Source organism: Trifolium pratense, linkage group LG7 (genome assembly GCF_020283565.1).
Source record: "Trifolium pratense cultivar HEN17-A07 linkage group LG7, ARS_RC_1.1, whole genome shotgun sequence".
Lineage (NCBI taxonomy): Eukaryota > Viridiplantae > Streptophyta > Magnoliopsida > Fabales > Fabaceae > Trifolium > Trifolium pratense.
The window spans coordinates 36,701,411-36,754,591 of NC_060065.1; the positions used below are offsets into that span (position 1 = coordinate 36,701,411).

At 32.0% G+C, this 53,181-nt stretch overlaps 5 protein-coding genes and 1 long non-coding RNA gene across 14 annotated transcripts; 3 read left to right on the top strand and 3 right to left on the bottom strand.

Annotated features, from left to right (window-relative positions):
- The first annotated feature begins 11,384 nt into the window (after positions 1-11,384).
- Positions 11,385-14,602, top strand: LOC123898136 (CBL-interacting serine/threonine-protein kinase 12). Its single transcript, XM_045949025.1, has one exon. It carries the CDS (start codon positions 12,777-12,779, stop codon positions 14,304-14,306), a length of 1,530 nt encoding a protein of 509 aa, XP_045804981.1. The 5' UTR covers positions 11,385-12,776; the 3' UTR covers positions 14,307-14,602.
- A 7,420-nt stretch (positions 14,603-22,022) lies between these two features.
- Positions 22,023-23,387, bottom strand: LOC123898456 (CBL-interacting protein kinase 5-like). 5 transcript variants are annotated; one of them, XM_045949418.1, is made up of 2 exons: positions 22,537-23,387; positions 22,023-22,467 (listed from the first exon to the last, which is right to left on the bottom strand). In XM_045949418.1, the coding sequence occupies exons 1-2, from the start codon at positions 23,385-23,387 to the stop codon at positions 22,035-22,037; spliced, it is 1,284 nt and encodes a 427-aa protein (XP_045805374.1). In that variant the 3' UTR covers positions 22,023-22,034. The 5 variants fall into 5 exon arrangements, with proteins under 5 accessions (XP_045805374.1, XP_045805376.1, XP_045805375.1 ...); XM_045949420.1 differs by having other exon boundaries at positions 22,023-22,450; positions 22,532-23,387; XM_045949419.1 differs by having other exon boundaries at positions 22,023-22,417; positions 22,487-23,387.
- A 3,241-nt stretch (positions 23,388-26,628) lies between these two features.
- Positions 26,629-27,604, top strand: LOC123899011 (protein DOG1-like 4). Its single transcript, XM_045950066.1, has one exon. It carries the CDS (start codon positions 26,820-26,822, stop codon positions 27,507-27,509), a length of 690 nt encoding a protein of 229 aa, XP_045806022.1. The 5' UTR covers positions 26,629-26,819; the 3' UTR covers positions 27,510-27,604.
- Positions 27,605-29,310: 1,706 nt separating this feature from the next.
- Positions 29,311-35,024, bottom strand: LOC123898143 (protein MALE DISCOVERER 2-like). 3 transcript variants are annotated; one of them, XM_045949032.1, is made up of 13 exons: positions 34,554-35,024; positions 34,098-34,463; positions 33,844-33,976; positions 33,369-33,440; positions 32,595-32,738; positions 32,372-32,512; positions 31,869-31,912; positions 31,307-31,765; positions 30,829-31,019; positions 30,607-30,739; positions 30,275-30,432; positions 30,015-30,197; positions 29,311-29,893 (listed from the first exon to the last, which is right to left on the bottom strand). In XM_045949032.1, the coding sequence occupies exons 2-13, from the start codon at positions 34,195-34,197 to the stop codon at positions 29,633-29,635; spliced, it is 2,019 nt and encodes a 672-aa protein (XP_045804988.1). In that variant the 5' UTR covers positions 34,198-34,463; positions 34,554-35,024; the 3' UTR covers positions 29,311-29,632. The 3 variants fall into 3 exon arrangements, with proteins under 3 accessions (XP_045804988.1, XP_045804989.1, XP_045804990.1); XM_045949033.1 differs by having other exon boundaries at positions 29,438-29,893; positions 34,098-34,434; XM_045949034.1 differs by lacking the exons at positions 34,098-34,463; positions 34,554-35,024 and having other exon boundaries at positions 29,438-29,893; positions 33,831-33,970.
- A 2,150-nt stretch (positions 35,025-37,174) lies between these two features.
- On the bottom strand, positions 37,175-39,857 carry LOC123898659. Of its 2 annotated transcripts, none has more exons than XR_006805399.1 (2): positions 39,532-39,857; positions 37,175-37,799 (listed from the first exon to the last, which is right to left on the bottom strand). It is a non-coding gene; the product is annotated as an uncharacterized LOC123898659 (long non-coding RNA). The 2 variants fall into 2 exon arrangements; XR_006805398.1 differs by lacking the exon at positions 39,532-39,857 and adding an exon at positions 38,545-38,976.
- A 6,780-nt stretch (positions 39,858-46,637) lies between these two features.
- Positions 46,638-50,204, top strand: LOC123899713 (plant cysteine oxidase 4-like). 2 transcript variants are annotated; one of them, XM_045950923.1, is made up of 6 exons: positions 46,638-46,908; positions 47,232-47,520; positions 47,753-47,949; positions 48,071-48,218; positions 49,452-49,670; positions 49,786-50,204. In XM_045950923.1, exons 2-6 carry the CDS (start codon positions 47,421-47,423, stop codon positions 49,902-49,904), a joined length of 783 nt encoding a protein of 260 aa, XP_045806879.1. In that variant the 5' UTR covers positions 46,638-46,908; positions 47,232-47,420; the 3' UTR covers positions 49,905-50,204. The 2 variants fall into 2 exon arrangements, with proteins under 2 accessions (XP_045806879.1, XP_045806881.1); XM_045950925.1 differs by having other exon boundaries at positions 46,663-46,776.
- The last annotated feature ends 2,977 nt before the right edge of the window (positions 50,205-53,181 follow it).

Below are 53,181 nucleotides of genomic sequence, written 5' to 3' on the forward strand. Positions count from 1 at the left end.
TACTTGACAAATAAGGTATGCTCATATGGACACTTTTCAAACTTCTCTGTGCTGAAATAGGACTCAATTTTGTTGTACCAAGCCCTTGGAGCTTGCTTTAATCCATACAATGCCTTCTTCAATCTATACACCATGGACTTGTCTTTGCTGATATATCCTAATGGCTGACTTACATAAATGTTTTCTGACAATTCACCATGTAAGAAAGCAGATTTAACATCTAGCTGATAGATTTTCCATCCATTATTGGCTGCAAAAGCTAGAATGGATCTGATGGTGTCCCATCTAGCAACTGGTGCAAAGACCTCATGATAGTCAATGCCATGCTTCTGTGTGTATCCTTTAGCCACTAGTCTTGCTTTGTGCTTATCAATCTCTCCCTTTTCATTATACTTTGTCTTGTAAATCCACTTCACACCAATGGAGTTGCAACCAGCTGGTAGAGTAGTGAGCTCCCAGGTATCATTATTCTTGATTGACTCCATCTCAGTATCCATTGCATTTCTCCAAACCTCATGTTTAACTGCTTCATTGTAAGAAACTGGATCATTGTTGGTGTTAATCATTGCAAGATTGTGCAGCTCCAACTCATCTTCATCTACTTCTGCAGCCTGACCAGTTACATAGTCATTCAATCTTACTGAGGGCTTTCTTATCCTTGGACCAAGTGGTGAGCTTCTCTCAGCTTCACTATCACTAGATGTTTCATTGACCATATTTTCATTGTTGGTAGCTGGAAATTGATCATCAGCATCAACTGGCTTCTCATCATTACTACCATCTGCTGATTCAATTTCCTCCCAATCATCATCAGTTCTAGCTGGCTTCTTTGACTTGTTCCAATTCCAGCTCTTAGATTCTTCAAATATCACATCTCTACTGATTATGATCTTATTCTCAACAGGGTCATAAAGCTTGTATGCTTTAGACTCTTCACTAACACCAAGCAAAACACACTTTTTGCTCTTGTCATCTAACTTCTTTCTTTGACTGTCATGAATGTGCACATGAGCCACACATCCAAAAACTTTAAAATGATGCACAGATGGCTTCTTCCCACTCCATGCTTCTTCTGGTGTTATATCTTTTACACTATGTGTAGGACTTCTATTCATCACATAGGTTGCCCATTTGACTGCTTCAGGCCAGAATTTCTTTGGAACATTTCTTGCATGAATCATACTTCTAACAATGTTCAGTAATGTTCTATTTTTCCTCTCAGATACTCCATTCTGCTGTGGAGTATAGGCTGCAGTTAGCTGTCTTTTAATCCCTTCCTTACTGCAGAAATCACTAAAGGCATTAGAGGTATACTCACCACCTCTATCTGTCCTAAGACACTGTATAGCACATTTAGCTTCTTTCTCAACAAGGGCCTTAAAAGACTTGAAACACTCAAGAGCAAGGGACTTTTCTTTTAACACATACAACCAAGTTTTTCTGCTAAAATCATCAGTGAAGGTTATGAAGTACCTGCTTCCTCCATTTGACTGAGGAGTGATAGGGCCACAGATATCTGAATGAACTAATTCAAGTTTTGCAGATGCTCTCCAATTTGCTTGTTTTGGGATAGAGTCTCTGGATTGCTTACCAGCCAAGCAATCAACACAATTATCTTCTATTTCTTCCAGCTCTGGTAATCCCTTAACCATTTGCTTCTTGGAAAGGGTGTTCAATCCCTTGAAATGCAAGTGACCATATCTTCCATGCCACAACACAGTTGACTCTTGTTTTGCAGACATCAAACATCTAGGGTTGATAACAGTTGCAGAAATCATATACATTCTATTACTAGACATAGCAGTGGTGAACAACAAACCCTTTTCTTCATGATAGATCTTGCAAACATCATCTTTGAAGATAACTGTGACTCTTTTCTGCTGTAATTGGCCTATACTGATGAGGTTGGTTTTTAATCCAGGCACAAAGTGCACATTGGTAATCACATGAACCAAATCATTAATCTTTAACCTCACATTGCCTTTTCCCATCACAGCCATTCTTGAATCATCACAAAGTTTGACTGAATCTCTATAACTATCATCAAAATCAATAAACCAATCTTGATGACCTATCATGTGATTACTACATCCAGAGTCAAGATACCATGGTTCAATTGCATTGACTTTTGATTCTTGATTGGTTCTTGACATGAGTAGCATTTCTTCTACACTATTGTACTCAGCATAATGAACATTACCTTCATACTCAGGACACTCACTCTGATAATGTCCAAGCTTGTGGCACTTGAAACACTCAACAAACTCTTTGTTTTGCCTTCCCCTGCCACGACCTCCACCACCATTGTTTCTTCCTCTCCCTCTACCAGCTCCTTTCTCAGGATTAGAGATTTTCAAAGCCTGTTCATCTGTTACTTCAATCTGTCTCTTCATTCTCTGCTCTTGCACAATCAAACTACTCTGCAGCCTATCAATGGACATAGTTGTAACATCATTTGATTCCTCTATAAAGCAAACCACATAATTGAACTTTGAAGACAAAGATCGCAAGATCTTTTCAACAACTTCAACTTCTTGCAGTGTTTGACCTTGAGCACTCATGCGATTTGCAATTGCAAGAGTTCTTGAGAAGTATTGTTCAACTGTTTCATTATCTTTCATTTCAAGAACTTCAAATTCTCGTTTCAATGCTTGCAGATGAGCACGTTTCACCTTTGTGGATCCTTGATACTTGCGTTTCATAGCATCCCAAATATCTTTTGATGTGTTGCGAACAAGAATCGTTTCCATAATGGAACGCTCAATAGATTGAAAGAGATAGTTCTTTACCTTTAAGTCTTTCAATTTGAGCGCTTCAATTGCTTGTAATTGCTCAGCTGTAGCATCAGGTGGCGCCACCGTGATGCCTGGTTCAATTAAGCTCCATAGCTCCTTCGATCGAATGAGATTCTCCATTAGCATTGCCCAATGCTCGTAATAGCCATCAAATTTAGGAACTTTTGTGTGATTATACTTCGTTTCTTCCGCCATTGATGAAGAAAGAAAGCTTCAGATGAGAAAGAACGAAGAAGAATCTAACTGAAAACGGTTGCTAAAACGGTTGAAACGGATTTTGGTTAGAAATTGCAATTTCTCTCTCCTCAGGTCCCTAGAATAGGAGAACCTGATACCAATTGTTGTTGTTAGGGAGTAATCAGCTAGTTTATTCATTCACAATGAGGCCTTTTATAGGCAAGGTACAATAGATTGCAATCCAAGCCAACCAGTTGGCTAGCAAGCCTGCAGGCAAGGCAAAGCAGGCCAGGCCAAGGCACGCGCGCGCACATCTGCAGGCCAGCAGGCTTGGCTTGGCTTAGGCTGCAACTAGTTACTTAACATACAAGCTAACCAATTCTAACACAAACGAGCCCTAAATGTTTGCAGGATATAAGGATACAGTACATACAAAATCACAATTAAGTCAATAACCCTTATCTCTTTCTAGTTTCTACACAGAAAATTGGATCAAATAATAAACTAAGGTGAAATAGTTTTTTTTTTTTTAAATTTGAAAAAAACTATATACTAGTAGAATTTTAGTTTTAAAACTCTTGTATTATAGTAGTATTTAATTTGTACTAGTATTTGCGTGTGACTTCATTATAACCGACCACATATATTAATTAAGTTGACTTTTTAATTTGTGTTGAATTATTTTTTCTCTCTTGGACCTTATAAACAACACTACCGACTTTTTATTGTAATGAGATGAGATTAAATTGTCTTAACCTTCACTATAACTTCCAAAAGTACTAACGAAATTTGAACTCAAAATCCCTCAAATTTAAAATCTATTTTTTTTACCACTAGACTAAATATTTATAAGGTCTTGCTAAACAGTGCCTCCAGGACACTCTTTAAGCATTCTATTTAAAGAAATAATTTACTCAAAAAGTGGAACATTTCAATTTTCGAGGCGTTGACTTCACACATTTCCATAAAATTTTAACAAAAACTTACTATTTAAGATGCTTAAAGAGTGCCCCGAGGCCACTGTTTAGCATTTTCTATATTTATATACTTTGAGTTCAGAAAAAACATATATATGTACTTAAAAGTACACGTGCACATGAATATCTTACAAATATATTTTTATTCTTAGAAGAAGATAATATATTTTCCATTGTGAGTGATGACATATCATTTTTTTTTCTAGTTCGTTACCTATATTTGTCGTTTGATCATACACCTAACATCACCACCCACCTATATTAAGTCTAGGTGTCTTTGCTAACTTGTGAACATAACTTATATCTTACAAAAAATGAGGTATACCAAATCTGATTTACCCCCTATATGAAACCATTAGCGTGCATTCACGTTGCACTTAATTTCATATTGTTAATTGGGTAATTAAAGAACATATATTTGGTTTTGGCAAATTAGTCATTTCCAAAAAAAATAAAAAATTATACTACCATATATTAAAAATGAGATCCAATTATACATTTGACTTGAATAGTTTACAAAATTTATTTTTTGTTGGATTATTTAAATTTCAACTAATAAACAGATAAGATCATCCATGTATCAAAATTCAAAAGTGAGAGTCACATTCTACATTTTAAGACTAAGGAGACCCCAAAAAGTAGGGGGTTGGTTGCATTTGAAAATTTCAAACCGACTTTAATTGCTTACTTGTAGATGCAGATGCAATACGCTACTACATGTTGGCACCAACAGATATAAACGTGTTGAGGCCATGTTATCTCTGTGTTTTCCAAATTAAGAGGGAAAGTAGCCATTAGTTTGGAGATCTCAAACACGTGCTGCATTATAAGAAAAAAAGTAATTTAAATGAAGGAATGTAATTCATAAATAGAATATCCCAATCATAATAGATGATAGTACGTAGTATAAAAATATAAAATAGGGACATCAAAAAATTTAAAAAAATAATTAAGACATTAAAGTTAAGTTACTAATAAAAATTATTTGGAAAATGCTAAGCACCGGTTAAGAATATAAATAAAAAATTATATCATGGAACTTGTGCATTTAATATATTGAAATTGTAAAAACTTATCTTATCAATATTAATTTTTTCTTTTGTTTCTATTTTTCATATGCTTAACAAGGGCACTGTTTAGCGTGACCAAATAAAATTTTACTAAGATAAATTATAAATTATTTATGAAAAGTGGAGTTTTTTTTTTTTTTGATATAATGAAAACCGGAGTTTAAGACAATTTAAACTTACTTACTTTAGACTCTGTTTGGATTGATGGAATGTGCTGGAATGGAATGAAATGAAGTATAATAATGTTCTATTGTTTGAATTTGTAAAATAATAATCGAATGGAATGGATTTCATCCAATACCACCACTTTTTTTTTTTTTTTTTTTTATCCAATACCACCACTTACCTTCAATTTTGTTCATTTCATTTTTAAAATATTCAAACAATGGAACGGAAGATTTATTTCATTCCGCTACATCTCATTCCACCCTACTCTATTCCGCTCAGCTTCATTTCATTATATTCCACTAATTCAAACAGAACCTTAGTGTTCACCAACATGTGGTTTATCTTTACGGTTATAACTTTTGTATAGGAGAAAGTTTAGTTAGAAAGGCTAAATTTTGAAGAAAAAAAAATGTTGATTTTTTTTTTTAATGTGCCGAACATATTTCTAGCTAAGATTTTTTTTTTAACAAGTGGACGGTGGGATTAGTCGGTCCTATGACCGGATACCAGGTTTAAAAAAACATATTTAATAGTTTTTCATAATGTTTTTCAAAATAGGTTGTTTGTTTTCGAAGATGTAATTATGTGGTCATTGAGATTGTTGTTCATCTATATCTTCTTGTTGTTGATTGTTGAATGACGACGTTACAATTAGGATAGCCACATGTAGATAACTTGTTGTTGGAGTGATGTGATGAGAACAGTTTTTGTTTTGCACTCATCATCACATTGCGAGTTCTATGCATATGGCTATACTAATTGTGACGCCGTCATTCAACTATTTTTGACTAGGTATCGTGAAAGACGGTAAAAAAAAAGAAGCAAAAATTGTTGAAACCCTAAAACTATAATGTGAGTCTATTATTAGGTGGGGGTATATATATATATTTTTTTTTAACAAGTAGGTGGAGGTATATATTTATTTGGAGGATACTCCAATTTCTCTTTCTCGTCCTCTTTTTAATTCATCGTTAGTTCTCTAAGTATAGAAATAAATTGTACTACAAAACATATTTCTAAACTATATATTTAAATAATAATAATTTTCTTTCAAAGATAAATCTAAAATCTATTTAAATCTAAAATATTCAAAAATTATTTAATCATATGCATCCAATATAGAATTGAGGTAGAAACTAATTACATCGTCATGGAAGATTAACCTATGTTCTACGACAATTGCTTTTACCCAATAATTTTTTAAAAAAAAACCACACTCTCATCATATTTTTTTCCTCGCATCCTAATGGATAAATTCGAACAAAATGGTGTTTCTTTTTATCCAAATTGTGAAGAAGATTTCATTCTTGAACTTGGCCGAGTTTTGATGATAACAAACTCATATCACAAAAGAAGAAAGCTTATGAGGCTCAAGATGAAGATCAAGAATTAGACTTAGTATTTAAATTATTTGTAAATATGATCCTTATCTTTGATTTATCACTTTCAATAAATATATAACTTAGAATGCTCATAAATTATTTTAAAAATTATTACAAATAAGTTTTTAAGTTAAATATAAAAGTCAATATGAAGCAAGTTTTTTTTTTGAACCAAACAAACTTAATTCATATCATTAACTAATAAATGTTCAATACATAAAGGAATAATCTCAAATCTATGGAAACTAGCCCAAACATTAGCCGTCCTAGCAAGAGTATGAGCAACCAAAATCGCTTGTCTCCTAACAAACTTAACCTCAAAGTTTACATAAGAAGATGACATGAGAAGGATAATGTCGTTAACAATTAAACTAAATTCCGAATTGCCCCGTCTTCTCGAATGGATAGCGTCAACCAACAACTTTGAGTCACTTTCAAATTGAACTCGCTCAAATCCACGATGGATAGCATGTAAGAGTGCCAATGCTTCGCCTTCCACTATGGAATAAAAAGGCTGCTGTCATTGAGTCAAGCCAGCCACAAAATGCCCATTGGTATCACGAAAGCAAAGACTCATATAAGTAACACCGGACCCAGCTACAAACGCAGCATCAACATTACATTTTATCCATCCCACTCCTGGTTTCTCCCACCTAACCGGCCTAGGATCCTCAACAGGAACAACGTTATGACGCTGCAGTTGGTGGACAGTAAACCACTCATTCCAGACGACGAACGCCATGCTTCCAACTTGGCTCGGGGACTGAATATTGTCATTCCAAATCTTGTCGTTTCGATTATGCCAAATGCACCAAAATAACAATGCAACCCATCCTATCATTGCACTGTCCTCGTTTCTGCACATTCAAAATACCATGTCTGCGACAGTCCCATGCTGGTAAGCTGCATTATGCAGCAACTGTGACAGGCCTGCGACCGACCAACATTCGCGAGTTGCTACGCATCCAAAAAACACAGGAATATCATCTTCGACCTCAACATTGCACATAGGACAACTTAGTTCACATTCTACATAACGTTGTCTCAAGCGAACTCGCGTCGGCAGACACCCCCTACACAACCTCCATAGTAAGTGACACATTTTGTGAGGAGATTGAGCTTTCCAAATATCATTCCAATTGCCCTATACATGGTGCCTATCGCTTCGAATAATACATCTCATGGCTAGATTGTAACCAGATTTAACTGAATAGCACCCATTCCTTTCCTCCTCCCAAACCACGTTATCCTCTTTAACCGAACTAATAAGAGGGGTTGCAATAATCTCGTCCACTACCCGACCTGTAAACAAGCTACGAATCTTAGCTATATCTCACGCTTTATAATTCTCAAGTAACAAGTCTTTAACAACTAAATGATACACATCTTCCACTTGAGGTAAGGACACCCAGCGATCACCCTTTCCACGCAGCCATGAATCATACATAACACGGATTCTGTCGCCACTACCAATCCGCCACCTACACCCACGTAAAAGAATTTGTCTAGCCTTCCAAATACTACGCCACACAAAGCTAAGATTATAACCCAAAGATGCTTCGAGTAACGATGAGCGTGGGAAATACCTTGCTTTAACTAGTTTAGCCGCCAACGAGTTCGGATTTTGAATGATGTTCCATGCTTGTTTAGCCACCATAGCCATATTGAACGCTTCAAAATTACGAAAGCCTAAACCACCCTTCGCCTTAGGGCATGCAAGTCTGTCTCAAGCTAACCAGTGAATCTCTTTATTGTTGTTACCTCCGCCTCCCCACCAAAAGGCATTCAACATTTTCTCGATATCGTCAATGAGTGAGGAAAGAAGGATAAACATAATCATAACATATGATGGGATGGCTTGAAGCACAGCTTTTAAAAATCATAAAAATTTGGTTTTTCAAACAGAACCTTTTAAATCGACTGTACGTAACAACCGATTTAATATGTCCTGGACATAATGCATATTATATGAACCATTGTGTTTTTTAAACATAACTTTTTATTATAAGTTTTTTTTAAGAGTTGCCTTGTTTCATGGACATTTTCTAAGGCATAAATATATTTGTGGTTAAAGATAGTGGAGTGCTATATTGTGTATGTTAGAAAAATTGTTATGGGGTCTTGATGTAAGATTGCTTGTAACAAAGATTTTAACATAGTGAATTCCTTCATAGGGTGTGAATGGAGTGTGATAGAATTGAATTATAGCAACTGAAATAAAAAAGATGTACCAATATGGGAACCACTATAAATTTTTGTGTCCTTCTTCTCTTTCATTCTTTCTTTTATTTTTCTTATCTTCATCATGAAGAAAAATAAAAGGAATCCAAAACATCTCTAAAATAACAAAAAAAAAATCTTAAAAAAGTCTTACACAAATTTATCCAAAATTATGAGAGTGTGCAGGGAAATTAAGCTTCCATATTCCATTATAGTGATTACATTGCAAAATCCTCCAATTTTTAAAGCTTAATTTTGATATGAATTAAGTAACATAAATTTATTAACGGGGTTGAATCTAACAAAACAAATTAGTCTCTCGTTGTGTTGCTGTTGAAACTTTTACACAAGTCTTTCAATCAAAATTCGAATTTCAACTAAGAGAAGTGGTTACATTTAGTACCGATCATGCCATCAAAAGAGTGAAGTCTTATGAAGAACCCTATTAAAACTTTTTTAAAACAACTCATGAGTCATTGGCAATTTTAGATGTCTCTCTCAAATTCAAACTAATTTTGTAGAAAATCAATTTATTGCTTGTAAAATTACAATGATATATCCATACAATTTACGAGACCTAAACCCTAAGCTCTAAACTAAGTTTGACTTTTTTTACGGTGCAAGAGTGGTTAGAGCTGTCAAAGAGGCCGGCTCGGTCCGGCCTGGAGGGGCCCGGTCAAATAAAGGGGCCGGCCTAGCCCGAATCGTTAACTTCATGGTCCGGCCCGCTTAGCCCGACCCGATAAGCAAAAGTCTACATGGCCTGATGGGCCGGCCACTAATTTTCATATTATTTTTTTTTGAAAAAAAAAATATTCTACTAAAAAAATATTCTACTAAGTTTTTTGTCATATTATTATTATTACTACAAAAAAAAATCCAAGTTTTATATCTTTCATTCATCCATTTTAATTTAAGTAAAAAAACAAAAATATAGAAAGAATATAAAATAAATACAATGAAAAGATGATAGGCTTAAAATAATCATATTGCAAGTTTTATATCATTCGTTGTAATTGCACAAAAAAAATTAAAAAATATATAAAAAGATGATATGCTTAAAAATATGAATAAAACATATTATAGATAGGAACAAAACACAAATAATAACAATAAAACAACAAAAATAATAAAAAAAAATTATATATGAATTTATGCATAAAAATAAGACCAAAATATAACAATAAAAAGATTATAAAATTTTTTTAAATAATTTTTTTAATTCTTTAAGGGGCCGACCCAAAAGCCTGTGGGCCGGCCCATGACGACCCATGAAAAACCTGACTCGATAAGGTCCGGCCCGATAAAGCCCGTCCCCCTTTTTATGAAGTCCGACCCGTGTAAAATGATAGGGCTAATGGGCTAATGGATTCGGACAAAAATTAAGAAAAAATTAGACAAAAATAGTTTGACTTTTCTTTTATAGTAATGAGTACTCACTCCGGTCTCTCATATATAAGAAAAAAATTAATTTTTTAAATTCATTGAAAAAGTAATGTATCTGGTCTATAATATAGACTTGATACACCACTTTTTTATTAAGTTCAAAAAAGTCAAATTTTGCATATTACGAGACTAGAGAAGTATGTGTGTATATATAAAAAAAGTTAAAGTTGGTGTGGCTATAGCCATACTCAATCTCAACATAGATTCGTCTATGTTCATATCTTATGATCAAGAACACCAAGAACCTCACACTTGCGAAAGATAATATTGTGATGTCTCAAGTGAGTTAAAGTTTCGCATGTAATAAATGTGAACAATTTGTAGAAAACTCATACCATTAACATGGAGAAATTTAAAAAAAAGTGACGGGTTAGAAAAATTCTTCAAATCAAATTTTAGTTAAACTATTTTTTTTTTTTTTTTTTAAAGTTGAATCGAGTTAAACCAATTTTTATTTGTATATTGCATTAGATTTTCAAGTATTCAGATTTCGTGTTATAAAATAATCATATAATTTCCCACTACCGAATCAATCTCAATTGTAAATTTAATTCTAAACGATACATATTTTACTTTAACAAAGGACTATACATATTTTAAACTCGATTTTATACAATAAAATAATCTTAACAATCGACTATAAATCAAACGGTCCAGATATAATCCATGGCCTCGTACTTTAACCATGTCAAAAGGAAAAGTGCATTGCTTTACATTAGGGGTGGACAAGGACCCGAGATCCGGTCCAACCCGCTAAACCCGAATTTAAAAAAACAAAACGGGCCAGTTTCAAGCGGATTTGCGGGTCCGCGGGTCAAAATTGCGGGTTTTCGTGGTCTGAGATGGCCGGGTTCGGACTTGGAAAACTCACTCACGGATAACCGTACCAACCCAAGAAAGCATGGTAAAGTGTTAGTAATTATACTAGCAGTCTGAACACTACCTTTATACATAAAAAACCGTGTGTGGCAGAGCTTATCAAGTAAAAAAATACTTGATAACTTATTAGTAATAATTTATGGTCCTGTTTACTAGAAACTTGTGACAATGCACATGGTTCTGTTTACTAAATCACTAGCACTAATTAAAAAACGTGTGAGTGACACGTTATATAGTTCTAAATTTAACCTATTTTATTTTTTTACTACTATTATACTTATACTTATTTCCATTTACCTCATTTTCTTTGAAAACCATCACACCACAACCAAACCCCACACACTCTTCTTGTTTTCTTCATGTTATAGTAGCACTAAAACATAAAAATTTCAATCTCTCTTGCTACTAATTTCAAACTTTCAATCTACTTAATCTTCCTTTTCTTCTTTGTGTTCACAAATCTTAAAAAAAAATGATGTTTTTATTTCAAGTTTTTTTTTTTATGGTTTGATGTCTATAGATCTGAACTGGTTGATGATATTTCATACTGATTTTTCGGTTTTGGTACTCTGATCTAATTTTTCTTCTTATTTCCACTCCAACTTTGTTCTTAAATTGTTGTCTTTAGTTTAAGATTTAACCCGTGTAAATCCTTGTACATCCTTGTACTAGATATGTTTTAATTATTCTTCTTCTTTTTTTTTTTGACCAATTATTCTTCTTCTTAATCATATTAAAGAGTGTTTCTAAGTTAATTTTTCAGAATTTTTTGAATTTTTTCTTTGCTTAAACCGTTTGAATCCACCCGTTAGACCCGAAATCCGTTTAACCCGAACCCGCATGACCCGAACCCCCAAAATGGTTTGATATGGACATGTATTCCTCACCCGTGGATTGGGTCGGGTGGAGCTTTTGGCCCCGTACCGACCCAACCCGGCCCGTTGTCCACCCCTACTTTACATTTCTCTACGGCTCACATTTGTTTGAAAAGGGAAAGTAACATAATTGAGTAGAGACAAGACAACCGCATACGTAACTCATGATTGGAAAATCTTATAATATATGGAAAATCAATTCCAATTAAACCAAAAATTTAATATATTTTTCTCCTTTTTTCTCCTCCACGCTATATGCCAGGTGGTAATAATTCATTTTCCTTTCTTTATGTGAAAATGAAACAAACATTGCTTTTCTTCACCAAGAAAAGGAAAGCAGAGAAAAAAATAAAAAATAATAAGAAATGTGATCAATGCTTACGTGGTATCGACTCAGTGATTAAACAAATCATAAAAATAATAAAAAACGACTAAGAATCCGTATCCATAAATACTAAAAATAAACAAAATAATAAAAAATAAAAAATAAAAAATTTAATGGTAGCATATACTCTCCTTTATAAGAGCATCTCTCTCTTAATCTCTCTATTAATCTCTCTCTTAATTTGAGCCAAAAACATGTATTAAGCACAAAAAACACTCTCACATAGAAAACATCAAACAAATTGAAACCACAACCTCGTTCTTCCTCCATCCACCACTCCCAACCCAAAAACATCATCGTATCATTCATCGTAACCTTATTCTAAACAAAAACAAAAAAAATCGTTTTTTTTTCATCATAAAAAAAGATCGCATTTTTGAGGTTGAATTTGGCCATTCATCCATGGCTGACGTTCTTTCACAAAAGATCAAAACACCCACAAGCACAAACAAGAAGGAAACATCGAATCTGTTACTGGGTCGTTTCGAAATTGGGAAACTTCTTGGTCATGGAACATTTGCTAAGGTTTATTATGCAAAGAATATCAAAACTGGTGAAGGGGTTGCAATCAAAGTCATTGACAAAGAGAAGATTCTGAAAGGTGGTTTAGTTGCTCACATAAAACGTGAGATCTCGATTCTTCGTCGTGTTCGTCATCCAAATATTGTTCAATTGTTTGAGGTAATGGCTACAAAAACAAAGATCTATTTTGTTATGGAATATGTTCGTGGGGGTGAACTTTTTAATAAGGTTGCTAAGGGTAGATTGAAAGAAGAAGTTGCTAGAAAATATTTTCAACAATTGATTTCAGCTGTTGGATTTTGTCATGCTAGAGGTGTTTATCATAGGGATCTAAAACCTGAAAATTTGTTGCTTGATGAGAATGGTAATTTGAAAGTTTCTGATTTTGGTTTAAGTGCTGTTTCTGATCAAATTAGACAAGATGGTTTGTTTCATACTTTTTGTGGTACACCTGCTTATGTTGCTCCTGAGGTTTTGGCTAGGAAAGGTTATGATGGTGCTAAGGTTGATCTTTGGTCTTGTGGTGTTGTTTTGTTTGTTTTGATGGCTGGTTATTTACCTTTTCATGATCAAAATGTTATGGCAATGTATAAGAAGATTTATAAGGGTGATTTTAGGTGTCCTAGGTGGTTTTCGCCGGATTTGGCTAAACTCCTTATTCGTCTTCTTGATACGAAGCCTGAAACTAGGATTGCTATTCCTGATATTATGGAGAATAGGTGGTTTAAAAAAGGGTTCAAACAAATTAAGTTTTATGTTGAAGATGATAGGCTTTGTAATGTTGATGATAATAATTTTGCTGACATTGATGATGATACAGCTTCTATAACATCTGTAGCGTCTGTGGCGTCTTTCTCTGATTATTCGATTTCGGAATCTGATTCTGAGGTTGAGACTAGAAGGAAAAATGCTCCTTTGCCAAGACCTGCTAGTTTGAATGCTTTTGACATTATATCGTTTTCTCCTGGTTTTGATCTTTCTGGTTTGTTTGAGGAAAAAGGTGACGAGAATAGGTTTGTGACTGCTGCACCGGTTTCGAAGATCATATCGAAATTGGAAGAGATTGCTCAATTGGTTAGGTTTACTGTAAGGAAGAAGGATTGCCGGGTGAGCTTGGAGGGTACAAGAGAAGGTGTGAAGGGACCGTTGACTATTGCTGCCGAGATATTTGAACTAACACCTACTTTGGTTGTCGTTGAGGTGAAGAAAAAAGGTGGCGACAGAGCGGAATATGAGAGATTCTGTAATGAAGAATTGAAGCCTGGATTGCAGAATTTGACGGCGGATGAATCAGCAACTTCTTCAGCTTTGTCAAAGCCTAAAGAGCCTACCTTACTTCGTGTGCTTTCTGAACCAGTTCACAACTTGACTTCGGATATTGAATCGCCGCACTATGTACCTGAAGAGTGAGTTAGAGAAAAAAAAAGTTCTTTCTGTTGTTTTGTTTCTTATAGATTGTGTATGATAAATTGATAATTGATCATTTTTCCCCCCATGATGGTCCTCCCTTTTAGATTTGCTCCTTGAATTGAGCATTAGAATTTACTGTATTTTCTATGTCCAATTGCTATACAAAGAAGGCTAATTGAAATTTTAGCTAATGGTGGATATTTTTTCGATGTTTTTATTTTGGTGCATTATTCCTTATTTGTATATTAATTTTGCTTCGTTCAAGTAGTGAGGAAATAACAAAACAGTTGTGCTAATCTATGAAGCATTGCCGTGTTTTGGCTTTTGTGCTACCTATTAATTTTAGACATTTGAGATTGATGTCTGTTTTTTGTGTATGATCGGTTTAATAGGCGATTTGGAAACTATAGATGTCTGTTTTTGTGTATGATCGGTTTAATAGGCAATTGATGGTAGGTAAATACGTGCATTGTGGTTCAAAGAGTACCCTCGTGTACGTGTACCTGTACCTAAAAATTACCTAAAAGACCAACTATTATTGATGGCGTCTTCTAGAAGTATAAGTTCACGGTTTTCTTTGTCATCACGACTGAGATGGTAACCTAATCAGTGTTGTTTTAATAAATACAAAGAAACCCAAATATCAGTAGAGTTTTGAGTCACGTATGTTCATTATCTCTTCTTTTTGTCAAATGAACACTGATTTAGTTACTGTCGTAGACCTTACAACAAGGAGGACCTTGAACTTCTGCCGTCGGGAGCCTATGTTAGTCATTGTTAGAGTCGTATGACGAATTTCAAGTATTAGCTCACCATGGAGTAGAACTTTCCCAATATCTAAGCACATACCCGATTTCACTAATTTGTTATTTTCTTAGTTTCTGCTTGAAAACTGCATGTGTGTAACCTGTCGTAGAAGATAGATCTTTCGTTTTTGCTTGAAAACTGCATGTGTGTAACCTGTCGTAAAAAATAGATCAGAATCTGGATTTGGTTATATACCAAATTAGCTGGTTATGTTTGTGGATTGTTGTTTGATATTCTTACTAAGCAACTATTTTTAGAATTAAGTTCAGTTTTAATGCTGTGAAATTTAGGGTTATGCTAGTTATGTATCTCAAGGTGTCACACTTTCATTGTGACTGAATTGGAAGCATACTATAGTTTGATACTGCTAGTTCAGGTGGCTTTTTAGAAGTAAAGTTGAATCTTAGGAGCAGCTTAATCACACTTAGCTTAGCCATATGTAAAATATATGAAACGTCGCTTAATTTTTTTGGCGTCGAAGAAGCAATGTGTGTCATCGTAGTTAACTTTCATGCAATTGAGTAACGTAATGCATGTTTTGTATTATGGCGGGTTTGCCGAAATTATGGCGAGCCACGTGATTTTGGTCAACTCACGGCGATATCAAGTACACGCTTAGAAAATCAATTTATTTGGAAACTTGAGCTGTAATTGATTTTGTTTTTTTATTGTCTTCCATTGAAATGTTACCATTTGCGATTGAGCCATTTATTGTTGCCTCCGAAATCCGAACAGATAGAAATGTCGTCATTTTATTACTTTTTCTTTCTTTATAATAATGTTATTGGCGCAAAATATTTGCCGCCTTTGTTGATGACTAATTTCTGCCAGAGAATTTGGCTGGCTATCTTTTTATTGGTTTTTTTTTTCTTCCCACCATCAGAGATGTTTTAGTTGGTTAAGCATGGTATAGTATTGGGGAGACGGCATGATAGTAGTTATGTAACTCAGTGAATTGAGTAAGAATTTAGCATTAGAGATGCTCTAAGCATAAGAACAAATATATGAAGTTTATAACTATTGAAGCAACGATGAGAACAAACTAAGACTTTATAACTATTGAAGCAACATAACACCGCGTGAAGTGAATGTAAATGAAAGTGGTCTCTTACCTTACAAGTTACAATGCTTCCAATTCATTCATTCATATGAATAATCACAAACTTTTTTTTGAACGGTCAAAGTCAGTAATTAATTGTTAATATTAGTATTTTTCTTCTTCATCGGAATTTGAATCCGAGTCTTTTTACACCTTACCACCTTTAATCCTTAGCTCAAATCAGTTAAACTACTCTCCCCACTCATCCGAATAATCACAAACTTGTTGTTTCTTCCCTTGAATGCCGCTAACTCGCAACTCCAAAACCTATCCAAAATTAGCACATTGGTTTTGCATGAATGCTTGCAATAGCTTCTAAAGAACAGACACAATAAATAAGAGGGAGTGTGGGCAACTAAGGTCTCACTATTTAGTTTAATGAAATTGGGAACATTATAATTACATTAGGACTACCTACTGGTCCAATATCATCTATGGCCTACACGCAAATTAGGAAGAACTCATTATCTTATTCCATGAAAATACTAGAGTTAGTTCTCATAAGATTTGAACACACATATAAAAAATATACATTATTTAATTATTTTAAAAAATACACATTATTTACTGCTTTTCTATTTCTCTTTTTATTTTATTTTATTTTTGTGAATGCATCCAAATTTTGTGTCCAAAATTTTATGACCAAACAAAATGTCTTCTTATTCTATAAACTTCCACATCTGAATTTGGATCCTCTCAATTTTCTCTCATCTTAAGCAAACATTATTGGAGGAACCACAAGCTAAGACACCGTATCCATCAATTTAATATCCTTATCAAACACCTCCAATTTTTAAATTACAAAAATGAATTTTTCTCTCCACATTTCCTCATGTTTTTATAGCAATCAATTTGTCATTTCCTCTTTAGGCTCTATTTCATTACTATATATAGTTTTGAAAAAACATAATTACATAAATGATACCGTAAAAAAAAAGTACATTGATGTGATATCTAGGTGACTAATTAGTAGTAATTGAGATAAGAAATGAAAGTGATGTAGTTTTCATAAATAAGATGTTAATTGTTACAAGTACCAATTAGGTAGTACAAGCTTATTATGAGCAAATTGAATCTTCTCCTGTCATTTTTTCTACATTTCTCTCTTTTTTTTTTATCTTTCTCTTAATTTCAATCTCTCTGTTCATTACAAAATAATAAAATAATTATGAGAAAAAATAAAATTAAGAGAGAAATAGAAAGAAAGACAAAAAATGTAGAAAATTTGAGAACAACATAATCCAAGTCCTCTTATGAGATGTATATTTTTTTTCTTTCTTTTGATAATAGTTACGTTGTATATTTATCGTAACATACATAATTGAGGTCACATTCATAAAAAGAAATAAAAAAAAGTTGAGGTCACATCGTTACTTCAAGGCCGTATATATCAACTTTATGAGGTAATGTTGGAATATTAAAAGCAAAACAGGTGTAGTTAGGTAAGCTAACTTTAAATTATATATGGATGATATGATAAGTGGTTATTATGATCAAATGACGAATTAAAATAGAACATTATAAGAAGATAAGATAATCTTAATTCAAGCCTTGTCCACCTAGGATTGGTTGCAAAATAATTTTTAAAGGGACATTTTCTATGTGTACGTTTCTTCAAAGTCATAAATGAAAATGGCCTTATCACAATCACTTCACGGTTAACTAATCTTGCACCCCTACTATGGTTGTTTGCCCTTAAGATTGGACTAATTGGGTTTCTAATTATAATTGGTTATAGAAGCTAATTTGGATATTGATTGGTGACACGAGTTTGGAAAAGTGAACCTGTCATGCTACAAATTTAAAAGGAAAATCACATCCCACTAGGGAAATAGAAAGTGTATATGAAGAAAAGTTGGATATATGAAAAAAAATTGTAAAGCGATTGGGTATTTAAAGTGAATGTTGAGCATAAATTGACACTGATAGTATAATTTTGTGAGCATAAATTGACACTGATAGTTGCATCATGAACTTAAGTATTGTAAAAATTTGGTGTTAAATATGGTTTACACAATTATGGTTGTCCTCGGGGATGGATATATGAATTAAGCATAGAGAACCAAGTTTAAAGGTACCATGAAGTAAAGAGAGAAAAAAAAGTAAATCATCACATACGTATTATATACAAGAAATTATAAAATAAATCTACAGTTAATATTGTTTATTTTTTTTTTTTGCAATAATTGTCAATCTACATTTTATTTGATTAAAATTTTAACAGTATAAATTTTAAGTGTTTAGGATTCAATAAATTGATTAAAAAGACCCATAATAATATAAATCTAGTTTAATAAAAATATATGTAGCGATAAAATAATATCGACTAAATTATGTTTTTTTTTACAAGACTAAATTATGCTTTTGGTTCTTAATTTCATCAAACTTACAAAATTGATCCCCATTTTTAAAGTTGAACTTTTTGACCGTTCTATTTTTACTTTTGTTGTAATCTTCATTCAAACCCATATTTTTTGCCATAAAAATTGTGACCGTTACCGTAAAAAAACTGAATTTTAATCTCAAAAGTAATATTTGCTTTTAGATTAACTATTTGGGTAATAAATCACTTTTTACAAAAAAATATACATTGGGACAAAATATATGACAAATATAAAAATAGAGACCCAAAAAGTTAATTAAATTTAAAAAAAGAAATCATTTTTGTGAGTTTAATAAGACAATAATATAAAGAAAAATTAAAAAAGTATGAGGAGAATCATGACGTGATCCCTCTTCTAGCTCCCATCCACTGTCCTTGCTTGTGGTTGTGATACTGGTCCAAAGAGACATCATAAATCTTGGTGTCATGACCATGATTGTAATCCGGAATACAGTACTCTTTCTTGTATATAAAAAACATTTCACTTTTTAGATTTATTGTAGAATTGATGTATTTAGACTATATAATTGTCTAGATACATCAATTTTACAATGAATTTAAAAATTCAACTTCTTCTTATAAATAGGATCGGAGGAAGTAATTTTTTAAGACTTTAATATTTTTTATACGATTTTATAGCTATTTATTTAAGTTTTAAATCTAACTATATTAAGTTTTCTATTTATTTAAATTTTTAGACTTTAATATTTTTTATACGACTTTTACCGATCTCTGTTCGTCTTGGTCTTATGGAGAGAGATGATTATTAATAATAATATATTTGCAGTTAAAAAATAATTTTATTGACTATTTTTTTGTGTGGGTAAAACTAATGCGCGTAATTATGAAGACTAATTCTTTCGAGGTAATTGAGATTAATTTAATAAGTTGACATCTCCAACAAATATTTTTTCATACGCATTAACCATATATTAAACCCAGAACCAAATGATTAAGAAGTCTAAATATCTATCCCAAGTGTTTTTTCAAAAAAAAAAATATATCTATCCCAAGTTGTCTCACACTATGTTTCGTTCCAAGCTATTGACTGTTTTAGTCAATACAATCAATAATATTAGTCAATAAAATGAATAATATTTTTGTTATGATAATAAGTAATTCATATTTTAGTTGAGATAATAATTAATAAAGTCATATTTCTATATTTAAACAATTTCATGTTCACTGCATCTCTTACCATTTAGATAATATATATTGAACATGTTAGTCTAAAATTTCATAAGAAATAAGACATACGGTGAAATCTGTCACAATGGCCTTCCGCATAAATCAACTTTTTATTTTATTCATTTTGTGCATTGCTTCAATTTTCCACTCAGGTAATGAAAGAATGTTAATTTTGTCTGTTTAATTATGTTTCAAATATAATTTTTCCAACTCGCCATAAAACTTAATATTGTTCCATCTTATTTATCTGCGTTGCAAATGTTAATTGATCTGTAGCATTACGTTACAACACATGTGACAGCACGGGTCTATTACTAGTATTGATTTAAATTTCTCGTTAATGTAGGATTGTCAGCATTTCAAATTCCAGATCCCCCAGGACAAGTCTGTGTCGAGGAATGAGTAAATTCTACAAAGTGCGTTGTAGATTGCGTAAAGAAGGGATACAAAAATGGTGGAACTCGATTTCAAGTTGGTACAGTAATAAGATGTTGTTGTTATAAGAATCAGTGATTGTAACCAACAATGGTATACCTAAATAAATAAAATAAAAACCAGAACTAGGTCTCCAATATAAACTATGCAAGAATATTGTTAAATATTGGAAAATCTTTGGACTTGATTACTGGTGTGTGTTGAATAAAATTGTTCTTTATTGATTTTTTGTTTGGATTTGTCCTTGAATTTATTCAATTTTTTAGTCACAATAAAAAAAAAACTTTTATTGTTTCAAAGACTGAAATCAATAAATTATTATGAAATCAAGACTTAATTTTCACATAATTTTTTATTCAAATTTGCTATGAAATTTAACTATTAGTTTACTTGGTTGATAATTTTATGTTAATTAACTATCAATAAATTAACACCATATATTCTTTTTATAATTTTATTTATCACATTACAATCCCACACACCCGCATCTATAAAAAAAAAAAAAAGTGAAATGTCAAATACTTCCATGAAATTGCAAACTTTGTCAAATATTCCCTAAAATTTAAGAATTGTCAATACAATCTTGAATTTGTAAACGTCTATCAAATAACCCCATGCAATGACCGTTAATTGCATACGTAACACCTGCCAATAAAATGTGAGGAGATTATTTTGATCGTTTCGTGGGGTGCGTGAGAAACTATGAGGACACGAAAAGAAGATCTAATAAAAGAACATTGATATATGTGGGCTTCAGGAAGCCCAACCCAAAAATGAGTAAGGCTTAAAACAAGTTTGAAAGAGGTTGTGTCTTTATGATGAAAATTGCTCTCAAGACCCTTCAATATGCTCACAGACTCCTTTTTTTTTGAAAATTTAAGGGACTAAATGTATATTGAGGGCCTAAAATTATATTTTCCTTTATACCATTGTTACGTTTTAATAGCAACTATCACTTTAAGTCTCAGGTTTAATTCTCTCTAGCGTCAATTTGGGTGAGCTAATTTAGCTCTTCTACATACAAAAACATAGCAACTTTCCCCACCGACTTTTTTTTTTTTTTTTTTTTTTTTTCTTTTTTCTCTCTCCCTTTCACTAGTGCAATTTTATTCTCTAAAAGTTAAAAGAGTATTTTGAGACTATTCTTAATTCTAGTAGTGAAGCCTCTATTATCTGTACTCGTTATGATGTAGTTTTGTATTTTTATTTTGTACTGTTTGTAATTGACTGTGTATTTAGGTTGAACACTTTATTTATGCTTGGGTTAACTTTTATTTTAATTCAATATTTGCCTTTTTAAAAAATAAATTTGAATTCAAATACAAGAGTCGTTGTATATGTTAAACTTAAATGATCTCTAGATGCATTTGACCTTTTATTTAGCTAAACATAACGATATTTATTCATTTAAATTGAGTGAGTACATTAAATACAAACGCAAATTCAATATCGCTAAATATGAAGAAGACGAATCTGCAAACAACTTAATAGTAAAATACAATAATACAATAGCCATTTTCAACATTATGAGAGAAATAGAAACCACATTTATATACATAATTTCTTTTCACATACGAAGAAAAAAGCTCTATGAAAGAAAGAGCATTGAGAACAGGGTTACAAGAACACCTGAAAGAGAACTTCTATTCAATAAATAAAAAAGCCTACTATCATGATTTTAAATTGCAGTTGCGTTTATGTTATATATTGCAACAAAATGCGGGTAAATACTGCCAATACAGTCAAAACTACCATTGTAATGTCGTTGCAAAAACCTCAAAATCCATTATACTGCAGCAACAATTGCGGGTGTGGACTATTCATATTCTTGCCAAACCCAAACAATTTCATTTAGCGAAGGCTTTAACAACTGGTTCCAGAAATTCCTATATTCCAACATGTCTCCAACAATTTTGTTCACCTCAACAATATAAACTGAAGAAGAAACTTCAAAGATTTCTGTATCTATACTAAGTTGTTCATTTATCCCTGTCTCATTTCCCTCCAATCTTACAATCCCATTTTGCTTCTTAACCTTAAATCTACCATCTAATTGTGCTATTTCTTCAAGTTTTGACACAACTATTGAAGGTGGTTTTTTTGTAGCAAATCTTGCATGTTGTCTTTCACTCATATCTTTCTCAAACAAACCAGAAAGATCAAATCCTGAAGTGAGTGATATGATATCAAATGCATTGAAACAATATGGCTTCATAGCATAGTCTTCATGATCTTTAACAGACATTGGACTTGGAGGATCATTTGATGGTGATGATGGATCATCAAAAGCATCATGAAAATCTGAGACATCGCCACGCGTAAGCGATATAGGTGGTAATTTTGGTCCTTCAATCTGTTTATACCCTTTTTGAAACCAACTATTTTGCATTATATTGTTAATAGTAATTCTTGTTCTTGGATCAGGATCAAGAATTCTATAAATAAGCCTTTTCGCATCAGAACGAAACCATTGCGGAAACTTGAATTCTGCTTTTGCAATCTTCTTATACATTTCCATTAGATTTTTATCATTGAAAGGAAGATAACCAGCTAATAGAACATAGAGAATAATACCACAAGACCAAATATCTGCCATGGCGCCATCGTAGCCTTTCTGCCTGATAACCTCAGGTGCTACATAAGCTGGAGTACCACATGTTGTGTGAAGAAGACCATCTTTCTTTTTTGATTCCAACAATGCACTAAGACCGAAATCCGAAACTTTGAGATCACCATTTTCGTCGAGGAGAAGATTTTCCAGTTTAAGATCGCGGTGATAAACCCCTCTTTTGTGACAATGGTTAACAGCTTCAATAAGTTGTTGGAAATATTTTCTAGCCATATCTTCCCTTAGCTTCCCTCGGGACACTTTATTGAAAAGCTCGCCGCCTTTCACGTATTCCATAGCAAAATATATTTTTGTTTTGCTTGCCATGACATCATAGAATTCGACAATGTTGGGGTGTCGAACGAGATGCATCACAGAAATTTCGCGCTTCATTTGTTCCTTCATACCGACTCTCATGATCATTTCTTTGTTACACACTTTGATGGCAACATTTTGTCCTGTCTTTAAGTTCCTTGCATGGTAAACTTTCGCGAAATTTCCTTGGCCAATCATGCGCCCTACCTCATACTTTTCCATTAGAATTGTTGCTTTCTTCTCCATTAATTCTAGTAATAATTCTCAATTATAAACAATGTTGTTAAATAGCGCGGCTATAGTGGCGCTATAGCGCGCTATTGTATAACAAAATTTGAACAAATTATTATTGTTCTGCAATAACTATTTTTTACAAAATATTGTAAAATATTTATAGAAGCGTTATAGCATTGTTGCGTAGTAGGATTAGAATAAACTGTTATTTTCCACAATCCGCAATTGATAACCCTGCTCTTAAATGTTATTAACTGCTAAAAAAAATCAATGATGGGGTTTAAGCATGAAAGAAACAAAAAATGTTGCCTTGTTTTTATACTATCCATTTTGTTAATGTGGATTTGGAAGTTCAAGAGAGGTCATATGGAACCACACTGCCCTATGGAAGGGTTGAGGGCTTGAGGCCAAAAGGGTTATTGCTCTTGGTGAAGAATGATAAAGCCTTTTGGTAAATATGGTTAATCCGTTGAGAGATTTTTAAGGTAACAGAAAACTAAATCAAGATACAAATAGTTTTTTTTTTCTTTTCTTTTTTTTTTGGACAGATAGTTGTGATGTTTAAAAATAGTGAAAACCGATATATACGTGTTGTGTCAAAGTAAATACTAATCTTCCATTTGATTTGAATTTGGCGGAATCATTAGAAATATCTTCGATCACTAATTTGTAGAATTTTCAAGCTTCATTCAATAGTCATATGACATTTTGCAGCTACGCAGTAGTCATCACTATTTTGTAGGATTTCCTCTTTGAAAAGTCATGAAAATTGGGCCCAAATACATCTTACAGAAAAATGCTAAGTAGTAGTATTGCTGCTGGAAGAAATCCAAATATAAAGTTATCTTAGAAATTCTGTGGTGAATATTTTTAAAATATAAAGAATATCCGATGTAGACACATTAGTAGCACGTATCGAAGATGAAGTGGCGTGCAAGAAAGGTTCACTTGAAAAATAGTGAAGATCTTTTATTTGCTATATTTTAGAAAGATTTTGTGAAGATTTAATTTTATATTTTAGCTAGATTTATTATTTTTATATTAGCTAGATGTGTTATTTTCTTTTAGGAGATTTACTATTTTTATTTTTCACTATTATTTAAACTAAACTATTGTAGTCTTGAAAGACAACTTTTTCATTCGGTAAAATATAGAGAATTTTCTCAAATTTTGTGGATTCCAAATTATTCTTTCTGGTGGATTCCGAAAATCTGATGAACTTCAGAGTTTTTATCTAGCAGGATTAACACTTGTTTTTCCTTCAGACTTCCGTACTGCGTCAATATCATTTTTAATGCAAAATTTGTATTTTTTTTATTTCTTTAACTAGTGACCCAAATTCGGAGGCACTAGTTAGTACTACCTTCGACTTTTATTATAAGAAAATGTTGTTTATTAAGTTCATATATAAAATGTTTGATACATTTACTTTGTATTATTATTATTATTATTGATCAAATACATCAAACATTTAATAAACCTAAAAAAATAAACATTTTCTTATAATAAGGAAATATTACGTAAAAGAAAAAAAAGAGTTTAGAATCTTGATGGAATATTCCATCTCCATGAAGGAGGGTGCATGCGGTCCAGCAACTGCTTGCAGTGACCCACTCACTCTGCCTAATCATACTCCACGTGGACTTCTAACAACCTCACACATTGACACGTACATCTTTCCCCAATATCCACACACAACAAACGTACAGGTGAGTTATAAATTTACCTTTATACCCTCCTCACCATGCCCTTTCAACACGAAAATTTCTCATCGCACTACCCATTTTCTCACCACACCCCTGGAAATTCCATTTTTGCCCTTGGTCAAAAAATTCTGAACGCGTTTTCCGAATTTTTTTTGCCTTTAAAAACAACTTCGGAATGTGTTTTCTGAATTTTTTTCAAATTTGAACTAAAAAAATTCGAAAAACGCGTTCCGAATTTTTTGACCAAGAGCAAAATTGGAATTTTCAGGGGTGTGGTGAGAAAGTGGGTAGGTGAGATGAGAAATTTTCTTTCAACACAGTCAAAGGCCCATAACATAAAGCTGCACAAAACCCATACAAGAATTGGGACTGCAGAAAATGTTTCTCTTAAATATCTCATGTTTGAAAATTCTTGTAATGTTAAGTTTTTTTGTAATGACCAAGTTCATACGGAATAAAAACTCAAATAAATGATCATGTTTAGTTTATGGGTCTTGTTAACATGTGCCCTAAGGGCACATGTTAAGATATACCAAAATAGAAATTTATCATTTAATAATACAAGAAATTTAATGCTTCAAAAGTCAAAATGCACAAATTAGCATTTAATAATTTCTATTTTTGCTTCCTTAACATGTGCCTTAAGGGCACAAGTTAACATTCTCCTTAGTTTATTGGTGAAGGATTTGAGTCATATTCATCAAATTTAAATTTGATTCTCATTGATTTCATAGTAAGAAAAAAAAATTCAAATTTTAAATAGGGGCTCTGTTAATTAATGTTCCTCGAATTAGTCAATTTTTATCAAGTTTTATACATTTACTTTCACTCAATAACTAATGTATCTGGTCAACATTATAGACAAAATACATTAGTGATTTGACAAACCTAAAAATTGAATCTTTGCTTATACATGAGATGAGACCGGAGGAAGTAATCCATATACATTATGTAACTTTTTAGGTTCATTGATAATTGCTTATAATATACTACCTTCGGCCTCATATGTAAGCAAAAATAGCTTTTTAGATTCATTGAAAAAATGATGTATTTAGTCTATATTTTAAACTAAATACATTCATTTTACAATTAATCTAAAAAAACTATTTTTGCTTACATATGAGGCTGGAGGGAGTACTCCCTCTTATTTTTTATAAGAAAAAATTAATTTTTTTAGATTTATTAAATAATTGATATATTTAGTTGTATAGTATGAATAAGAATTATTCATTCAATAAACTTAAAAAATTAACCGTTTTTATGCAACATAATGGAGTAAAATATAAACCTGCATACTAATTGTTTGTTGGTCTAGTGGTGATTGAAGTTGGACTTGATAAAAAAGACCACGGTTCAATATCTTGTAACTGGAATCGAGAGACGGCTGGAACCAGATGCCCGAACTAATTCCAGAACCAGATTAGACTATAGGATACATGAAAAAAAAAAAAGATAAAGCTGCAAAATGCAAAATTATGATACGTTCACATATCCTAGTATATATATGTCCTCTCTATTCTTGCAATGCGTCAATCCCACTTGTTCTTATTTTGCTGCGCGTAATCCATGCAAATGCATTGCTCATTACACTCTTTTACTTTCGTGTCTTTCCCTCCTCTTTCCATCTGTTCTTTTTCCTTCACCTCCTCCTAGTTTCAATACACATTAAAAACACCAACATAGAGATACTACCACCACTATACTTTCTTTTTCAAAATCCATTTCTTTATTCACATTAATGAAGAACCCTGTTGTGGAAAAGTTCTCTGAATTTTATCAGAAATGGGTTTTGAAGCTTGAAGAAATTCACCATGAGCTTATTGAAGTATCAAAGAAAAAAACAGAGTTTGTAATGAATGAACAAGAATTACAAACACTAGTTTCAAGAGTCACAACCCATTTGAAAGAATATTACACTGTCAAATGGGGTGCAGCACATGAAGATGTTGTAGTGTTTTTCACACCAACATGGCTTAGTCCATTGGAAAATGCTTACCTTTGGGTAACTGGTTGGAAACCTTCCTCAATTTTTCGCATTCTCGAGAGATTTGACATAACAGATGAACAGAGAAAGGAGATAGAGAAATTGAGAGTGAGGATAAAGATGGAGGAAGAGAAAGTGGAGAGAGAGATGGAGAGACAACAAGTTGCTATGGCTGATTTGAAGATAGTGGAACTGGCTAAGCTTTCATGTAGAGCAATGAAAGATGATGCAAAGGTTAATGGGTTGGTTGGTGTGGCTTTGAAAGGTGTTTTTGCTGGTTTGGAGAAAGTTATGAAAACTTCTGATTGTGCCAGACTTAAGACACTTAAAGGGGTTTTGGATGTTTTAAGTCCAATTCAGTGTGTCGATTTTTTAGCTGCACATATTGGTATGCAGCTGAGGCTGAGGCAATTTGGGATGAAGATGATTACTGGATCCAATTGAATGAATGATTAAATCAAGAAATTTTAGTAGTGAGTATTGAGTATTGTACATCTTTAATTTAAGCTTAATTAAGTTGTTTAGTACTCCTTCATTAATTAGCAGCCAAAAAAATTGTTTAGTTCATTATGAAGAAGTAGTAGTAGTAGTAGTAGTGTTAATGTTATGTATTTGGCTTTTGAAGCTTTTCTTTAATGTAAGAAAAAGAAAAATTAATTGTAGATGATTCATGATTGATTAATTTCTTTCATTTAAACAAGAAATGAAATTATGAAAGTATATAACTTTATAATTGGAATTGTACATTAGTAAGGATTCAAAGACAACTGAGAAAATTTTAATGTGAATAATGTAGCTATTATGAGCACTTGAAGGTCCGGGATCTAATATATGTCAATATCAGAAACCAAAATATTTGATTAGTTCAATTAATTAACTTATTTCTTAAAAAATATTTACCATTGTTTATATGTCTTGTATCAGTGTCATATCTTGTATTAGTGTCATATGGATCAGTGTTATGTTCGGTGTCAAAGTCTATGTCTGTATCAGTGTCATATCTTGTATCAGTGTTATGTATGGTGTCAAATCTGAGTAGTATGAGCTTCATAGACAAAAACTATGTCTTCTTAGGAAGGTTGAAAAGTGTTGGAGAAGGAGAAGCAATAGTGTCGGTGCAACATTACATCATCAATCTCTTGTGAGAAACATGAGAGTGTGAGTGTATATAGACGCAATTGTGTATAAAGATGGTAGTACATGATTTAGGGGACACGGTGCACATGCAAACATAAACAGTGAGAGATGACTTAACCTTACACGCAAGATTTATTATTGAAGACAAATATTCATTTCAAAAAAGCAGAGGTATTGTTAATCAGATTCAAGAATTAGAAATGTTGCTGTCATGCTTTCACTTGTAAGAGTCACAAGCTGATGTGTAAAAGGATTTCCCGAGGAAATGATGTGGCATCATGCCATTAAGTTTTTAATTATGTTGTCTAGATTAAACTGCTGGTGAAAGGTAAAACAAAAAATTGAGGTATTACATTTACATCCAAAATATTTAGAATATGAGTTAGGTTTTTTATATGTTAAAATTAATCTTATTCATAGTTAATATGAGACTATTATTTGCACTTTAATTTCACATCGTTATATTTGATCCAAACACTGATAGAATCCTTCCTTCTGCTTTCCTTAACAAGCTGAACAAAAATTTGATACCATTTCTGGGTGCGAGTATGGAGAGTGTCGAAAGTAACAACAGACTAATGATCCAAAGCGTTAAGAAGTTTCGCATCGAATATGAGTTAACCTAAACAAAGGTTTATAAGTAAAAGACACTCTTCACATTACAAACCGATTTTGTAAGGACGAGTTAAACCCAATACTCTCAATTATAAGACAAAGTACAAAACGATTAATACACTATAACTCCACCCGAATTTTAAATCACCGAGAATATAAATCGTATCTCTTATAGTTATATATCTAACATTAAACTCAACGATAATCGAAATAGGACTACCATTCACACACTTGAATACCAACAACCTCCCCACAATCCAACACAAGGAACCTTACCTTTTTTTTAAGGCTTGGTATCGACTAATCCAAAGACATTAATCTCACCGTTCAAATGGTAAATCTGTATGGACTGACACAACAGAAGAAACTTATGAATAAATGTTGGATAGAACTTCCATAAATACAATATTAATCCAACAATTAATAAAACTATTTATTAGTTGACAGTCCAAATCTACTCTATCAATCAAGCCTCATAGTTTTCCTTTTAGTATTTTCTTCAATAATGCATGAGTTTTTTTGTTACTATTAATTTCTCAAGAAACATTAGTGTTGATAATTCAACAGATCACCTATATTGATTGTATGTCAAACCATGACAGAAATTTTTACATTCAAACTAACAACAAAAAAATACATACAATACAATTTACATCAAGGATCTTGCAAAACAGCACTTAACATACATTTAATATGGACATACATAGCTAATTAAGGTATTAATCTTAAATAATTTTACAAAAGTACAATACTGATGAGATTGAAGTTAGAAAAAGGTTTTTTAGCAGCATAGAGGATAGAGAGAGTCTTGCAGCTTAAGTAGCCTCCACTGATAATATCTCAAGTTCAGCCCACCATAGTGGAGAAAGTCTTGGAACAGCTTGCTCAGGTGTCACAGTAATAACTTCCCTTAATCTGGAAGTTATGTCTCTCATTGTAGGCCTTAACTTTGGATCAGGTTGGATGCAACTTTGAATCACTTCACAAATTACATCAAGTTCATTCTCCTTGAATGATTTCAAACTTGGATCAATCATATAACCTATGTTTCTCTTGTCATTTATGTAATCAGCAGCCTAGTTGTAAATCACAGTATCACATTAGACATACATTAATGTTGTGTATCAACCGTTAACATCAAAATACGTGAATTTGAAAACGTAACATTAAAAAGATGTTAATTTGTTTGAAACTTACCCAGTTGACAAGATTTCCTTGTTCTTCGGAATGAGGCAATTTCCCCGAAATTATTTCAAGCAATAATACTCCAAAGTCATAGACATTGGTGTCGAGACCAGCACGCGTCATCTCAGATTTCTTTGAGTCGCCTCTAGTTGTCTTAACTGATTCGGTAACACTTCTAAAAGTTTCCTCAGCAAGCTGAAAAAGATCAATAGTTTGGTGATTAACATATAAATGAAAGAAAAAATTAAGAGAGAAGAGAAATATAAATGTACCTTTGCAGCATAATCATCCGTCAACATGATACACTTCGAACTAACTTTGGTATGAGCTATAGGTGGATTTAAATCATGATGCATGTACTGAAGACAATAGGCAGTTCCCATTATGATCCTTACTCTTTCATTCCATTCAAGACCTTCAATTTCCTTAACTGAAAAATAAGAAAAAAATCTACATAACTTACTTGGCTTTCAAGAAACTGCAATTTTGATCGCATCAGTAGTATTTTTCCGTAATATAAAAGTTCACAATTCACAATGTAACTGCAACCGCGATTTTAAAACCATGCTCGGAACAATGTAACAACTAAAACAAAAAGCATTACCATGTAGGTGCTCAAATAGACTTCCATTTGGGGCATATTCTAATATAAACATCCTTGAGAATGGTTGTTCTTCCTCACAGTAACCAATAAGATTAACAAAGTTCTTATGGTTAATCCGGGACAATGTGGCAATCTGTAGCATACATACATGAAATTAAATTAATCAGAAAATTGTTAATGCAATTAATATTGTTTTTTGTATTGAATTTAAGAGGACAAAACCTTTCTTCTGTAGTTCAATTCCATGCTCTTAGTCCAATCTTGAGAAGAATTAATCAGACTAGAAACAACAGCAATTTCAACTCCACTAGACAATGTTCCTTTGAATACAGTGCATGCTTCAAAATTAGTAACAATATTGCTGAAATCCTCACAAGCTGTCTCTAGCTCTGCTCTATTCAACTTAGGAACCCCTACATAAAAATAAAGACATTGAGAATAATCTAAATGTAAACAATAATTCACTCACTTAGGCTCTCTTTGGTAAAATTAAGCTATAAGCTAGCTTGTAGTTGAAAAGCTATAAACTCAAACGCTACTTGAAATAGCATCTCAGAAAAAGCCATAAGCCTGAAAGAAAAGCTTTTTTCCAAACACATTTTATTTTATCAAACAAGCTTATAAGCTATAAGCTAGCTTATTTGTGTTAACAAACAGATACTTAATCTAGTTTGTATTATTCAATGATTTGAACTATTACCTGTTACAAAAGCTTTTTGCAACTGTCCACTTATGCCTGTATTCCAAGGCTTAATTATTTTAGCTGCTGGTTTTCTACAAATGCAAACAAGAACTATGATCACAATGACCAATACAACCGCGGCTAAGATAATAAGTAGATACTTCCACAAATTTCCATAAGTTTTCAGTTGTTCTTCACTTGTTTGCTTTCCGTCTTGTGAAGGTTCGGAAGGAGAAGAAAGCTCAGAAGGAGGAGAAGAAGGCAATTGTGGTGTTTGTGACTGATTTTGTTTCTTGGTTGCATCTGGAACAGCTGGAAAAGATCCAGTACAAGTGCTAATTGGTATATAACTGAAATCTGTTGTATGTTCGCCATTATATGGTACAGCTGCAAGGTTACTGGATTGATCAAGTAACCTACGACGCGCGTAATTGACAAGATTCGGTACATTCATCTCAATCTCTGCCTCATTAGTACCTACATGAGACATTATACATGTTTTGATTTTGTTATATATTAATCAGAAGGAAATATTTTAATTTATGAACTAGACAAAATGTAGTGAAGGATTTCGACTCACGAGGCTGAAGGTCGAAACATTTCTCTTCCTGACCTTGCTTGAACCTACAAAGAAAGTAGAAAAACTTAGTACAATTACATGAGCATGATGAAAGGAGAATGTATACATATATGCTCTTGATGAAACTGTCACACAACTAGGTCATTTAGGCCTGTTTGGATAAACAACTTAATAAAGCATTCGTCATATAAGTGTTTATGTATGTGCTATTTCTATAACAAAGATAAAATAGTTAAACTGTTTTCATAAGCTATCCTGACGAACTTATAGAAATAAGCTTAAACTAGCTTATAAACATGTCATAAACTGTTTTCATAAACAGTCTCACAAATACTTATGCCAGTAAATAAGCTCAAATAAGTCAATCCACGATACTCGTATTGTATTTTCTCAAAGCGACTTCCTTCTACATTTAAATGAAATAAATAGAAGGAAAACATGTAATGAAATTTCTACGGTTACTTGCGTTGGAAGGAAGGAATAAAAGAAGATGATTTTCTTACCAGTGACCAAACTTTCTATTGATGCAAGCAAATAATGTTGTCAAAGGTGATGAACACTCATCAAGTAGTGATTTAGAGAAAAATCTGAAATTTCCTTGATCTTGAGAATCACTATCTTCTACTTTGTTATAGCAAAGCAATCTAGCATAAAATAAAATATCCTTCAAGAATACACAAATCTTATAAACAAAAAAGAGGACATGTAAAATTAGAGCTAACTTACAAGTGTTTTAGGGATAACATTCTACTAAGCTCTGATGGGATGCTTTTTGACAAGTTATTTTCCCTTAAATCCAATAATTCTAACTCAACTAAATCTCCAAGTTCTTTAGGAATGTCACCAGAAAAGTTATTATTGCATAACACACTGTCTCAAAGAAACCAAATTTTGAATCAAAACATTTGTAAAATATAAGGAACTGACAAATGTTAGTAGTAAAACACAGATATTAACTTATTAAGTACTATGTTTTAGGTCAATCATATGTGAGTAATACCAAAATGGGATCATAGCATATATGGAATTAAAAAAGTAATTAACCATCATTAGTATTTTTTTTATTTTAATTAGCTCAGTTTATTTTATTGACATTAATAGTAGTCAATGTAATAAGATCCATGCACTAGAAAATAAATTCAGGGTATCCAATAGTATAACAGAATCCTATACATTGAATGATTATTTTAGTTTAAATGAAGGTGATGAGAACCACATCACATGATGAAATGAGAATAAAATATTGCATGAACAATGCATATTTTACAAGTATTATTAGTGTAATATGAAGCACAGACACAGACATGGACACTAGACACAATACAGACACTAACACGTCGATACTGATAATAATTTTAAAAAATGATATAATTCAATATAATTATAAGTGTTGGTATCGTGTCAGTGTCTAACACCAGAATACACCTAATCTGAGGAGTGTTCGTGCATCGTAGTTAGTGTATAAAAATAAAACAGCAACATCAATATTAGATTCCTTACAGAGATTTTAAGTGACTAAGTTTCCCAAGTTCTGGAGCCAATGTCCCTTCCAAGTATAGTCCATTTAGGTCCCTACAAGTACACAAAGTCATAAAATTTAGCACCAAATTGTGTATCATACTTGCTACTTCCTTAAACCATAATTCAAAATCGCCTTATGCAACAACAATTGCAGCATCGATAAAAGATTTTAGAACACTCTACTACAATCATGATTTTAAATCGCGGTTGCAATAAAAGAGCAACCACAATATCAAGAATTTTGAGGTCTATGTAACATCATTATAATTGCAATTCAACCAAAATGACCACATTTTCTCACATTGTACCCCAATATAAAAGTTCACAGTGTAATCACGATAGTAAAATCATGATGGTAAATGCGATTGCATCCGCAATTTAGTAAAGTGATACTATTAGAAACATTTTAGTGCAATACTAATAAGAAAGGTAAAAAATTACCACAGGAACTTACAGCATCTGCACTTTACCATCGACACAATGGACCCCAACCCAGTTACAGGGGTCACAATCATTTGGATCCCAATTTTCCAAAGCAGCATGAGGATCACATGTTACTCTTGCACGAAACTCCAACAAAGCCATTCCTACATAAACAAAATCAAAATCAAAATAAAAAAAATAAAAAAAAACTTAAGTTATATTATACTAATATATGATGGAAAAATACTTAATTAATTATAAAAACATGTGATGAAGCTAAATTACCTTCATCATTAAGCGACACACACCCATGAATTCCCCAAACAGTAATGAAGCAAATATAAATTCTAAACCAAAATCTAAATGTGTTACATCTCATTCCCATTTCTTGATGAAGCCAATGCCAACTTGATTGAGCCACTATATAATATTCTATAGTATATATAATTAATATCTATTTAGATGAAGCTTAAGAAACTCACTAACTATGTTACAATACAAATCAAAAATATTGTTGAGGTCCAAAAATCACATCAGGATCCCTCATTTTTACAATATTATCTCTTTGTTACAATATATTCAACAAAGACATAACCTTGAAACCTCTACTCAATATATCTTCCTCTCAATTTTCCTCAACAATTTGTGTAGCTGAAAATTTTCATCAAAAGAATAATTAACACAATGCATATATATAAATTATGATTAGATCAAGATCAATAAGAAAGAAAAATTGATTACCGCGTGAAGAGGTCAAAAGGGTACAAAAAGTGACGAATTTTTGACCAAGAATTTAATTTCAATGATGGTGGGGGATGAAATTGCAAGGTGGTGACAAATTTTGTAACAAAGACAAAAAAAAAAAGGCAGCAAAATTTTGAATACAAACAAAATCTTAAATCTCTATTAATTAATTTAATACATTTTTTTTATGATATCTATTATTGCTGCCTTTTTAAGGATGATCTCAGAGGATCATCTCTTCGACCATCTTCATCATCATGAGGAGTTTTGTTTTGTTGTATTTTCTTCTTTCTCTATGGTTTTTCTGTGTCTATGTTGTTAATTTCTCTCTCTTTCCAAAATTTCCCAGTTGGTTGATTCACTATTTTCGCTTTCTTTTTTTCTTTGTCTTGTTTCTTTTCTCTCTCATCATTCTCACCAGCCACCCAAAATTTCCCATTTGATTTCCTCCTCTTTTTTTAATTATTAGTTTTTTTGGTTACACCTTTTTTTAATAAGATTAATTAATTACTATACACACAATCATATATTACATTCGATTTTTAATATAACAAAAAATTTGTTTTTTAGAGTCATTGAATTTATAATGTATTTAGTCTATAATATAGACCAAATACATTAATAATTCAATGAATCAAAAAAATAACTCTTTTTTCTTATATTAAGGATCGGAAGGAGTAACATTTACATATGTAGAGGTTTTTCCCCATTTATCTTTATGTACCCAAAAGAAATATTTTTAGATATGTTTGTAATGAAATTATTATCTTTAATCTTTAATATAAGAAAAAATTAATTTTTATAAAAAAAATTACCTTTTAAATAGATTGAATAACTAATCCATCTAACCTCTATTATAAATTAGATACATTAGTATCAATGTTAATTTGTACGGTGATGATTGACGTTAGACTTGGTAGGAAATATCACAGTTTGATTTCTCGCAACTGCGATTAGGAGGGGGCTGAAACCACTTGATGTCGGAGCTGACCCCGAACCATCGTTAATTGGTCCAATGATGATTGTCGTTGGACTTGATAGGGATGATCATGGTTCGATTCGTGCAACTGTAATCGGGAGGGGGGTGAAACTATTTGATGTCAGAGCTGACCCCCGAACCAGATTAGACGGTCCAGTAGGCCGGATACGAGTGGTAAAAACAAAAAAAAAACAAATACATTAGTTATTCAATGTATTTAAAAAATAAATTTTCTCATATCAGAGAGAGTATATCATAGATTCATAGTGTGGTTTTTATAAGCTTATTTTTAAAATGGAAAATACTAACCGGTGCCCGTAATCAGATGATTGTGTAAAAAAAAATTATATGATAGCTGTATAAATTAATTTTTTAAATTACCACAAATGTATTATCATTGTTTTTCCTATGTGTTTCTAAAATATTCGAAGAAAAGTTGTAAAAGTTGTACTAATGCTATGTTCTGTTGGACCCACTTCCGACAACATAAGACGTGCTTTTGTTTTGTTACTAGGTAAATCTCTCACATGGTTTTACGGACAAAAAAATAAATAAAAGTTCTCACATGATTTTGTTCCTCCAATCATCCAATTCCAATTCATCCTTCATTTTTTTTTTTTATAGAAAAATTCATCCTTCATTTTGTTTATATTTACGGAGGAATACGTTCCTCTTAAAAAAAAAAAAAATAGAGGAACGCGTTCTTGAGTTATTAGCACTACAAGAAAATTTTAATTTCTTAACCAACATTATTGACGGATTTTAGCCCTCAATAATATATTGAAGGCTTAGAGCCTCAGTAAGTAATAAAACTGGTCAACAATGATCAAGTAAAGAAAAATAAAATAAAATAATACTTATTTACTGGTGGAGGCCGTCAGTAATGTTTGTCCCGTTTTCAAAAATTTCGACCAACCATTCCTGGCGGCTAGGGGTGCTCAAATCCAAACCAATCCAAATAAAAACCGAAAACCGATCCAAAAAAACCGAAGTTTTTTGGATGTGTTTGGATGTTCTTTTGTGAAAACCGCTGGATCGGATCGGATTTCGGATTGATTTCTTAAAACCGATCCAAACCGAACCAAACCGCATACATATATTTTAATATTTATTTATCTTTTTATTATATATATATATATATATATATTGCATTAACTTTTTTTTATTTTAAATTTTGTTAATACTATATGTTAGTTTAATTTAATCTTTTTTTTTTAACTTTTTATATGTTTCGAATATAATTGGTAATTGTCATTTCAAAATATTAATTTTCAATATATTATATGTTATATTTTACATCAAACTTAATATTTATTTTGTCAAAAATGTCAAATTATTATTTTTTAGCGTTTTTTATAATATTTATATTTATTAAAAAAGATTACAATTTATAATTTGGATATCCAAAAACCGATCCAAATTAAACCGCATAATATTGGATCGGATTTTTTATTATTTGTCATCCAAAACCGAACCAAACCGCAAAAGAATTTATTTTTGGATCGGATGAGTTTTTGCCTCAAAACCGATCCAAACCGAACCGCGAGCACCCCTACTGGCGGCTATAGGCTGTCAACAAGTTAAAAAAAATTATTTACCATGTGTTTGCTTTACAGCTAGACTACACTACACACACATCTCAATAACAAAAATGTCTCTGCTCTTACTAGTCTTATCAAATTGCTTCTCTCTTCCCTTCTAATTTTTTTGCTTTCTCTAAAGTTGTTGTTTTCAACTTCCCCAATTTCCTCAGAAGTATCAATATCATAGAGAAAAAATATACTCTCTTTCTAATTGTTCCTCTATAATTATTTATTTTCATTTCAATTAAAGCATCAATGGTGGATGATTGTAAACTATCTCTAGTATGTCTCAGTTCATCTTCATTCCTCTTTTGCAGATTTGAATCTGTTTTTCTTGTTCTTCTCAAAACTCAATCTTGTCTTTTGAAATAGCTAAATTTATCATGCACTAGCACAAGAAGCAAACCACCCCAAACCAAAACACCTACAAACAAATCTGTTATGCAGACAAAAGAAACAGCAAAACAGAAAAGCTCTAAACTCCTAAACCAACTATGCACCTTCACCCCTTCAATCTTGTCATGTGTTTGCTTTGCTTCATTTTTTATTTTTGATGTCTTGATAATATAGATATGAGATCTGAACTGTCGGTTGAACTCTCTCCAATCATCTCTATTCTTCTTCATCTTCATTTACACCGTCTGATTTTGCCTTTGATACTTGATGCCGGCGGCGTGAACCCTAGACCCACCGGACACCAATGAAAAAAACTATTATTTCTTTTTATTTTAATTACATTTAAAAAATTATCAAGAATGAAAATTAATTAATTTTTTTTTTTAAAAGCTGACAGAAATTTTATGAGTGCTGCAGGCCGTCAAGAGTGTACTCAACAGCTGAAAGCATTATTGGCGGTCTCAGGCCGTCAATAACGTTATTGAGGGTCCTGGGCCGTCAATAATGTTTACTGACGAACGTTTTATTGAGGGTCTTGGGCCGCCAATAATGCATACATTAATAATGCAGTGTTTTCTTGTAGTGTAGCTAAGGCTCTAAAAATAGTAGTTAAGAATTTAAATTTAAAAATTTTATTTTAAAAATTGTGCAGTCGATATTTTTAAAGTTTAAATTTTAGTTTTTTTTCATAACTTATTATTTATTTTCTTTTTTGCTTTCTTAATAAGTATCGTGGAGGCACTTGTTAATAATGTCCATTATTGATATAGATAAAGAAAAATAATTTTCAATCAATTCAGTTTTGTTATAGTTTCAGTTTCGTAAGGTTTGTTTTTATGAAAAAAATATATTAGATAGTCAATAAAAAGGGTACAAAGAATATAAGAAAAATTCAAAATAATATACCAAAGAACAAAAAGGAAAAGAAAACAAGAACGATAAAAATTGAAACAAATAAGGAGATAAAAATTGAGAAAAAAAACATCATTAACAAACCATTAAAGTAATGGAGAATCCAGAAGCACTCTACCGTGTAAGACAAGAATCACACGACCAATCAAGTTAAGCACAATTCGATCCAGCCCGGCCAACAAATCATTTTTTGACTCAAAGACAAGGTGGGAATGACCAAAGGTCATACTAAGAAACAACTTCCACTATAGGAGAATTTTATCATGTCCACCAATTGCTCTACAATCGTTGTCTTTCTAGAAAAAATATTATGGGACTTTCAAATTGACCATACAACTGAATGTTAGAGCATAGCCTAGCTAACCCTAACCCTAACCACAAGATCCACAAACATTGCAAACATAGCAAATTTGAATCACTAACTCTCATCCTAACCACCTAAAAATCATATGTCGCGCATAAAGGACAAACTCTTGCTCTGTTTGGTAACACAAATAAGCTAGCTTATAGCTTATTATATGAGCTTATAAGCTTGTTTCAAAAAATTAGAGGTGTTTGGTAACAAGCTTTTTGTACTAGCTTATAGCTTTTTTTCAGATGTTATTTCAAGTAGCATTTGAGCTTATAGCTTATAGCTTTTTACACTTTGTTCCATTTTTACCCTTTAATTTAATAACTACCTACTCTAAAAAATAAACTACCCACTATCAATTATGTAATTTTATATTTAATAACTACTTTAAAAGCTAATTTTACCAAACACTTTAATTTCAATAAGCTAGCTTTTCAGCTATCAGCTATAAGCTAGCTTTTCAGCTTATCAGCTATCAGCTAGCTTATAGCTTATTTTTACCAAACAGACCCTAAGTGACAAAAAAATGACAAGTCAACTCCACTAAAAACTCACAAACAAACAAACACACACGATATATATATATATATATATATATATATATATATATATATATATATATATATACACACACCACATGCATCAACAATTACCCCTCCATATGAAAAGATTTGATGAGCAAGAACCCTATCTTAAAGTAATTGTCAAGCAAATACAATGACCTTATATAGAGAAAGACGCAACTTTTCAAACCTTGGCCAAAATTTGAACTTCCTCCTCAAAACAATTTCCCCCATTCTAGGAGGCTACTAACAACATTGAATACTTCAAACTCACCAAGTGAAACCCATTATAGTGAAGCTTCTAAAACAAGAAATCCTCAGCTGAGGAGAGAGTGAGCCAAGATATAAAATAAGTGGAGTAAGATAAATTAAATGCACATATAGCTTATAACATCAACAACACAAGATATATATCACTTAGCAAACAATAGCAATGCATGTGATGATGACTAGGAAATAATGAGTAACTTTATCATCAAACTAACTCTTCTACTTGGTTAAAATATAAAACACATAATGTATTATAATATTGTAAAACAATAAAATTAATATTAATAAGATATGCTTTAGATTTTCCATTTTTTTAAAGGAGATTTTCCATTTTTGAATGTCTACTTTTCGGTTTTATAAAAGGACAAGTTATATATAATTATTTTATTGTTATCTTATTTTTTCGTTTATACTATTTTATAAATTTAATTAGTGGATATATGTGACATATTAAAACTATTTGACACTATCATCATATATTCATTATTCATTAAAGTAATGGATGACTATGTAATTTGTAATGGAATCTATGATGAAAACTTTAGAGACGATATTTATCCAAAAAAAGAAAAAAAATTAGATATGAAAATTTCCATCACTAATTAAAATAAATTTTACTTAATTTCACTTTTTTTAATACTTTTTTTTACCTCTTGAGAGATCATTTGTCGCCTATATTTTGTTTTTGATTGTTGTTGAGAGTTTAGATTTATATATATGACAATTTTTTCAGTGATTCATGCTCGATTTTTCAAAGGTTTTCAAGTGGATCACTGATTCAGAGTAATAGAATAAAAAAAAAACTATCTATAAATTTTATAATTTGCGTATTACACTTTAATTAGGGCTCTGTTTGGTAAAAATAAGTTATAAGCAAGCTTATAGTTGATGACTGATAGCTTATTTGAAAAACTAGTACAATAAAATTAAAATGTTTGACAAATTTAGTTGTTATAAGTAGAAAATGTCATAAAAATACATGGTTAGTGGGTAGTTATTATATTTAAAAAAAGCAAATGCTAAATAGTGCCCCCGGGGCACTCTTTAAGCCTATAAATAGTAAACTTTTTATAGAATTTTTATCGGAATGCGTAAAGTCAACGCATTGGAAATTGTAGTGTTTAACTTTTTGAATAAAAAATTTCTTTAAATAGAATGCTTAAAGAGTGCCCCGGGGGCACTCGTTAGCAAGACCTTTTAAAAAAATAAAGAAATAATAAATGAAAATAATAAAATGTAAAAATGAGATAAAATGTAAAAAACTATAAGCTATAAGCTATAAGCTCATACGCTATTTGAAATAACATCTCAAAAAACGTTATAAGTTAATTAGATAAACTTGTTACCAAACACGTCAATTTTTATCTAATAAGCTTATAAGCTAGTTCACCTAACTTATTAGACTTATCAAACAAATCCTATGAGCCGAAAGAGTTGGGTTAAAATTCAAATTATAAGGGCCGATCTTATTTTGGTCTTACTTAGGGCTTAAAGTGAATTTTCATAAGAGTTTACTTATGTATAGTGAATGTAAATGATTCTTGGTAGAAGAAGTAGCAATAATGTTGAATTATAAGTTAGGTATAATTTGTTTTAATATTTGCGTTTATCAATAGACTATTGTGTTAAGAAACATATAACCAAGAGGAGATTAGAGAGTCGACTTTCTATATGGAAGACTCGTAATTTGCAAAACGTTTCTTAAAAAGTTTGCACATTTCAAATGAAAGACATAGATGAGAAATACCTATATTTTTTTTTTAAAACCAAAGATATCCTCCGCACGTAACTGCGGAGACTAATCTCCTCGAAGTAACTGAGATACCTATATTTATTTTATAGTGAAGATTCATTTTATTAGTCCCTACCTGTCAATCCGCTGTTCATATCAATAGACGAAGCTCTCTCTTTAATATCATATTGTGCCAGATGCAACAAGAAAAACAGTGAGGAAAACAACTTCTAGCCATTGTAAAAATTCATCCGGAACAACTAATTGTTATCTAAACACTAAAGAAGAAAAAAATTGTTGTGCAAGCTATTTCTTCAAATGAGTATGTAAGTTGGAAATGGAAGATTCTAATTGAGAAAATTCGTCGCTTACTTGTGCTTAATTGATTTGAAGTAGTTATTCATCATTCATACCGGAAAGTAAACCAATGCACATATGCTTTAGCTAATTATGGTTGTTCAATGGGCTTGGAGATTTGTTTCTTGATTTATTGGAAAATACTATCCCTCGTGTAATCTTGTTGTAGTGTTTTCCTCCCTGGCTTATGCCCTAGTTACCAAAAATATAATAAACACCGAAAAGAACAATTTAATCCTATAATTAAGAGACAATTTAATCCCTATAATTGAAAAAAACCCTGCCTAAATAATTTCTTTTTCAATAGATCTTCAATTCTTATAATGTTTATTTAATCCTCTGGTTCTCAAGAGGATGACCCAACTAATTTGGAGCTCGGCTACGATATAACTAAAGTCTTACTAAAAAATTATTCCATCCAAAAATTAAACTCGAATTTTCCTGAATGATTCATACTTTATTAACCACATGAGTCCAATAATTATGGTTATTTTTTTAGCATTCAAAAGATCTACATTATTAATGACTTTAACATTGAAAATTTTTAGAAACATCCACGACTCTTGACAATTCTATAAAAGATCTATAATATATCCAAAACATGGTACAACCTGCAGGTTACCAAAATTAAAATACATCTTATTTATTAATTTATAGTTACAATGACATATCTATTTGGTCGACCTTTTCGCATTAGCATTGACTGTTTAGAGCGAATTGCGAGCTGGAGACTTAGCTGTCTATGTTTTCATTCTACCGTTGCCCCATTAATTTTTGGCTCACAAAGCTGCTTTTTGTTTTCTGGTGGACCGATCACTTTTGATTCGAGATCGGGAGTTAGAGTCTTATGACATCTTTTTGAGTCGGGTTGATGGTACTCTTTGGTGGTCTGGTGATTGTGGTGTGTGCACTAGGTGGTTTGGTGACTGTGGAGTGTGTACTAGGTGGTGTCCGTTTCTAGCTTTGCCTTTGATATTCCGCTTATATACGGTGTCTTTATTTTTTAATTTCGTTTATCTCGACCTTAGTTCATTTTGTGCAGAGACAAGTTATTATAAATAATATTTTGCCATTAAAAAAAACAATGAAATATCTATTTAGGCAATCATGATTAATCAAGAACAAAAAACTAAATGATTTTCTATCGTAGGGATTAAACATGATGCTAATTGCGACCAACTTTTATTCAACCGATAATGTCGTTAGTTATTGTTAAGTTAGATATATTCACTTAAATCAAAACACGAAACTTCACCATTGTATATAAATTTCAGTAGTACATGTCATTTCTATCGGCCAAGTAAAAAAATACGCAATACTAATTGCCAAATAAATTTAATTCAATGTTGATATTGTTAGGTTAGACTTAGACATATTCAAGGTCAGCCCACATCCGTGTACCGGGTGTGCGGCAACATCGGGCCTTAGAAGTTTGATGTCATTTTGAGGGCCTCAAAATTTTGTGACTCTATAATAATATATATTTTTAATGTTCATAAACTATCGAATGTTTATCAATAAATTAGTGGTAGCCTCTAATATTTTTGTGTTTTTTATTAAGGGTCATTTTTAATATTCTAGAAAAGTCGCTAAATAGTCGGAGACGTTCCTGAACATATTCACCCGAATTCAAACATGAAACTTCATCATTGTGTATGTAAATTTCAATAGTAGTTGTCATTTCCACCGACCAAATGAAAAAAAAGAAAAGAAGTGATGACAATGTCGATATTGTTTAATTAGACAAATTCACACTTTAAGTTTGTAAGTTTCGGTAATACTTGTCATCTTTTATTTTTAGTTGATAGACGAAATATCAAAATTATTGAAAACTCACACATACAAAGTGGAGGGATTTATATCAGTTGAGCTAGGATTTTTTTTTTTTATAGAAATTGACAAAAAAATTACACATGAACCAAAGGTAGACGGGCAACAAGCTGCGCCGCTAAACATAATCTTTGAAAAATTATATTCATAGACCTAAGCGACGCAACATTACTATGCCATGGCCTTTTGAATTCTTTTCAAAAGGTTTACAGCATCTGGTGCTAGAAAGCTAAAAACGTCGAATACAAACCGTATAAAAACGTATTGATTGTCAGAGCACGCTTTATCACGTACTATGAAGCACGGACTCCGACATGGCACCGCGACACGACACGAACGCGGACACTACGACACCGCTAATATAAAAAATATAGGACACTGACACGCTACATATTTATAAAACATATAAATTGAGAAACAAAATATATACATGTAAATCTAATTTGAGCAAGTTATTTCTTAAAAAAAAGTTTTAAAACAAGATATGTTAGTATTTTATCTTTATTTATCTATCTACTATCGAAAAAACTAAAAACATTGTAATCAAAATGTAATGTCTTCTATCTATCATTGATTAATATTTTTTTGGGAGTATAAACAAAAAAAAAAATTTTTTTTTTTGGGACACTTGTCCGACACATGTCGTACGAGTGTCTTACAAGTATCGGACACCGATTAAATGACTGTCAAAGTAAAAGAAAAATTGAGTTTTTTTCTGACACCGGTATGACCTATCTGACACGCATCGTACGAGTGTCATACAAGTGTCGGACACCGCGACACGCCTAATCATAGAGGTGTATGTGCTTCGTAGTTCACGTATTAATTGTCAGAACACGCTAAGATTTGTGTACACATTATCATATCTATTGTATTCTATGTTGCCTAGGTACGGGTACGGTACTGGTATCCAGTAAAGGTACTGGTACGCGGTACGACATTTTTAGAAAATTTAAGGTACGGGCACGTTAATATAAAATATTAGAAAAATTATTTTTAAGTGAATTATTATCATCATGCTTTGAAGATTTAATTTATATTTTCCCACCATCTCAATTCTCAACTATTATCATAAAAAATGAGAGATAATTGAAATATAATAAAAAATTATAATATTTTAAAATATTTTTCAACAGCTAATATTATTTTTTCGTATTCATCATCATAATTCAACCAAATAAAAATTGGTACGGAATCGTTGCGTACCATACGAGTAACATGGAGTATCCGGTACTTATACGTATCCGATACGAGTACTTTACCATTTTAGGAGTAGCCATGTTACATAGATTGTATCTATTGACTGAATAAAAATAAAAAACGCGATTCTGATCTCATTAGTATGATTATCTTTTGATTTAGGCGTGATCTCCGTGGGCAAAGAAGACGTTGAATATACCACTAATCCCGACAGTTACTTGGTTAGTGGTATGTGTTTATCTCCTGTCTTCTCGATGGATCACGATAATATTGCGGTTAAGTAGTACAATAATGTTTTTTGCGGATTTCATGCTGAGTTCATGAATCTTGTGTACAATAACAAGGTTCAGTTCACGAACTTATACCTAACAACCTTATTCCGTTTGTTTTGTTCAACAAGTACAGTTAGTGTGTGAGTCAGTGATAACAAACCTAAAAAAATTAAAGTTGTTTTTTTCTCAAACGGTTAGAAATTTCAATTTTAAAGTGAATAAATGAAGTGTTAGGAGTTCGAACTCTAATTTCAATTTCAATTTTAATGCAATGTCCTTACGAACTGAACTAAATTTACGAGACAATTTTTTTTAAAGCTCTAATTGGTAAAATTAAACTAATTATAGTAGCTTATAGCTGATAAGCTCGTTTAAATAAAAATATTTGATAAATTTAGTTGTTATACGTACAAAATAATATAAAAGTACATTATTATTTCATCTGAGTGAATAATTAGTTTTTTGAGTGAGTATTGGAATGAAAGATAGAAAATTACAAGCTATAAGTTCAAAGCTAATTGAAATAACATCTCAAAAAAAGTTATAAGCTAGTGAAAAAACCAAACACCTCTAGCTATATGAAACAAGCTTATAAGCTAGTTTATTTGTGTTACCAAACCTTACATTTTTAAATACAAAATTTCTAATTTAGGATCCTTTAGGACATATTTTAGCAAGAATGCAAGAAGCAAATGTTAAATACTTCTGGTACATTTATCATTATTATTTAGCAAAATTACATTTGTGTCCATTAACTTAATTTCAAACTCCTAAAAATTTTAGATTTGAAGCTTGAAAAATTATATACACACATAAATGAAAGATAAAAAAGGATAAAAGTGACGTAAAAAATCATAAAGGACTACATTGTTACATAAAATTAAGTTACGACAAGAATAATTTTGCATCCTTAAGGCTTAAGTTATGTTTTATTTAATTTAAATTTAAAATTTCAATAATCATTTCATTCTTATAGGATAAGTTTCCATTTTGTAAAAAAAACAAGTTCCTATAAAGATGATTTAAACAATACATTTATTTTTCATTAATATTGAGTCAAAAAGAAAAAGTAAAAAAAAAAAATACTATATTGAATAACTGATGTATTTAGTTTATAAATAGGCTAGATACATAAATATCTAATGGTATTTAGTTTTATACTTATATTTAATAAAAATAAAAATCATTACTTTTATACAATTCATTTCAAAATACAATGACATATCAAAACAATTAATAAATTCTTATTGTGAATACAATTCATTTAATTTTAACTTATAGAAATAAATAATTCCAGATATGCACCGAAAGTGTACAATTTCTTTAACACTACAAACAACTAACAAATGGCGAAATTTTTATAAAGATTTAACTTTAATCGCGTAGTTATCCGTATTTTTGACTAAAATTCATAGTTATCTTAAAAGTTATAAAAAAATTAATTTTTATTAATTGATAATACTCTTTTTTATCAATACTCTATCTAAAATTAATTAAAAAAATAAAAAGGGGGGAGGAGTGTTAAAAATTAAAAAAACATATAATAAATTAAAAGTGTAAGTAAATAAATGTTGCAATGTGAGAAAACATGTGAGAGATCAAAATGAAAGCATCTTCCACGAAAAGACACACACTTTTTTTTTCTCCCCTTCTCTATAACGTACAAGTCACGAAAAATATCTGATTTTTTTCTTTAATTTTCATCATTTTCTCTCTCTATCTTTTGCTCCTTTAAAAGGACCATCCAACCAAAGCATTCTAAAAGCGACATCAGGTTTTGTTCTAAGTTTGTGACTGTCTTTTGTTGTCGTTTGTTTGTCTCTCTGCTTGGTTTCAGTTTCTTCTTTGTGTCTCTGCTCCCTTAACCTCGATTATGTCGTGAATAAGATACCAAACAATGTTTCATGTATAACACTCTTCTCTATAATCACTCTAAATTCAGTTTTCTTCATCACCCATTTCATAAAATCTTTCAATTTTGATACTTTCATATGAAATGAGATATGATTTTCAATATATGAAACTTGGGTTGTGCTTAGATTAATTATTTATGACGACCCAGTTTCATTTTTTTTTGTGTTTTTTATTACAAAGATTGAATTTTTATGTGATGATGTTACTAAAGTTAAGAACTTGAAAGTTTTTGTTTTTTTATGGTTTGAACAATTTTTTGTTTTTGTTTTTGTTCTAATTTGTGTTATGAATATTCTCTGTTGATGATGTTTGTAGATACTGTTGATTGGATTTGAGTTGATGAATTTGTCATGCAAATGTTTTGTTGCGTACAAAGGAAGCTGTTTTGATTGAATTCAAGCGACCCTAGTGATATTTTGGATCCAAGTTTCATTCATTCATTGGAGGATTAAAAAAACTGAAAACCTTGTTACTACATTGATTATTTAAGAATAATTGATTACAATGCCGTATATTCAAAAGTTGTATGATATCTGTAAGGCTTCCATGACTCCTGACGGACCGAAGTCAGAAGAGGCTCTCCAAAAAGTTCGAGCCATTTTAGGTATAATCTGATTCTGATCATTTGTTTTTGTTGAATTTATACAATTTAATTCAATTATTGCATTCGATAAATGTTTCGATGAATTGCTTGAATTTTCTTGTGAACTGTTTAATATAGTGTTTGATTTGAGATGAATGCATGTTGTTAGTATATATATAGTGTCTTGATTATTGCAGAGAAGAGTGTGTGATTGTGTTAATTAACATTTTCATAAACTACATTGTCATGACAGATTCGTTGAAGCCTGCTCATGTCGGTCTTGATCATGTGGCGCAACTTGCACGAGCTTATCAACGATCTATGAATGGTGCTAATGGTGCTAATGCTAATGGTGCTAATGGTGCTAATGCTAATGGTGCTAATGCTAATGGTGCTAATCAGACTCCAGATATTACGTACATTCACCTTCATGAGTGCGACAAGTTCTCCGTAAGGATTTTGATTCTTTCTGTATTTTGCAATTTCTTACTCTATTTCGATAGATTCTTGCTTGAATTGGACCTTTAATTTTGGATTCACAAGAGCTGAAGTTGATTTTTTTTTTTGGCAGATGGGAATTTTCTGTATGTCTCCTGGTTCTGTTATTCCGCTTCATGATCATCCTAGAATGACTGTTTTAAGCAAGGTTCTCTACGGTTCGTTGCGTGTGAAAGCATATGATTGGGTTGACTTGCCTGCATCATGTGATCTGTCTCAAGGTGACACTCCTTACTGTATTTACTTATGATTCAGTCTTTACTATTATTTATTTGCGATCACAAATGCGGTTGCACTGCATTCGTTGATATTGTGAGAAATTTTGGACAAATCAGGTTGATGCGGCTGTAATAACAGTCCCGAAACCCTTGACATTATGGCTGCAATTGCTTCTGCAATTTTAAACCTCGCACATGGGATCATAATTGACTTGATTTACTTCTTATAGAAAGTAGAAGTAGATTAGCCATTGTACATTAGCCGTATAATTTGGCTTCATTCACGGAGTACCTTTTCTAGGTTTCAAATCCATAAATCACATTGCTATTGTTTGCATTTCAAAATCATTTCCTATTCAGATAACCGGTTATTGAAAAAATACGTTTTTGCTAAAAAAAAATTACTATGAACTAAGGAAAAATGATTAAGGGTCTGACATTGCACTTGGGCAACTGTTAATTTAGGCCTTCTTTTTCTGAAATGTTTTGAAGGAAAATGGTCAAAACCTGTCTTTGTGAATCTCTTTAAGGGTTAGTCTATGACTTGAAATTAACATTCACGGTCTTGAAATGCCTAATAGTTTATCATGTCTCCTTTACATTATTGTTAATTTAGCATCTTTTTTATGCCAATACACTTTTAATCTTTTCATTGACACCTTCACTAGTTTTCTGCTTTGTAATTTGTGTTGAAATCGATATCTATTAGGAGACATGATATGTATGATTCGAGTGGAGTGTATAGTAATGTCAGGCATCGAATTGAGTAGCGTTGATATTTAGCTCTTTGAGCCTACAATTGTTCCTACCTATACCTGCTGTGGGGTTGGTGAAGGGATTTTAGTCGTGTGCAGAGTCACGCAGTCAGCCACATCGGTGGTTGTTGGATCACGATTGGGCGCTCCAGAATCTGGTTGACTGCGCGACTGCACACAATCAAAAGTTGCGGGGAAACCCCCTTAGAGATTAAGAGTATTGACAATAGGTCTGCTCTTACAAGGTATCTTTTCTTTGGATACTTGCTTCCGGCATGCCGACATCGATGTATTTATGATTTTCAGAAAAATAGCGGATTATGAACTTCCATATTGATGCATGTTAAATTAATATCACTGTTGTTGGTTTTAGTATCTATGAACCTAAGATAGTAAATATGTAGCTTAACGAATCAATACGATTTTATGATTCTCAAACATTTCCTAAACTAGTAAATTGAGATTCAAGATTTGTCTACAGCTGCAGCGAGACCAGCAAAACTTGTCCGAGATTGTCAGATGAATGCTCCTTGTGACACAACAATTCTCTATCCAAATAGGGGCGGCAACCTCCATTGCTTCCAAGCCATAACCCCTTGTGCTCTCTTTGACATTCTTTCCCCTCCTTACTCATTGGAAGAAGAAGAAAATGGACGAAACTGCTCTTATTACCGTAGGTCGCTGATGACAGATCTTCCAGGTACTTCAATCTATTCTTTCTACAACCCTCCATTTTTTTTGGCTTAAGCGCAATTTACACTGATTTCTAAAGTACGATGTTATTTTCTTACATGTTATATTGTTAAAAAATGCAGTGGTTGCGGAGCTGCGCAGGATGAATCGATCTGAAATTACCTGGTTAGAAGTGACTCCGGCACCTAGCAGCTTGGTTATTGGGAAGGGGGAGTACAAAGGCCCTAATATTCGGCGATGAAGGAGACGGCTTATTTGTTCTTATGTAACATTGGTCAGGCTTGACTAGAAACTATATTTGGTGGGGTGTTATTATTAATTACTGATGGAATCTGTTTGGTATGTATGGCTGTTAATTAATTGTACAGGCTATGATAAATTATGGCTGTGAATGTTGATTATGCCATGTTTTTCTAGCTTACCTTTTTAGATTATTACTTAGACATGGTTATCTTTGGTGGATGTTAATACCTTGCTTAGACATGTGAATTATTATGACTTTCTTATTTGAATGAATTATGGTAGTTCTTATTTGAATGAATTATGCTAGTTCTTATTTGAATGATTTTGGTAGTCCATTAAGAGCAATTTTTTTTTTTTTTTGAAGAAGTCAAGAGCAATGTTTTATATACAATAAGTACAAGTTTTTGAAGAACATTTTTTTTTTTGGCATAAAAAGTACAAGTTTTTGAAGTGATGGTTATGGAATAAATTGAAATAATAATTGTGGAATATATTGAAATTGGTTTTCCATCTAAAAATTTTCAATGTACATTTTCATATATTCTTGTGTAAACTCAAATTTTCAGAAAATTTTCAATGTACATTTTCATATATTTTAAACTCAAATTTTCAATGTACATTTTCATATATTCTTATGTAAACTCAAATTTTCAGAAAATTTTCAATGTACATTTTCATGTATTCTTATGTAAACTCAAATTTTCAATGTACATTTTCATATATTCTTATGTAAACTCAAATTTTCAGAAAATTTTCAATGTACATTTTTCATATATTCTTATGTAAACTCAAATTTTCAGAAAATTTTCAATGTATATTTTCATATATTCTTATTAAACTCAAATTTTCAAAAAAAAAAAAAAATCAATGTACATTTTCATATATTCTTATGTGAACTCAAATTTTCAGAAAAGTTTCTATGTACATTTTCATATATTCTTATTAAACTCAAATTTTCAATGTAATGTTTTCATATATTCTTATATAAACTCACTTGGATGAAATTGAAGTGTTAACTAACATTGATGGTTTTGTAATTGGTGGAACCATTCTTATAAATTGGAATATTTTATCTTAGAGAATTGTCTTTTATTTCATGTTTACTTAAAAACCAATCTCATCTTAATGTGAAGTTTCAGACGTGAGAAAAACACACTTTTGTCCGGATTCATTCTTCCGGAGGTGGAAAAAATCGTATGTTTTCTCCGTCCAAAACGATACTTTTGAATGTGATCGGATTTTAAGCAAGTGTGAGGGGTAAAAGTAGTTCTCTTTATCTAATGCTCTTATGGTGGTGAAGTTTGGGGAGCCCTTAATGCTCTTTGTGTGGCATGGATAATGGGAGTTTGAAGGCTTTGAGTGGAATGTGACTTATGGGTTTTGATCCAGTTAGTTAATAAGGGGTGGTTTGTTTCTTTTTGCACCCGTAGGGTGAATGGTTTGGCACCCCTAGCTTATTCACAACCCTTATTGTAAGAATATAGATCCTTAGTTAATCAATAAGAGTTAGTTGATAGGTTACTAAGTTGGTTAGGTGGTTAGAAAGTTAGTTAGGGAGTTAGTTACTCCAAATAGTCCTATAAATAAGCTACTCCATTGTACATTTTACTCAATTCTTTTATCAATCTATATTCATTCAATATGAATTTCTATGAGTATCTTCCTCATGAATACTCTTATGCACTCTATCTTGCCGACATCTATGATCTTTATCCCTTCGACTCCATGATTCATAACATGGTATCAGAGCGATACCCGAGGGATGAAGATGAAGATTACGCTTCCGCTTACGATTCTGAAAGTTTTGAAGAAGATGAATCTGTCGATGTTGCAATTCTCAGCACTTCTACTCAAGATTTGGAATTTTCAACTTCGCAAGATTCGATCCTTTTTGGAAGCTTCGCAAGTCCAATCATTCCAGTTTCTATTCCTTCGATTGCATCAGATTTTGATGGCTTCTCCATCAAGATTGGAGCTATTACTTGTTTTCTTGGTGATTCTTGCTGCAACAATGTCGATTTCGCGATCACCGCTTCAGAAGAACACAAGCAATCGAAGAATTTTGCAACCGAGTTTGTACTTTCTGCAATCAGCCAGAAACCACAGAATCAATCAAGTGTTCAAGTTTTCTCTTCTCCGATCAAGGTCAAGTGTCACCACGGCGGCAACGTTCGATTCTCACAAGATCACGATCAGATCAGCAAGAAAGGTGAGTTGTTTTCTGATTTGCTACTGCATTCGTCGGAGAACATCACTTTCTTTTCTTATCATCGTAACCTATGCATCATAGTTTTTGATCCCGGCGGAACAAATTTGTTTCCATCTTCTCTGTTTACGTCGAATGTATTTTTCCTTGCAATGATGTTATCGTTGCGCTATCATTCTTTCAAATCATCGCACTTTGTTTTTGATCCTGGAGGCAACGTTCTTTCAGTTTTCGGATGGTATCATTTTGCTTCTTGTTTCAGTTGCTTTGTTCTTAGAGTTTTTAGAAGATTGCACTTGGAGATTGGAATGGTAACTTGTCATTTGCATCTTGGCTTTGATTCTGACTGTTCACAATTTTGAATTGAATTATGTGAACTACACTCATCTCATTGTGCTTTGGTATTTGGAAGTTGCTTGGATTTGAAGAAATATTTGAGGCACTATTTAGCAATGAATCCAAGTTTCATCTTAGAGGAGCTCATTGTTTCTGTTTGGTGTGGTTCCTTTTTGGGTTTCCTGCATTACTATTATGCTCTATGGAAACTCATATGTTAGAGTTCTTTGGATTCTTGGTTCATTGCAACAGTTGCTTAATAGTTGGCTGCATTATCTCTCAACAGTTGCTTTCAATAGTATTTGATTCTTCTTTTGGTGGACACCAAAATTTTGTGATTTTGTAATTCAAACTCAAATTGGTAAATTTTCCAATGTTGAGTTTGAAGGAGGGAGTTCAGTTCAATGGACTTGCTTGGATTATCAATTGTAATAGTTCAAACTTCAGTGTGCAATTATCATTGGATCTTTGGCTTTTGTTTCTAAGTTCACCTGTTGCAAAATTTGGACGGTCACTTGCTGCAGAATCTAGAACATGATGTGTGGCTAGTTGTGAAGGTTTGATTTTTGAGGCTTATGGTTTCTTGGTATGTTCCTATATGCTTTGTGAAGGTTTGGTGCAAATTCAAACAAAGCACCTTCATTGGAGATCAGCTTTATGAGGAAGCACTTGCTGAATTATCAGAACAAAATGTTGTGATCATGAAGCTTGTTTGTGGGAATATATGTTTGCA

Coding starts and splice junctions, on each gene's coding strand:
- LOC123898136 (XM_045949025.1), top strand. CDS start 12,777: ATGGCTGACGTTCTTTCACAAAAGATCAAAACACCCACAAGCACAAAC.
- LOC123898456 (XM_045949417.1), bottom strand. CDS start 23,387: ATGGAGAAGAAAGCAACAATTCTAATGGAAAAGTATGAGGTAGGGCGC.
- LOC123899011 (XM_045950066.1), top strand. CDS start 26,820: ATGAAGAACCCTGTTGTGGAAAAGTTCTCTGAATTTTATCAGAAATGG.
- LOC123898143 (XM_045949032.1), bottom strand. CDS start 34,197: ATGGGAATGAGATGTAACACATTTAGATTTTGGTTTAGAATTTATATT. Junction 33,977..34,097: donor TGTGTCGCTTAATGATGAAG/GTAATTTAGCTT, acceptor TTGTTTATGTAG/GAATGGCTTTGTTGGAGTTT. Junction 30,740..30,828: donor AATTGAACTACAGAAGAAAG/GTTTTGTCCTCT, acceptor TGTATGCTACAG/ATTGCCACATTGTCCCGGAT.
- LOC123899713 (XM_045950923.1), top strand. CDS start 47,421: ATGCCGTATATTCAAAAGTTGTATGATATCTGTAAGGCTTCCATGACT. Junction 48,219..49,451: donor ATCATGTGATCTGTCTCAAG/GTGACACTCCTT, acceptor ATTTGTCTACAG/CTGCAGCGAGACCAGCAAAA. Junction 49,671..49,785: donor GCTGATGACAGATCTTCCAG/GTACTTCAATCT, acceptor TAAAAAATGCAG/TGGTTGCGGAGCTGCGCAGG.